Here is a 72,089-nt window from a genome sequence, read left to right as displayed (position 1 = left end):
ATATTGCACCAAGAAACCAACAGCACTTCCTTACAAGATATAAAATTCCCCCCTCTGGATCTCTGGGATGAGGGATCCATATATAGATGATTGCAAGGGGAATGAGTCAGCTTTTGAGATTTGATTAGTGTCCTCTCTGTGACAGTTCTTGATTCCATTTGGAGATTGATGATCTCTTACTCATCCCTGGTCAAATGCAGAGAGGCAAGTGTCACAGGAGAAGTTTCTGGAAGATTTCATGCTTCTCCACCTTGCGGATTGACCCTGCCATTTGTCCATTCTCGCCCATCGCACCCCATAGAATGGTTTTTCAACATGCATCGCACCTACTGTGTGTATTCAGGTGGGATGCAACGCACTTTGACCATGGAGCAAGTGAAATGGTCCAGTTTTGACCAGTTCTGAGTAGTTTTTCATGGAGAACTTCTGGGAGATGCTATAATCAGTTGACCTTGTTCTTTTAGGGGTTGGAACAACACCTTCAGGGACTTAGGAGCCCTTGGTTTATGGACATTTATGATTGGGGTTGCAGTGCCCAAAAATGTCTATAACAATAGTCTTAGACCTCTTCTACAAAATTGTATCCTCTTTCAACTTTTTTCTACAGAAGGTAGGTCTTGTTCATCTTCCTAATCTATCATGCAAGGCTCACAGAGTTTTAGATTATCCACATTCACCACTAAGTAAATGCGCATGTATGGGAGTAGACTAGATATTGGGCATTATCTCCCACCTTTTCCAGTATATCAAAGGGATCATATTATAGAACCTTGAATTTCTTACTATGATTATATAACCTCTCCTTGTTCAACTATAATCATACTATGTCTCCCACCTTGAAAAACTTCTATGTTCTATGTTAATCATTCTTGGCCTTATATTTTTCCTATGATTTTTGTAGTGTCTCATGTACCTATATATGGATCTCCCTAATATTTTCAACAAATTTCTCATCCCTCAAGGCATCCCCTATAAGATCCTCCCTCACTCCTCCTTGCTTCCCATATTTATGCAATATCCAAAGGTAAAGGTGGAAAATATCCAAATCAATTTTCCAATGGGGACAACTAGTAGAAGAGTGGATTGATTTTTTATAAGAATGTTATATATATATATATCTATATATATATATATATATATATATATATATATATATATATATATATATATACCAAATTTTCATCCCAACTCTTTGGAGCTTTTTATTATACACCCTCAAATGCTGCACCAAAATTTTGTTAACTACTTTTGTCTACCCATCTTTCTATGGATGGATTGTTATAGAACTCTTCAACTTCATGTCCATCTTCTCCCACAAGGTAGTCTAAAATTCACTAACAAATATTGTTTCCCTATTTGAAATGATACTTTGTGGTCTTCCAAAGTGCACCTAGACATGTTCAAAGAGAAAAAAAACCACTTCTTTCCCACTTATGGTCTTTTTATATGGCATCAGAATGCACATCTTACTAAACCTATCAACTGGCATGAAAAGGTAGTCATGCCCTTTCCTAGTTATTGGTAAACCTCCCATTATGTCATAGAATTATTTTCCAATGAAAATTGGGTATAGGTAAGTGATGATATAGACCTTGTTTCATATTACTAGGCTTGTTAGAAAAGAAAAATCATTGAAAGCATGCATCCTCTTATGAACCAAGCTACATGTTCTTGCATTTTGGGTTAATACATATACCTTTGCAAGTTGGCCATTATCTGCTCTGTTGGAAATAACACTGAGAGGGGTGAATCAATATTATCAGATCAATAATTTTATTTCTCAAACAGATCTATATATGCTACTTAGTGAAGTGAAATAGCGTGTACACGCAACTATGATTAGAGAAACCAGCATATCTCTAGGAAACTTGTGATTTAGACAATTTATCATGTGTTGACCTTAAACCAGTACATCAGTAACTTATTAGATAGTGCAGTAAAAGCAGAATAAAGCATCACACATAAGCAACACACATGAACACCAAGATTTAAGGTGGAAACCCAATGTGGGTGAAAACCACCTACTGTTGTTGTCTCTGTCTTCTTTTAATAATAAGAAAATCTGTTTACAATCTTGTACTAGTGAAAACTCATACCAGTACGTAGGCTTCTACCTGCAGAAGGTTACAACCTTCTCTCATTCTCCAGCTTCTACTGGAAGGGAGCTACAACCCCCTAGCTCTTGTACTAGCCAATATGTTTACTAGTACGTAGGTGCTAGCCTACAGAAAACTCCACTCTTCCACCAGGGACCATGTTTCATGAATTTTCAGACTGGATGCTCCTGGCACATATCAAGACATATGAAGACCTTGACTCATCAATAACCCATTAGAAATTTAGAAACTCAAACTTCATCAACCAACATGTAGTTAATCTGAAATAATCAGATCACTGTCACCAAATCATTGTGTTGAACCCAGAAGCCTGCATCATCATTCAGAACCAACTGTAACCTCATAAACCATGCATCAGACTATATACACTACTTGGTTGAACCCAAACTATGTGTATACAATACTTTTGTTAATCAAACCTGCATATACCTCCAAAGCTACTGCAAACATAAACTTCTGAATTAAATCTATACCAACCAACAATATATTGAACATCTACTGTCAACTTACAAAGATTTACACAGGCAACAACAGAGATCACTTCTTCTCACTTATACAATCAATATATCAAATATCAAACTCCTTATTCATTCAGTTTTACATTCAGATCTAAGAAGACTTAATTGACAGATAGCAGTAAAATAGCAACATTGATCTAATAGACCAGTCATCCTTGAACATCAAGCTTTTCTTTTGCATATGCTACTTGGAAGAGCTAAACCAGCGTGTATACAAACCTTCATCAAAGCGAACTAGCATATAGATCTGAAAATAATTACTTCATAACTTCAACGCACCTCCGGACTCCAGACATACCCAGATCAGAACATTTGTAGTGTAAATCATGCGTTAGCATTCAGATCTAGACTATCCATGATCAAACCATATAATAATAATTCATTTTAGGTCTCATGATCCTGATCCATCATTAGATCTCATCCCCTTTGTTATAGACATTTTTGTGCCCTACAACTCCAAGCATGAAATGTCCATAAACCAAGGGCTCCTAAGTCCCTAAAAGTGTTGTTCTAACCCCTAAAGGAACAAGGTCAATAGATTACAGCTTCTCCCAGAAGTTCTCCACCAGAAACTTCTCAAAATAAGTCAAAACAGGATCATTTCAGCTGCTCCACTGGCTAGGTGCGTTGCATTGCACCTAAATACACTATGAGGGTGTGTTGCTTTTCAAAAGTCCCTTCTGTGGGGTGCGATGGGCGAGAAATGACAAATGGCAGTGTCATTCCGCGAGGTGGAGAGACAATGGAAGCTTCAGAATCTTCTCCAGTGACACTTGCCTCACTGAATTCGACCAAGGATGAGTAAGAGGCCTTTAGTCTCCAAGTGGAAGCAAGAACTGACAGAGAGAAGACACTAATCAAATCACAAGCTAACTCATCCTCCTTACAAATATCTATATATGGATCCCTCATCCCAGAGATCCAGAGGCTGGAATTTTGCATATTGTAAGGAATTGTTGTTGGTTTTTTGAGACAAACATCAAATTGTTGGGTGATCTATGCTTTGTTTTAGGTGAAGAGGGGCTTCTTTGCTGGGAGGTTGATGCTGAGTCAGGAACCACTGGTTGTAACTCCTCCTGGAGCTTTTCTTGTTTATCAATAAAAGCTATTTGAGTTTTCCTCCATGCTTTTGTATCATTGATGCTTGTTACATTTGTATGGTTAACTTAAATCTGATCCTAAGTTGTTTATGAATATAGATCCATGTCTTTGTATAGTTTTATTCTTCTGTGATCTTACAGGTACTTTGTGAAGCTGGGCAAGTAAGGGAGCAGGTAGCTGGAGACTATCAAAGAAGAGAAGGATTGGATCAAAGGACTAGCGCAAGACACAGGTTGGTTCTTTCTATTCCTCTCTATCTATAGTTCATAAAGGAAATACAAAAGTAGTTTTTCTCTGTTTGTTTCTAAGGCAGCTGTCACACCTTAGTGGGATAGAGCAGTTCTAAATAAACACTTTTCCCTGTAACAAAATGGCGACTCCACTGGGGAGCTAATTAGTTTGTTTGTTTATCATTCTTTGTTTGTTTGTTTCATAAACTTATAAGTGGCATTCGAACTGCATTTGCCATAACAAATGCAAAGTAGACATCTGCTGCTTCAATCCATTCACTGGATCTGTTTACGATTTAAACAACTGATTCACAAACTATCTGATTGCCCTTGTGATAGCTCTTAGATCCTCCTTAGATCTACCCCTGATTGTTGAATTACTGATTGCTTTTACTCGGCCAAAAACCAAATACTGAACTGCAAACTGTGACCTGGAACCTGGATAGAGTCTCGTTTCTGGCCCAGCGCAGGTACTGTTAAGAGATCCTAAATTTTAGCGCACATCCCGAAAGGGCAACCTGCGCTGCATTTCAGATTCTCTGTGTTATAGGTGTGCTAATCAGACTAGCCCTGTGCAGCTGTGGTCCTTATGTGTCATTCTTTCTAGTTCTATCTCTGAATTTTGCTGCCTGTTATCAGTATATGTCTGTTAGAAACCCCTTTTCCTTGCTGTTATTCCGCCTCCTTTGTACAAAAGAACTGTAGATGTTTTTGTGTGTTTGTTCAGTCATTTACAGTTCTCCTTAGCAAAAGTAGCGTCATCGTACTGTCGTCCTTTGATTTGAATCTATCGTAAGTGTCGATTTCAATCGTTGGAAAGAGTTTGATTGCTGTTGATGGTTGATTAGCCTATTACTATTGCTTTTGGTCTGGATTTGTGATTTCCTAGTGTCAAAAAACGAGTATTCATTTCAAAATCGTAAGGTGTCGTAATCATCTCTATTTTTGATTTCGAAAAGAAGCTTGTTTATGTTTGTCGCTTGAAAAGAAATTCAGATTTGTGCATCAACTTTCTTTTTAGCATCCATATACTAAGAAAGTTGAAAACAAATACATGCATGTGCATTTGCATATAGACAGTCTGTTTGGCTTGATTTAGGAAAAGTGCATTTACAGTGTGCTCTTTGCTCTTTGTGAAAAGATTCTGTCTTTCTTTTCCCTAGTAGCTAGGATTTTCATTGCATAAAAGAGATAAAAAGTTTGTTTATCATCTTTAGATTTCATTTTAGGAATTACATCTACATCTCGTGGTGAACCCAAAAGACAAACTTCATAAGCAAGATCAACTTAAAATAAATTCAATGAATCTAACAACGCTTTGGAACTTAACGCACAACATTTAGAGGTCTAGGCTAGAGACGTATTCCGACGTCGTAAAGCCTGGTAACTGTTGTTCTCACTATTGGTTGGGTGATTCCTCCACTTTGAGACGATAAGTGCCACTACGGACTTGTGCTCCCACGTACCGTCGAGTATATTTTGGGAGACCCCTATAGGCTTAAATTCTTTATCCATAGGAAGCCGTGTCTGCCGCCCTATCGATCGCAATGCACTGAACACAGCATTCGGGAAGATCGACTGTCGTACCGTAAAAATTATTCTGCAGTTTTGCAATTGGTTTGGTACTCCCTCTACCTAGACTTCCAGAGCAGTCCCTTTCATTCCTTTTCAGACTCCTTAACGGAAAAGGTCCATCTGAGCACTTGTCACTTCAGGCTCATTAAAAATCGAAGGAGACTAGAGTCATCTTTTGTTTTTTCTCGACTCTTAAAAACTGAAAAAACAAGTTGTGTCAAAGCATCTAAAATTTATTTTAAATGGAATATTCATTACCCCTTTCCTACGTTGATCTTGGGTTGAGAAAATGGAGTCTACCAACCAAGGAATTCCCCTTGGAGGAAATCCTAGTCCCTTCTCCTCTTGGGGAGATGTTGGTGCACCCCATATGGCCACATTGTCGCTTCCAGGACTGACAATTGGTTTGCCTGTATGGCTCTTCTCAACCTCTGTCGTTGAGAACACCACTATTCCTGAACAATCGAATCAACAATTAGACGAGTCCAGAGTTACCCACCAACCTTCTACTTCCTCTAATTCTTCATCTCCTCCTTCCTCTTCGTTTGATGGGGCTACTAAAGCCAAAAGTCAAGTACCTAAGGAGAAGAAGGAAAAGAAGAAGAAAGAGAAGAAGAAGAAGGAGCCAAAAGCGAATGGGGGCAAACAAGTGTCGTCTAACGAAAATCCACACACTGCACCGACCAGGCCTAAATCGCCATGTGTCATTTTCAAGGGAGACCACTATCACAGAGATTGTCCTTGCATCCCTCGGATCTTAAGGGACTGGTCTCCCCGTTTGCACAACCGGGTGTCATCAACCTCTGATGATCATGTTGAAAACACGTCGTCAACTAGTGAAAGTGAAGCCCCAGGACAAAAAGGAAAATATAGATTTCCTTGTAAAATATGTGAAGGCGATCATGCCGTCCACCGTTGTCCCTTCTTAGGCGAGGCTAAAAGAGTTTTGGACGATCGTCCGGTTTCACCGTCACGACTTCCTCCTAGATATAAAAAGCTCTTGCCGAGTCCGTCACCAGTTGAAAATCCGACCGGCCCGCTCAGTGGTCAGCTGAAGCACCTATCATTGAAGATAAACCATCTGAATCCATACCAGATGAAAGTCAAAAGGTCGAGGCGACAGTTGACCTGGTCTTGCCTTCAAAGGTTTCATCTTCAGATGATACAGTCACTGAAGAGAACAAGGATGACACCGTCCAAATTCTCTTCATAAACACAGACTCCAATGAACATGGGGGAAATTTACCCATTCCTTTACTGCAGGAAGGAAGTTCGTCAGAGTCGTACCCGGTCGTCTATTCGGTCCCACCTCCAAGCAACCTAGTTGTCTCCTTCGACTGGAATCAACTAGGCAGACCCCGTTTACCAGCTAGTATACCATTCCGAATTATTGTTCAAATATATAGAATGGTTATGGCTGGTACCATCATAGATGAGGGGGCTTCTGTGAGTATCCTTTCCTCAACTGCTTGGAAAGTGCTTGGTTCGCCATCGCTTTTGCCTGAGATGAGAAATCTGACACGCTTTGATAAAGGAACCAGTCGACCGTTAAGGATCCTTCCCAATGTGCCCATAACATTGAGAGGGAAAATCGTTTATATGAACGTGATGGTAGTTCAAGGACCCCTGGATTACAATCTACTCCTTGGACGAGACTATATTTATTGCATGGGAGCAATTGTCTCCTCACTCTTTAGAGTAATGTGTTTTCCACACGAAGGAAGAGTGGTCAAGCTCATAGACCAGCTTTCATTTCCCGGATCATGCATAGCAAATAGTCATATACCATCCCTGAATGGTCTTTTCATGCAAGAAATGTCTCAGTCTCCAGTCCGTCCACCCGATGAGTGCGAGTGATTCGGGGGGACATGACTGAAACCCAGGGGGCATGCATCCTGGTCTGCTTCGGCAGGAAAACTTCGGGTATAAGGTAGGTTTCCGCGAGAGAATATGACCTCCGTACTCCCGTCCGTGATTGGAAGAGGGAGGCGGACTGGAACAAGATTCTCTTGTCAAATTTATGTTAGGGATGGTCACGCCATACCATCCGCTCACCTTTGTTTATTTCGGTAGACATCGCCAAAGAAGTGTTTTTTTTGCGTTGTGACTAGAGCAATCTTTGGGTAACCTGTAAGAGGTAGGCCTCTCTCGGTAAAATGAATGTTTTAACGGACTAAAGAAGGGGTAACCTTGAAACTCTGTTTTATACCTGGGGGCATGCAAACCTTTTGGAGTGCAAGCAAAGAGCGACTATTTATTTTTTAAATTTATAGGACCTCTAACCCTTTAAACTCGTAGGATTGGTCGTCTCCTAACTTGCATAAAGAAAGGATGTGGGGCAAAAATCTAAAAAATTGTCGTTTTTATATGAGACATTCTTATCATACGACTGGATTAATCAAGCAGTTTTAGCACATAGTTCAAGCTCGTTAAAAAATAAACATAAGACATGAGCAAATGTTTCTACCCGCGTTTAAGCTCGTTAAAAAATGAACTATTCCCCGATAAATAACCATCGTGAATGTAGTACTTCAGCCATTAAAGCCTTGGTCGTGTTTGCACCGTCACCTCCACTTTTTCATTGGCCGATCATTCACCTCCATTTGATTGTTTACCCATTTTGAGGAACATCTGCGAAGAGTGATCTTACTAGCCATCCTTGTGACACTGTCGTGATTGGAAAATTCCAAACCTTACCTGGAATCAGCTGCTACCCGTTTTATCACTCGTTCCTCAAAAGATGAGTCTCCTTTACGCTCTTTTCAATTGACTCGTAAAATATGAAAAGATTGCCGAGTCCTTCGCCTTCCAGCTCGTTAAAGGGATAGGAAGTGCCATCCCTCCTCTAGATTTTAATCTTTTTGGACATGAGGGATTATTACACAAAAAGATCGAGCGCTTGTTTTGTTCGGCTCGTTAAAAGTATCGAAAATTCATCCCTTCTGTATTGTTTTATACTTTTTCAGACTTAAGGGATTAGATGACGAAAAAGTAATTTTGAAGTTTCCTTTACGTTCCTTTTTAGACTCTCTAAAATTGAAAAGGACCGAGTTATCTTTGTCGTTAAACTCGTTAAAAAGATTAATAGCGACAAACTTGTCTATAGACGAGAACGAGTTTCACTATCGCTAGGCTCGTTAAAACATAGCGATGGGTTTGCCCGAAGGGAAAATTATTGGAGTTTCCTTTACGTTCCTTTTCAGACTCTCTAAAATTGAAAAGGACCGAGTTATCTTTGTCGTTAAACTCGTTAAAAAGATTAATAGCGACAAACTTGTCTTTAGACGAGAACGAGTTTCACTATCGCTAGGCTCGTTAAAACATAGCGATGGGTTTTCCCGAAGGGAAAATTATAGAAAAAGCATATGTTATACTCCTCAAGCTTGACAAAAATAAAGAGGTACTGGTCAACAATGACTGGGGAAAAATTGGGAAGAAAACTCAAAGAAACTTTGTTGGTAGCAAGTCGCTCTTGAACATGACACTTCCACTCCATGTCCGAGTCAGGTTGGGTTGTTTCATTCACCGATCACATCGCCATGGTCACGCCATACCATCCACATTTGGGGTTAATGCTACCAATCCATCACATCAGTGTCGCCGATATGTTCAAGAGAAGTCATCCAGAGAAGTCACCTGTGTCTCACCCACTACCATACATTACACTCCATTCTTTCATGACCGCCACCCTGAACCTTATATCACCAGATCGTTTTCACCTCCTTAAAATCATTTGCTCCGTTCCGTGTCATTGATGTGGGATTCATTAAGGCCCTCCTGTGACGGATCGCTTCTTGTCGACCTCAGCTCATTATCCAAGAAGTTGATCTAAGAACACCCCATTCAGTACTTTGAAGCTTGCATGCCTCAATGGCAAGTTTCTCACTTCCGGCGATAGGTTTACATCAATGGCCTTCGACCGAAAGATTTTGCGTGGTGTTCGATGCCAAGTCCTTTATTCACACCACGTGAATTGTACTGTAGTACCTTGAGGATCATTATCATTATCGGTGATCCCTCTCGTGCTTGTTAACAGTTTTACATCATTGACTTGTAATCAAGCGATGTCTTTCCATGTTCGACTTCAGAACATTTCTCACATGGATCGACTTGTACTTCGAGTGAAGATCAGACGAGATTGAAGACCCTGGATCTAGTTTCATCCATCTGGGTTGCGATATATATTAGGGAAAATAAAGACATTAAATGTGCATCATTGCTGCACAGATAATCATCCACTCAAAACGATGATGGCTCTATCAAAATCATCAGTCTACACTCAGACGATTGTCTGTCCTATGTACATGAAAAATGAATTTATAAAGCTGAGCATGGGAATGCCCACCTCAGCTAGATCATGAAAATAGTATGAAGATAATGTATTGTATTGTATCTTATTACAGGTCTCCTCCCAGCATTGAAAGAACTTTGGATTCTCATAATAAATCATTTCACCCGACACCAAAAGGTTAACGGCCTCATACTTTAGGGGGAAACTGTTATAGACATTTTTGTGCCCTACAACTCCAAGCATGAAATGTCCATAAACCAAGGGCTCCTAAGTCCCTAAGAGTTTTGTTCTAACCCCTAAAGGAACAAGGTCAACAGATTACAGCTTCTCCCAAAAGTTCTCCACCAGAAACTGCTCAGAATAAGTCAAAACAGGATCATTTTAGCTGCTCCACTGGCTAGGTGCGTTGCATTGCACCTAAATACACTGTGAGGGTGCGTTGCTTTTCAAAAGTCCCTTCTGTGGGGTGCGATGGGCGAGAAATGACAAATGGCAGTGTCATTCCGTGAGGTGGAGAGACAATGGAAGCTTCCAAAATCTTCTCCAGTGACACTTGCCTCACTGAATTCGACCAAGGATGAGTAAGAGGCCTTCAGTCTCCAAGTGGAAGCAAGAACTGACAGAGAGAAGACACTAATCAAATCACAAGCTGACTCATCCTCCTTACAGATATCTATATATGGATCCCTCATCCCAGAGATCCAGAGGCTGGAATTTTGCATATTGTAAGGAATTGTTGTTGTTTTTTTGAGACAAACATCAAATTGTTGGGTGATCTATGCTTTGTTTGAGGTGAAGAGGGGCTTCTTTTCTGGGAGGTTGATGATGGGTCAGGAAGCACTGGTTGTAACTCCTCCTGGATCTTTTCTTGTTTATCAATAAAAGCTATTTGAGTTTTCCTCCATGCTTTTGTATCATTGATGCTTGTTACATTTGTATGGTTAACTTAAATCTGATCCTAAGTTGTTTATGAATATAGATCCATGTCTTTGTATAGTTTTCTTCTTTTGTGATCTTACAGGTACTTTGTGAAGCTGGGTAAGTAAGGGAGCAGGTAGCTGGAGACTATCAAAGAAGAGAAGGATTGGATCAAAGGACTAGCGCAAGACACAGGTTGGTTCTTTCTATTCCTCTCTATCTATAGTTCATAAAGGAAATACAGAAGTAGTTTTTCTCTGTTTGTTTCTAAGGTAGCTGTCACACCTTAGTGGGATAGAGCAGTTCTAAATAGACACTTTTCCCTGTAACACCCTTCAACCACTAAGGTTCATCCTTATTTTAGATCAAGCAAAGCACCATAAACCCATAACATGTATATTTTCTTTTGATCTCAGTCTTCATAAGATATCCATTACTGTCACACATGGCTTAATGATCTTCTCCTCCCTATATAGTTTTAGGCCTTTCTCAATACCTTGGACCAAAGCCACTTAGGACCAATACCTTGGATCAACTACCTCAGGCCAAATACCTTGGACCATATACCTCGGACCAATACCTTGGACCAAAACCTTGATTTTCCATCCCATATATGCTTTTCCTTCTGTGAAAGTGTGTGTATACATATAAGCGCTTTTTTTTCTGTGGACCAACGTGTATACGCCGTTTAACTAAGTGGACCTACATATACTTCTTAAACTTCTTTACATCAACCTTTTCCTTTACCTTCTTTATTCTAATCAGTAGACCTTAGTTCCATATTCATGTTCTTCTGTACCAGTGCCCTGTTACCTCTGAATAGACTTGTTACATTGTAATTTTCATATTACTTCTGAAATGATTCCTTTGAACTACCCTGCATTTTGTCACATTTGTAAACACAACTGCCATGCATTATGTTACATCTGATATCTCTCCTGTAGATTCATCTAGTTACGTAGATTCATCTCGTTACCATATACAAGTGAGTTGTTCTACTACAAGTGGGTTTCCATCAAGTACAACACATACATCATAATGCCAACAATCTCCCCCTTTGGACTTGATGGCAACCATGTTGGTGTTGATTACTGCAAGCTGTAGAAACTGTTAGAGATAACAACCAACACCAAAATACTCTCCCCCTTTGACATCAAGGGCAAAGGGCAGACCAAGATATTCTCCCCCTTTGATATCAAGGGCAAAGGGCAGACCAAGATATTCTCCCCTTTGATATCAAGGGAAAAAGGGTGACCAAAGTGAAGGCTTTCATATCTGAACAGCTGAATATAAACATTGATCATGGTCCCCCTAGGCACATGTTGAATTCGTTGATGTTGTGATGCACTAAACCATCCATGCTCCCCCTGAGAACATGCGTAGTCTACAAAAATATTTTCCAAAAGAATAACATGACTCTATAAATCACCGATGTGAGTTTGACCTTCCTATCACCAATGACTCATACATACATCAATCTCCCAACCAAGTGGGGATATACCAAATTTGACTCATCCACCCAACCAAGTGGGGATATACCAATTGTTTATACATGATAGAAATACAATAAATATTACATCATCCATCCCATGCAAAGTTTGGATACAAATTACATCATTTGTCCAATATAACTCATTCAAATGTATGAAAAGTCATATCACACCCTAGACTTTTACATGACTTAAGCAACAAATGGTATAATTATCTTAAGCCATAGCTGGACTCAACAACCATAATGCCAACAATGTAGAATGCATGTGAAGGCTAATGCTCCCCTTGAACCTATGCTACCTTTTGCATTGTTAACAAGTCATTAATCAAGGCATCTTTGTCAGTCTGATAAAAATTAATGAACAAAACATATCATTAGACTGTAATCATCAACATCAAACAAAGCACCCATATCAGAGTCTGACCTAATGTTTTCCTATCATAAAAACATATATGCTTCTTCAGCCACAGAAACTCGTGTGTATACGCGACTATACTTCATGAAACCCGCGTATAATAACCTTCCTCTGAGAAACTGGATTTAACAGTAGGATGATGCAGCAACTACTCCTAGCTTTTGTCTGAGATATTCAAATATTTCTCTGGGCAGTGGTTTAGTGAATATATCATCAAAACATGTTCTTTGGAGGGGACATACTCCAATTCGACCTTTTCTTCATGCACTTGTTCTCATAGAAAATGGTACTTGATGGGTATGCGCTTGGTCTTGGAGTGCATGACTGGATTCTCTGAAATAATGATGGCACTTGTATTATCAAATAGAATGGAGATGGGTGGAGTACATGTGATCTGAATGTCTTGCAAAATTTTCATCATCCAAAGTAGTGTGTGTAGCAAGATGCAGCAGCCAAATATTCTGCTTCAGTTGTAGATGAAGCAATTGAACTTTGTTTCTTACTGAACCAAGACACTAACCTGGAACCCATATAGAATGCACCACCACTAGTGATTTTTCTATCATCAACACTTCCTGCCCAATCTGCATCAATATATGCATGAAGAGTAAGATCTACATCTCTAGGATACCATAGTCCAAAGTCCTGAGTTCCTTGAAGATATTTGAAAATTATTTTGGTTTCCTGAAGGTGTGCTTCCTTTGGATTTGCTTGGAATCTTTCAACTATTCCTACTGCATGCATGATGTCAGGTTGGGTCCCTATTAGATAAAGCAGACTGCCAACCATGGATCTGTAAGTTGGTTGATGTACTACTGTTGATTCATCATTTGAGCTGAGACTACATCATGTTACCATTGGAGTACATTAGGTTTAGAATCTTCCATTCTGTACTTTTTCAATATCTTCTTGAGATATTTGGTTTGTGAAAGAAAAATACCATCTTAGTTTGCTGAACTTGTAGACCAAGAAAATAGGTAAGTTCACTAAGCAAGAACATTTCAAATTCTTGCTACATTACTGAAGAAAAATTCTGACTCATGGACTCTTCATTGCTACCAAAAATGATATCATCAACATAAATAATAATAATTAGCAATTTATCATTTTCAATCTTTGTATATAAATTGCTATCTTCAGAACCTTTTGTAAACCTTGTTTGTGTAGATATTTTTCAAGGCGGTAATACGAAGCCCTTGGAGCCTGTTTCAGACCATAGAGAGAATTTTTGAATATGCATGCAAGTTTTGCATCATTTCCAAGAATGAATCCTTCTGTTTGCTCAATATAAACTTCTTTTTCTAAATCTCCATTAAGGAAGGTTGATTTTACATCCATTTGGTATACTTTGAATTTCCGAAAACTGGAAAGAGCAAGAAACATTCTTATGGCTTCAAGTCTAGCAACAGGTGCAAAATTTTCTTCAAAATATATACCTTCTTGTTGAGCATACCCTTTACAAACAAGTCTGGACTTGTTTCTAATGACTTCTCCATTTTCATTCAACTTGTTCTTGAATATCCATTTATTTCCTATAATATTTTTATCATGAGGTCTAGTAACTAATTCCCAAGTGTCATTTTTTCCAATTTGCTCAATTTCTTCACCCAGGGCCTTGACCCAAAATTTATCTTTGCATCTTCATTTACATTTTGAGGTTTGGTGGAGGATATTAATGCTAGACAGAGTCTTTTCTTCTACCATTATATCTTCTTTTGGTTCTTCATTGGTTTCTTCTTCAATATAATTTTGATTTGAAGTGGGAAAGTAAACCCCATCTTCCTCATTGTCATAATCTTCTGTTAATTTTATTTGTTTTGGATTTCTAGATGCTTCATCAACTACAACATCAATGCTTTCAACAATTTTCCCAGGTCTTTTATTATAACATTTATATCATTTACGTCTGGAAGAATAACCAAGAAGAATACCTTCATCTTCTCCGGGTTCAAACTTACCAAGTTTTTCATCAGTCCTTTTGATAAAACATTTGCTTCCAAAAACTTTAAAATATTTTACAGTAGGAGTCTTACTGATCCAAAATGGATCTTAAACCTCTAAGTCTTCAAAAATTGGAAACAGAGTATCAAAGCAAAAACGCTAAAAGAATGGAGGAAAACAGAGATCGCAGAGAAAAACGCTAGGTAATGGCGGAAACCCAAGTGAAGCGGAAAATGATGTATCGTTGAATCAGAGCCGTCGAATCTACTAGATCAACGGTCAGGATTGAATCAGCAATATCGCATCGGAGGTGGCCAATGGAACGTATCAGAGGCAACCCATTGGGATGTACGATCAGTGATCTAGCGATTAAACGTGAGCCGTCAGATCGGGCACACAGATCCAACAAGTAGATATCACATCACAATAATCCAAGAGGAGGACTTAACTGCTGGTCTAAAGACCATGCGATATGCGATTTCCACTTTATCACATCGTAATGATCCAAAGAAGAAGGACTAAGACCTGAAGCATTTTGAAAGGCCGATTCGCAATTGCGATATTGATTGCATCGCAAAGGGGAAGGACCATTGATCAGCCGCAATGCTGTTGATGTGCCGATCACCGATGAGGCTGATTGGAGTGATCAGAGATCAGGAAAACAACACAAAGGAGCATTGACCATTGTGACTGCACGGACCCGAAGGATAATAGGGTAGGATTTATATAATTTGAGTTCCAGCTTTAAGCTCTACAGTCGGATTTTTCAGTGTTTCCAATATATTTCCGTGTATTGTTGTTTTTGAATGAAAAGAGTTATTTCGAGATTTTGTTGTGAAGAAAGGTTGGACGGTCGGGTTCACCATGCCCGCTAGTCCTTGTTGGACACAGATTATCATTGATGTCAATATGGAAATATTAGAGGAGCAGACGGAGCCAAGAGGAGCAGACGGAACAGAGCCACCATAGGAGCAGATGGAGACGAGAGAAGCAGACAGAGCCAAAGAAGAGGAGCACATAGAGCCAACGGGACCCGTATAGGCCACAAAAGAGCTATATGCATACAAATATACTATCAGAGGCCAAAAACCATATATATATGCATTCAATCCAAACAGAGGCAGAAAGATGTGTATATATATGTATATACACCATCGGCGGCAAAAACCATACATATATGCATTCAACACTATCGACGGCCGAAGACTTAGTTATATGGCGTTTACAAAAACGAAGCATATAACCAAAGTTAAAACAACGAAGAAATATATATATCGCAAAGTTCAAAATGGTTGTCACCCTTGAAACCCTCTGATTGCGAATACAATTGCGGACCCGATGGTCCTTTTTATATCGCGCCTATTGTAATATCACGTACGTCGCGTCGGGATTATGTATCGGGAGTGGTAAAGGCCCTGCCACATTAAAACCTCCGATTTTCTATTTTCGATCATTGCATCGGCACTTCGGGAGCGGAATTCATGAAGTGTTAAGCGACCCTTTGCGATCGTCGATAGCGATTAGCAAACATCGCATCGGACCTCCACCTAAGGCAAGCGCCGATCGCGAATTGCAAGACCAGACCCGATGCAACATTATAGATGGGCTTATTATTATATCGCGTCTGCAGGAGGATCAGCCCATCGGTCATCGGCGATGTCATGGGGTCGATATATACAAGACCCCCGGAAGCCTCATCTCTCCGATTGTGATTGCAACTGCCGATTGCGATTACAAGGGGGACTCGATACACTATAGACTCGGGTGAGTTAATATTGAAGTCTGCCCTTTAGCCATTTTGCCTGTGTTTCCTTTGTAAATGAATTTTTGGTTTACGTGGCACTTAGAGGCATAAATACACTACGGAATGCTCCCGATAGTTCAGGAGGCTGAAATAATGTCGATGGAAATTGCGATTAGGATGTGGTAGTTCTTGCCATTGATTCAATGCATCCTGTGAGTATTGGAACACTTGAATAGACAGAGGAAGCTGAAGTGTCAAGTGAGCATAGATGGTAGAGAAAGCTCAGAGGAAGCTAAAGTGACTCGAGGAGGGAAGCCAGAAGGTCGAGCGAGTGTTGAGGAAGCTGAAGCTCAAGCAAGCAAGGAAGAGGACAAAGGTCAGCATATCAGGCTTATATAATAGAGAATTGTCTTTATGCGGCGGCTATTGTGATGAAGAATCTGAGTGTGAGATAGTGGAAGCAGCAGAGGCAAAAGTGGCAGTAGAAAGCAGAAGAGGTGGTAGAGGCAGCAGAAGTAGCAAAGGCAGGAGAGTAGGAGTGAGAGAACCTCATCTGAATAGAGTGTAGCAACATACCAGTGTATACCAAGGTTTGGTTGGAGCCCAAGAGGTTGGAGCCTTAGAACTAAACATTAATAAAGTCATTAGGGGTAGGTGCTCCTAAGTGCAGAACCACCGCTAAACAAAGTTGGTGCTCTGGAGGTTGGAGCCTCACTGAAGTCCAAGTTGGAGCTTGGCAACTATTCACAGTTAGATATATATTTATATATTTTATTTTTTTTTCATTGCACTGTCTTGAGTTTTAATAAAACCATTTATTCCAGCTGTTGATTTCTGTGTTCTGTGTATACATATACATATCTATATATGCTTTTGGCAATCACTAGAACAATTAAAAAAAAAAGGGTAAGAAATATTGATTCACCCCCCCTCTCAGTATTTCCAACAATTGGTATCAAAGCCAAGTTCTTCATACTAGCCTAACATCTTGAAGAAGGATCCGCAGCCATGATGAGAAATCACGAAGCATTAGGAAGACCTCTTTTGTTCGATGGCACTAACTTTGGTTTCTGGAAGAAAAGAATGACCTACTACTTAATGTCCCTTGGACCTGAAGTCTGGCATTTTGTTCAAAATGAATACAAAATGACTTCCACTCTTCCAACAAACCAAGACGAGAGGAAAGCCTACATCGCAAATGCAAAGGCCATGAACTCCATCATTAGTGGAATCACTGATTCTGAGTTTACAAAAATCATGCACTGTACCTCTGCCAAAGAAATGTGGGAGAAGCTAGTTGGCTTGTACGATGGATACTCAAAAGTAAAAAAGGCAAAGCTTCAAACTCACAGAAGACAATTTGAAAGTTTGAGCATGGAAGATGAAGAAGATATTGCAGCATACCTCCTCCGAGTAGCTGAAGTGGCAAATTTCCTAAAAGGATTGGACGAAAAAGTTGAAGAAAGTACCATTGTTCAAAAGGTATTAAGGTCTCTTCCAAACAGATTTGACTCCAAGATAAGCGCTATAGAAGAAGCAAAGGATCTAGATACCCTCAAAATGGATGAACTCCATGGAATTCTCATTGCCTATGAAATGAGGAAAGGTGGCCCAAGCTCCAAAGATGCAGCATTCAATCCCTCAAAGTCAAAGAAAGGGAAAGAAAGGAATGACTGTAGTGATGAGTCAGATGTGGAATCTGAATTGGCTCAATTCGTATGAAAGCTAAAGAGAGGATCTAAGCTTAAAGGCAAGTATCCTCTTATTTGTTTTAAATGTGGTAAAATAGGTCATTATGCAGAAAAATGTCCTTATAAACATGACAGTGATGACGAAGGAAATTCTAAAAGAATGGCACACAAAAAGAAAGGGTTCAATAAGAAAAAATTATTCTCCAAGCAAGATGAGTCTGATGAGAATGAGTTTATGGTCATCAAAAAGAAATCAGATGAGGAAAGTGATCATGATGAAAGCCAAGAAACATTATTCATGGCACTCGCAGATGATGATGACTCAGGGCTAGAAGGAAATGTAGATGAACTGTTAATTAGCGCCATTGAAGAAAATGAAAAACTACGGAACAAACTCATTTCTCTCAAAGTGGAAAATGAGGAAATAAGAAGGAGAGAAGATTTCTTGGAAGCAAAGCTTAAAGAAAAAGAAGAGACTTGTGAAGAACCTGAGGTCGAAATAGTGTCTCTAAGAAAGGAGTTGGAGCAAATTAAAAAGGGCTATAAAAGCTCTCAAATACTTGAGACTATTCTGAAAAATCAAAAACCTCAACATGACAAGTCTGGAATAGGTTTTAAAGGAGAATCCTCAAGCACTAAGAATAGTGCGAAAAGCTATGCTAATGCACTTTCCTGCAATCCAAAAGATGAAAAAGTATGTTATCAGAAGTGCATCCCAGATCCCAAGAATGAAGAGAGAATTACTCCAAAGAAGAATGTGGAGTCAAATCATGGACACTACAGCAAATACAAACCTGTACTCCACCAAGGGCCCATTGCAAATCCAAAGAACTAGGGAGGAGTAATTCCCAGGAAGGAAATCGACTCAAACCATGGTTGCTTCAACAAGTACAAAACCATCTTTCTTGGACACTTCTTTCACTGTAAAAACTTCGGTCATCAAGCCAGACATTGTATGGCTCGCAGAAGTGAAAAGACAAAGATAAAGGACCGAATAATCAACTCATATGCCCCCAAAAGGCAGGGACAAATCAAAACCTTCAAATCATTTAATTCCTTGACCAAGTTTGATCTAATTTTCTCTTTCTGCTACAATAATGGACACTATGAACAACACTACCCACTCAAAGGAAGAAATACGAGTAGCAAGAACTCCAGCATGGACATATGCGGCCTAGCTCTATATGCTCAAAATAATGGAAACCAGTGGTTTGTAGATAGTGGGTGCTCTAGACACATGACAGGAGACAGAAGGAAGTTTGTCTCACTAAGCAAAAAGGAAGGGAATGTGTCCTTTGGAAGCAGATCTGGCAGAATTGCAAGAAAAGGAATAGTTACTCTTATCAATGGAAAAGGAAAAGCTCAAGATGCTCTGCTGGTTGACGGACTCGCCTTCACTAAGTGGGCTCGTGGGAAAATTATGGCGAAAAGTCTATTTTTAGACTATGTCTATTTTTAGACATATGGATCATGGTCTATGAGTTACAAGATGTTGTTTACGGATGATTGGTCATGTTGGGAAAAATAGATGGACTTTTATTTCTGGTTCACAGCAGGAGTGATCAAAGTCTACTTTTAGACTGCCAGGCTAAAAATAGAAGAGTCAAATATTATTGTCTCATAATAATATTTAGACTATAAACTTTATCTTATCCTCTTGGAGCACTTCAGTTTGAGCTACAGATGTGGCACATGCAGCTGTCAGAAGGAAATACGCTTTTCTTGTGAGTCAGTTGAGCTATTTCATGCAGGACATTAGTTAGAACTCATGCATGTGAGTTCTGTGGAGTTAACTCAGTGCATGTACAGTTCAGTGGAGACAGGTGTTAGAGGCTGAGATTGCTATCAGTTGTGACTATAGTTGTGCATGAGATCTTGCACAATCAATGGATTGAGTATGCCCATGAGAATTGCACAGTATATGCCCACTATTATAGCCTGTGCTCACGTGATTTCCAGTGTGAGTGATTCTCAGCAGGTATTGTGCAATAGAGGCAGGCAAAGCAGCGGAGGATATTTGAACTTGTGACTTGTTCGGATCTGAGCTAGTTTTGTGTGTAACAGGTGGAGATAGTGCTGGATACTTGTGAGGAGTATTGTACTATGTAATGTTACATGCTCTCAGTCATTAATATACAGATAGTGTGGGGTTTTCAGATGTAAGCTTTCCCTGGGATACATACTGTGTTAATGTGTGCATGCTATTGATGTTTCATTGTTTTTGATGCTGCTAAATTGATGATCAACGTAGAGGAGGTTATGTATTATGCATGTATTCCACAATAGTGTATAATTAGGGATAATCTCTATGAATACATGTTTATTATTCAAAATTTCTACATGGTAGTAGAGTTGTTGATCATCAGATCTACTATTCAGAAAGTGTTTACATTCTATTTCTTCAGGCAGAGTCTGTAATCGAGCCAGGTAGCCTCTAGATTCATCCTTCCTTTGGAAGGTGAGATATCCGGTAAAATCCCATACAATCAATCTATGTACGAGAAATACTTTGTTCTCATGAATATTAGATCCGAGGCGGTTGAGTTTGGAGCTAGTGGAATTCGAATTTGCAGCAGCGTTTTCTTGGTATCAACGTGGCAATGTCTTTCAACGGATTGCGATTGGAGTATGCTCTCGAGGGAGCTCAAACTATATTGCATGGAAGGACAGGATGGACGTAGTGTTGGATGATAATGGGCTGAAGTATTTCATAGAGGATGATGTCCCAAAGCCTACTGATGTTGCACAAGTTGATGCTTGGCAAAAGAAGACAAGAAAGTGTCGAAGGATTCTATTGGAGGGCATGAAGGATCACATTGTGTCCATCCTGCATGGAAAGGCTTATCCATACTTGATGTGGAAGGCATTGATAGATCTATTACAAAGCAAGAGCGATCATAGGAAGCTGGCGCTCAAGGATAAACTTAGAAACATCAAATGTGAGAAGGGAGATAGTGTGCCCAAGTATCTCACGAAGTTCACTCAGTGCAAAGATGAGCTAGGAAGTGGGGGGGTGATTGTCGATGATGAGGACTTGGTAAGCTTGGCTCTCCTTGGTCTTCTGAAGAGTTGGCATTCCTAATAGGACTCTGTCAATGGTCGGGAGAAATTTCCAGGATGGGAGAGACTTTGGTCAGATCTTGTGCAGGAGGAGATTAGACGGAATACCAAGGATGGATCATCATCAAAGGGACCTGATGAAGAAAATTGAGCTTTGGCTACCAAAGCAAAGAAAGGGAAGAGCAAGAAAGCTTCTCAGTCCGATGTGAAAGGCAAGAATCAGGATATGTCCAAGGTGAAGTGTTTTCACTGTCACCAGCAGCGACACTATGCCACTAATTGTCCGCAGAAGAAGAAGAACAAGCAAGCTACTAGATCTGCAGCAGGAGAGGCTCTAGCCTCACAGTTTCAGCTTGATTTTTCATTGATCGCATGCTCGGTTTCAAGTGTGATGGGATCGGTGTGGTTCTTGGACAGTGGTGTGTCTTTTCACATGACAGGAGATCGAGTTTTTTTTTCTGATCTAGAGGACAAAGATCTTGGAGTGCACATCGAGATGGGAAATGATGGTAGATACAGTGCGACTGATATCGGTACCATTTCCTTTGAGAGGGAGTCTGGTAAACCTTTCGTATTGAAGGAAGTGATGCATGTTCCAGGATTGAAGAAGAATCTTATCTCTGTGGTGATGCTAGAAGAAAAGGGATATGATGTTGTTCTCAGCAAGGGAAAGGCTATCCTGCACAGCAATACAACTGGAGAAACCCGAAAGATAGGGGTTCGAGTGAGGAACCTTTATCAGTTGTATGTAGATGGATGCACAACAACGGCATGCAAGGCAGAAGGATTGGTGAGCCGGGATGATGGCGAGTTGTGGCACAGGAGATTGGGTCACCTTCACCATGGAGCCTTGAAGATACTGCAGCAGATCACTACAGGACTTCCTAAAGGCACTCTTGTGCAGTCAGATCAGTGTAAGGGGTGTACTTTGGGAAAGTTTGTGAAAGCCACCTTTCACGAGAAGGATAGTCATGCCACGACGATCCTTGAGAGAATTCACACAGACGTGTGTGGACCTTTCTCAGTAGCTTCGACAAAAAAACATAGGTAATGTGATTTTTCTTGATGATTTCTCTCGTAAGTGCTGGATCTTCTTCATGTAGAAGAAGAGCGAGACATACTCAAAGTTCTGTGAGTTCAAAGCACTGGTCAAGAAGGATTCAGGGAAGAAGGTGAAGGCTCTTAGGAGAGATAATGGTGGTGAATACATCTCTGGCGAGTTCAAGGATTTCTGCAAGGCAGAAGGGATTCAAAGAGAGAACATAGCTCCCCATAACCCACAGCAGAACGGGGTTGCTGAGTGGAAGAACAGAACGATCATGGGTGTTGCATGGGCGATGTTGCATGATCAAGGCCTACCCCTTCACTTGTGGGTGGAAGCATGCAATACAACAGTATATGTGCAGAATCATTGTCTTCACAGGATACTTGGCATGAGTACACCCGAGGAGGCTTATTCTGGTAAGAAGCCTGATCTTTCTCATTTGAGGATTTTTGGTGCTAACATTTACATGCATGTGACGAAGGATGCCAGGAAGAAGTTGGAGCTGACTGCAGAGGTTGGTATATTTGTGGGGTACACTGATACGGCCCACAACTATCGTGTGTATTTGCCAGACATTAGTAAGACTGTTGTGCAACAGGATATAAAATTTCAGCAGGAGAAAGCCATGAAGTGTTCGCTTGAGAGGGAGCTACACTTGCATGTAGATGAGGAGCTATTAGTTCCTAAATATGTACTTTAGGACGTGGATCAGCCACAGGACAAGGTTCATGGAGTGGAGGAGACCACTCATGCAGCGCCAACCATCAGAGGGCGAAAGCGCTTGACAGAAGCTGAGCGACTAGCTCAAGATGCAGAGAAAGTTGTAGGACCACCTACAGCCCAATGCAGGCAAAGACAGTCACCTGATCGGTACACTGGATACATGGCTCTTATGAGCAAATGTGTTGTGACTGAGCCATCCTCTTTCGAGGAAGTTGTTGAGGATCCCGCATGGGTAGACACCATGGTGGAAGAGTATGATTTGATTGTCAAAAACAGTGCATGGGAGATTGTTCCTAGACCAGAAGGGAAATCAGTGGTGGGTTCGAGATGGATCTACAAAGTTAAGCAGGCTGCTGATGGGAGTGTGGAGAAGTACAAGGCAAGATTTGTTTCCCGAGGCTTTTCACAGATAGAGGGGATCGATTATGAGGAGACCTTTGCACATGTCGCAAGGTATTCTTCCATATGGACGATTCTTGCTGTCTCAGTGCAGATGGGATGGCACATCCATCAGATGGATGTGAAGACTGCATTCCTCAACGGAGTCATTGACGAGGAGGTTTACATTCAGTAGCCCGAAGGTTTTGAGATCTTCAGCAGCAAGTCGCATGTGTGCAGGCTCAAGAGAGCATTGTATGGGTTGAAACAAGCACCATGTGCTTGGTACACACGGATAGACAGTTATTTCACCGGACTTGGATTCTCCAAGAGTGAGGTAGATCCTAACCTATACTAGATTGTGGTGGAGGGTAAGTTGCTTATCATTGTACTTTATGTAGATGATTTGATTCTAATGGGTGATGAGCTATTGATACTTTCATGCAAGGATGATCTTGCTAAGGAGTTTGAAATGAAGTACTTGGGCCTCCTTCATTATTTCCTGGGATTGGAAATTTGGCAGCGCAGTGATGGACTATTTGTTTCTTAGGGTAAGTATGCTCGGCAGATACTGGAGAAGTTCAACATGCATGGATGCAAGCCTGTTGACACTCCTCTTCCTAGAGGTTGGAGGAAGGAGGTTGCCACTTCGGCAGAAGAAGTGGATGCCACTGTTTATCGACAGTTGGTGGGGTCGCTTATGTATCTGGTCAATACACGACCCGTTATATGCTATGCTGTTAACCAACTTTCACAAGCTATGGTTAAGCCTACCAAGCTCTTCTGGAAGGCGGGCAAGCATGTATTGCATTATTTGAGAGGCACATCGGGATATGGATTGTGGTACAAACAGGAGGATGAGGTGAAGCTATGTGGCTTCACGAATGTAGATTGGGCAGGGAGCCCAATGGACAGAAAGAGCACATCAGGATGGGTCTTCAGTATTGGGTCGACAGTAGTTTCTTGGTATAGCAGGAAGCAGAGATCCGTGGCACTCAGTTCAGCAGAGGCCGAGTATATGGCAGCAAGTTTGGCTGCATGTGAAGCTATATGGATGAGGAAGATCCTGGTTGGTTTGTTCGGTTCTCGCTTGGAGCCTACTGTGATTTGCTGTGATAAATAGAGTTGCATTAAACTCTCGGCTAATCCTGTATTTCATGATAGATCTAAGCATATTGACATCAGGTACCATCATATCAGAGATTGTGTGCAACGGAGAATCATGTTACTTTCATACATTCCAATGGAGGATCAGGATGCTGATATCTTGACAAAGGCTCTCACTAGGAGAAAATTCGAATACCACCGAGGCAAGATAGGGGTTGCTGATAATCCATATCTTGTTGACAGGGAGTGTTGAGAATGCAACAAGATGATGGAGCTTAGTGGAAAGGAGTCGCCTTCACTAAGTGGGCCTGCAGACAAATTATGGTGCAAAGTCTATTTTTAGACATATGGATGTTGTTTATGGATGATTGGTCATGTTGGGAAAAATAGATGGACTTCTATTTCTGGTTCACAGCAGGAGTGATCAAAGTCTATTTTTATACTGCCAGGCTAAAAATAGAGGAGTCAAATATTATTGTCTCATAATAATATTTAGACTATAAACTTTATCTTATCCTCTTGGAGCACTTTAGTTTGAGCTAAGATGTGGCACATGCAGCTGTCAGAAGGAAATACGCTTTTCTTGTGAGTCAGTTGAGCTATTGCATGCAGGACATCAGTTAGAACTCATGCATGTGAGTTCTGTGGAGTTAACTCAGTGCATGTACAGTTCAGTGGAGACAGGTGTTAGAGGTTGAGATTACTATCAGTTGTGACTATAGTTGTGCATGAGATCTTGCACAACCAATGGATTGAGTATGCCCATGAGAATTTCACAGTATATGCCCAGTATTATAGCCTGTGCTCACGTGATTTCTAGTGTGAGTGATTCTTAGCAGGTATTGTGCAATAGAGGCAGGCAAAGCAGCGGAGGAGATTTGAACCTGTGACTTGTTCGGATCTGAGCTAGTTTTGTGTGTAACAGGTGGAGATAGTGCTAGATACTTGTGAGGAGTATTGTACTATGTAATTTTGCATGTTCTCAATCATTAATATAGAGATAGTGTGGGGTTTTCAGCTGTAAGATTTCCCCGAGATACATACTGTGTTAATGTGTGCATGCTATTGATGTTTCATTGTTTTTGATGCTGCTAAATTGATGATCAACATAGAGGAGGTTATGTATTATGCATTTATTCTGCAATAGTGTATAATCAGGATAATCTCTGTGAATAAGTGTCTATTATTCAAAATTTCTACACCATTTTAACTTTGACACCAAGAAAACACTGTTGCAAATTCGAATTCCACCAGCTCAAAACTCAACTGCTTCTGATCTAAAATTCGTGAGAACAAAGTATTTCTCATACAAAGATTGATTGTATGGGCTTTTACCGGATATCTCACCTTCCAAAGGAAGGATGAATGGAGAGGCTACTTGGCCCGATTACAGACTCTACCTAAAGAAATAAAATGTAAACACTTTCTGAATAATAGATCTGATGATCAACAGCTCTGTTACCATGTAGAAATTTTGAATAATTAATCACTTATTCACAGAGATTATCCCGATTATACATTATTGCGGAATACATGCATAATACATAACCTCCTCTACATTGATCATCAATTTAGCAGCATTAAAAACAATGAAACATCAATCGCATGCACACATTAACACAGTATATAACCCGGGGAAAGCTTACAGCTGAAAACCCCACACTATCTATATATTATAATGATTGAGAACATGTAACAATACATAGTACAATACTCCTCACAAGTACTCAGTACTATCTCCACTTGTTACACACAAACTAGCTCAGATCTGATGCCTCAAATCTCCTCCACTATTTGCCTGCCTCCACTGCGCAATCCTGCAAGAGAATGAATGAGAATGGTTGATCCAAACTCCTATTTACCTTGGCTGATCCAAAATCACGTGAGAACAAGCTACAATTGCCTTGGTCTTGGCCCACACTGTGCAATCCTCATTGGCATAACTCAATCCATGCATGTGCAAAATCTCATGCACAACTGATAGTCAAAACTCACCCTTTCACTTACCTCTAACACCTGTCTCTATTGAACTGTCCATGCACTGAGTTAACTGATGTATTCTTTAGTTAGACTAAATACAACTAGTTCAACTAAGTCAAACTGAACACAACTCCATCAACTCCACATCCAACTCCACAGAACTCACATGCATGAGTTCAAACTGAAGTCCTCCATGCAATAGCTCAAATAACACATAAGAAACCACGTGATTCCTTTTTTCAGCTGCATGTGCCACATCCGTAGCTCGAACTGAAGTGCTCCAAGAGAATAAGATAATGTTTAGAGTCCAAATATTACTAAGGGCTAATAATATTTGATTGTTTCTATTTTTAGCCTGGCAGTCTAAAAATAGACTCTGATCACTCCGCTGTGAACCAAAAATAGAAGTCCATCTATTTTTCACAACATGACCAATCATCCATAAACAACATCCTACAACTCATAGACCATGATCCATATGTCTAAAAATAGACATAGTCTAAAAATAGACTTTGCACCAAAAATGCCCTGCGGGCCCACTTAGTGAAGGTGACTCCTTTCCACTAAGCTCCATAATCTTGTTGCATTTTCAACATTCCCTCTCAACAAGATATGGATTATCAGCAACCCCTTATCCTAGCTCTGGAATGTTCTGCATGCAACACATTTTCCCGGTCCACTTGCTCCAACAACACTTGGAACAAAAACACTCCCAACTGACCACTCTATTGGGCTAGGAACATACTCTGATGCTGAAGCTCTAGCTACTGCTGACAAGTGCTCCCTCTATTACATCTGTGCTACTGCAACATCTCCATGCATCTCACACCATTGCACACTTCTCTGTGCCACCTAGCACTGTGCAAAACACTTGTGCCTCTCGCATTGCTACAGTCTGCTAGCTATGCGTTGTCCTGGGATTCCCTACACTATCGCTCTCTTTGCCGCTCCATCCGCATCTGTCTCTACCCAATCAGTTAGTTCCTGCTACTCCACATCGTGGCTCCTATAGCAATGTTTCATCCAAGAGGTTGGGTACCTCAAGGATCCTGCCCCTCCTCCTTGGATAATCAATCCACATCACCCCACCTCCTACCTGGAGGTATGGCTGCATCGAATCCCTCAGCCCAACTAGCTCGAAGTTTCCCCCTACTGGAGGTCTCTGCATGGGTAGATGTCTCTACTCAATCTCCTCTCAGCTTCCTTTATTGTGGCTGCTCCACAACCTCCTGAAGCTGCTGCACCAATCGTGGCTCCTCCACAATCGTCTGAGATTTCTTCTGGCTCTGCATGTTGAGAGGTAATATACGCTCCCTCTCAACCACCAAGTCTCCATCAGTTGCCTCACTGCTCAAGGCTTTGCATGCATCTTGAACCTCAAGAGCATACAGGTTGTTGACCCGTGAACCAATCTGCTTCACCTGTCTAGTGATGATGTGTCTAAGGAAAACCTTTCCCTTGCTGAGTACTACATCATAGCCTCTGTCTTCCAGCATCACTATTGACACCAAGTTTCTCTTCAGTATTGGTACATACTTGACATCGGTCAAGGTAAGGCGAGCTCCATGCTCCCTTTGAAAAATAACCATGCCTACACTTGAGACACTATACTTCTCATCATTACCCATCGCTATGAGTATCTGGAGATCTTTCTCCTCCAAAGTACTGAACAAACTTTTGTCACCGGTCATGTGGAAAGAAGCTCTACTGTCAAGAAACCAACCACTTCCCACCATAGATGAAACCATGCATACGAAGAGTGTGAAATCCAACTCAAATTGTGAAGCAAGTGCCTCACCTTCAGATCCTTCCCCGGATCCCTTCTTGGATTTCTTCTTTGGGCAATTAGTAGCATAATGGCCCAACTCATGACAACGAAAGCATCTCACCTTCGACTTGTCAACTTTCTTCCCATCATTGGAAGAATTGGATTCGGAAAGAGAACCCTTCTCCTTCCCCTTCTTTGCTTTGGCAGCCAAAGCACAATTTTCTTCATCAGATGCCTTTGATGAAGATCTGTCCCTGGTATTCCGCCTGATCTCCTCTTGCACAAGATCCGACCAAAGTCTCTCCCATCCTGGAAATTTCTCCCGACCATTAACAGAGTCCTGATAGGAATTCCAACTCTTCGGAAGACCAAGGAGAGCCAAGCTCATGAAGTCCTCATCATCAACAGTTACCCCCACACTTCCTAGCTCATCCCGACATTGGGTGAACTTCGTGAGATACCTGGGCATACTATCTCCATTCTCACACTTAATGTTTATGAGTTTATCCTTGTTTCTATTCTTGCCAACATGAACAATCATCCATAAACAGCATCCTTCAACTCATAGACCATGATCCATATGTCTAAAAATAGACTTTGCGCCATAATTTTCCTGCGGGCCCACTTAGTGAAGGCGACTCCTTTCCACTAAGCTCCATCATCTTGTTGCATTCTCAACACCCTCCTTTCCACTAAGCTCAATCACGCCCTCCAACAGAATCCTTCGACACTTTGTTGTCTTCTTTTGCCAAACCTCAGCTGCGGCAGCATCAGTAGGCTTTGGGACCTCAGCCTCTATGAACTCCTTCAGCGCATTATCATCCAACACCTCCTCCATCATGTCCTTCCATGCAATATAGTTTGAGCTACCCTCAAGAGCATACTCCAATCGCAATCCGTTGAAAGACATTGCAACGTTGACACCAAGAAAACACTGTTGCAAATTCAAATTCCACCAGCTCCAAACTCAAACACAACCTCCTGAGTGTCAGCCAAATCTATGATCAAGGACATAAAGTTGTTTTTAGCACCAAAGAATATGAAATAAGGAACTCTGCCTCAGGGAAACTTGTGGCAAAAGGCGTGAGAACATAAGACAACATTTACATTCTGAACAAGATTCAAGAAAATAAATGTTACTTGAGTCAGACAGATGAGAGTTGGTTGTGGCACAAGCGACTTGGACATACAAGCTTCGAAAATCTGATCAATATCAGCAAGATCAAGGTTGTACACGACATCCCAAGGCTGTTCAAACCAAATCAAGCAGTATGTGGTCCATGTCAACATGGAAAGCAAACCAGAACCAGCCACAAGACAAAGGAGCTCTCTACATCGAAGCCCTTGGAGATCATCCATGCTGATGTGTGTGGGCCAACTAGAAATCAAGCACTCCAAGGAGAAAGGTACTTTTTGTTATTTGTTGATGATTATACTAGAATGAAGTGGATATATTTCATAAAGTATAAATCTAAAACTTTTGAGTGTTTTAAGAATCTAAAAGCCCTTGTAGAAAATGAAAAAGATTCAAAAATTAAGTGCCTCAGAACAGACAAAGGAGGAGAATTCACATCAAATGAGTTTAGTGAGTTCTATAATATTCATGGAATTAAAAGGGAATTCTCGGCTACCAGAACACCTCAGCAAAATGGGGTAGTTGAAAGAACAAATCGAACAGTCCAAGAAATGGCAAGAACAATGTTATTAGCAGCAGACTTACAGCCTAGATTCTGGAGAGAAGCAATAGGGACAGTTGTCTATACACTGAATCGAACTAAATTAAGACCAAATTGTGAAAAAACTCCTTATGAGCTATGGAAAGGAAGACCTGCTTTGATGAAGTACTTCAAGATCTTTGGAAGAAAGTGCTTCATAAAAATAAATGATGGATCACATGGAAAGTTTGATTCTCGGGTTGATGAAGGGATATTTCTTGGATACTCTACACAGAGAAAGGCTTACAAGTGCTACAGTTATCGACTAAAGAAATAGTGGAAATCATTGATGTAAAGGTTGATGAAGATCTTCCACAAAAGGAAATTGAAGAACATGAATATGACTATCTCATTGAAGAAGAAGAACCTAAAGAAGAATAAATAGATGAGGAAGAAGAAGAAGAAGAAGAGGAAAGATAACCACCTAATACCCCTTCAAAGATGAAGTATGTCCAAAGACATCATCCAGAAGAGCAGATTATTGGTGATAAAGATGAAGGTGTGCAGACCCGAAGAAGGATAATAATCACACCCAAGAGAAAAGTCATTGCCCTCCTATCTATGATAGAACCAGAAACATTTGCAGAAGCAAGGATCCTCATTGGGTAAAACCCATGGAAGAAGAAATGTCCCAAATTGAGAAGAACAAGACATGGGAGCTGGTACCTCGTCCAAAGGACAAAAACATAATAGGAACCAAATGGGTGTTCAAAAATAAAATGAATGAGGAGGGACACGTTATCAGAAACAAGGCAAGACTTGTCTGCAAAGGATATTCACAAATTGAAGGAATTGACTTTGAAGAAACATTTGCACCAGTGGCTCGTATGGAAGCTATCAAGATGTTCGTAGCATTTTCTTGCTCAAAAGGATTCAAAATCTATCAAATGGATGTGAAATCAGCATTTCTAAATGGGGAACTCAAAGAGGAAGTCTACATGGAGCAGCCAAAAGGGTTTTATCTAAAAGTAGGAAAGGACTTAGTTTGTAAGTTGAAAAAGACTTTATATGGGTTGAAACAAGCTCCTAGAGCTTGGTATGCAAGACTGGATCACTATCTACAACAAAAAGGCTTCAAAAAGGGAGTGGCTAGAAGTAATATATACATAAAGACAGATGAAGGAGAGTTGTCCCACTTCCTTGGACTTCAAGTATCTCAAACCAGAGTAGGATTGTGTATATCTCAAACCAAATATCTAAAATACATGCTCAAAAAATATGGAATGGAGGATTGTGCACCCATGAGCACACCTATGACCACAAACTACAAACTGAGCAAAGATGATGACTCCCCTCCAGTAGATGCAACTCATTATAGGTCAATGATTGGAGCCCTTCTATACTTAACAGCTACATGACCAGACATAATGCAAGTAGTAGGAATGGTGGGAAGATTTCAATCTGCTCCCAAACAATCCCATTTATTAGCTGTAAAAAGAATTCTCAGATATCTGAAGGGAACTTCTGATTTCAGTCTTTGGTACCCAAAGAACTCAACACTGACTGTAACTGCATACATCGATGCTAATTGGGCTAGAAGTATAGATGATCGGAAAAGTACTAGTGGAAATGCATTCTTCCTAGGAGACTGTTTGGTATCCTGGCTCAGCAAAAAATAGTCATCCATATCATTATCCACAACCGAAGCCGAGTATATTGCTGCAACAAACTGTTGTACTCAGATACTATGGATGAAGGAAGCTCTAAAAGATGTCAACATATGTACAGATCAACCAATTACCGTCTATTGTGACAACACAAGTGTTATCAGTCTCAGCAAAAATCCTGTGATGCACTCAAGAACCAAACACATACCAATAAAGTATCATTTCCTCCATGAGCAAGTAGCTGAACGAAACATCGTCCTGGAATATATCAGAACTAAGGAGTAGATAGCTAATATTCTCACAAAACCTCTTCCTCGAGAATCATTCGAACATTTGCGTCAAAAGATGGTAGTTATTTCTTTATCATCACTCAAGTTCATTCATAAATATGTAGCAGGACAGGGGGAGTCCGTATGCATTCCTTTGCTATTGATGTCAAAGGGGGAGAGAGCAGAAGAATATTGCCATCAATAACAAAGGGGGAGATTGTTGGACACAGATTTTCATTGATGTCAATATGGCAAGATTAGAGGAGCAGACAGAGCCAAGAGGAGCAGATGGAGATGAGAGGAACAGACAGAGCCAAAGAAGAGGAGCACACAGAGCCATCGAGAGCTGTATAGGCCACAAAAGAGTTATATGCATACAAATATACTATCAGAGGCCAAAAACCATATATATATGCATTTAACGCAAACAGAGGTAGAAAGACATGTATATATATGTATATACACCATTGGCAGCAAAAGCCATACATATATGCATTCAACACTATCGGCAACCGAAGACTTAGTTATATGGCGTTTACAACAACGGAGCATATAACCAAAGTTAAAACAACCGAGCAATATATATATATATATATATATATATCACAAAGTTCAAAATGGTTGTCACCCCTGAAACCCTACAATTACGAATACAATTATGGACCCGATGGTCCTTTTTATATCACACCTATTGTAATATCGTGTCCGTCGTGTTGGGATTATGTATCAGGAGTGGTAAAGGCCCTGCCACATTAAAACCTCCAATTTTCGATTGTCGATTGTCACATCGGCACTTCGGGAGCGGAAGTCATGAAGTGTTAAGTGACCCTTTGCGATCGACGATAGTGATTAGCGAATATCGCATCGGACCTCCACCTAAGGCAAGCGCCGATTGCGAATTACAAGACCAGACCTGATGTAACATTATAGACGGGCTTATTATTATATCACGTCCGCAGGAGGATTGGCCCATCGGTCATCAGTGATGTCATAGGGTCAATATATAAAAGACCCTCGAAAGCCTCATCTCGCCAATTGCGATTGCGACTGCCGATTGCGATTACAAGGGGGGCCCAATACACTATAGACTCGGGTGAATTAATATTGATGTCTACCCTTTAGCCATTTTTCCTGTGTTTCCTGTGTAAATGGTTTTTTGGCTTACGTGGTGTTTAGAGGAAGAAATACACTATGGAATGCTCCCGATAGTTCAAGAGGCTGAAATAATGTCGATGGCAATTACGATTAGGACGTGGTAGTTCTTGCCATTGATTCAACGCATCCTGTGAGCATTGGAACACTCGAATAGATAGAGGAAGCCGAAGTGTCAAGCGAGCATAGATGGTCAAGTGAGCGCAGAGGAAGCTAAAGTGACTGGAGGGGGGAAGCTAGAAGGTCGAGTGAGTGTTGAGGAAGCCAAAGCTCAAGCGAGCAAGGAGGAGGACAAAGGTCAGCATATCAGGCTTATATAACAGAGAATTGTCTTTATGCAGTGATTGTTGTGATGAAGAATCTGAGTGTGAGATAGTGGAAGCAATAGAGGAAAAAGAGGCAGCAGAAAGTAGCAGAGGTGGTAGAGGCAGCAGAAGTAGCAGAGGTAGGAGAGTAGGAGTGAGAGAACCTCAACTGAATAGAGTGCAGTAGCATACCAGTGTATACCAAGGTTGGGTTGGAGCCCAAGAGGTTGGAGCCTCATAACTGAACAGGACTAAAGTCATTAGGGGTAGGTGCTCCTAAGTGCAGAACCACTACTAAACAGAGTTGGTGCTCTGGAGGTTGGAGCCTCATTGAAGTCCAAGTTGGAGCTTGGCAACTATTCACAGTCAGATATATATTTATATTGTATTTATTTCATTGCACTGTCTTGAGTTTTAATAAAAGCATTTATTCCAGCTGTTGATTTCTGTGTTCTGTGTATACATATACATATTTATATATGCTTTTGGAAATCACTAGAACAATTAAAAAAAAAAGGTAATAAATACTGATTCACCCCCCTCAATATTTCCAACAGTCCTTTCATTCAAACTATTTCTATTATGAAAAATTGTGTCATGCTATAAGTGGTAATGATGTAACAAAATGTGTTATAAAAACATGAATAAAATAGAACAGCAAGGGGAGTTCAGTAGTTTAGAAGTGGATAGAGAGGTTGACATAGCCCGAGATCCAAAGAGCTAGAGGGATTTGACAATATAGAGGTGGAGAAAGTCGAACAGAGCAAAGCCAAAGAGGACGTGAAGCCATCCAAGGGGTCTGTAGGTCGTGACACTTTGTTTTGAAGTGTAAACTCTGTGTATTGCCACTGACTGTTGTGTTGAGATTCATTTTTTGAGTTCACACTTGTAATCTCTGTTTTGAAGACATAATATAGAGGTCACACTGAAAGATCGAACCAGGAGATGTAGCTAGGAATTCTGGTGAACTCCTTTATCATTTGGTTGTGTTTATATGTGTTTTATTGTGTCTTTTTATCTATTGATTGTCTATATTATTCGCAATCTTATCGATCCATTTCACTAAGTAATATAAGAATTTCCTGCACATAAGTCTGTAATACCTTAGTATTTATTTAAGATCGCATTTTAGATCAAGTGGTATCAGAGCTTAAGGTATTTGTTAAGGTTAGACAAGCTTGTGTAGGAATTTGAATGCTAACTAGATTAAAGCTCCGAAGAGGAGAAGGAGTACTTGTTGAGGCTAATCCAGAGATTGGAAGAGTCTTTTCTCAGAGAAGAATGGCAGAAGAAGCTCCATTGGGATCAGAATCTCAGTTTATAGACAGTTTTATGACCATAAGAGCTATGGTGGAAGAGATGTATCTAGAGTTCAAGAAGGGTTGAGGTGAAAGCACTTCAACACCTAAACCAGACAAAGGAGTAGAGGAACCTTTTCTATTTGCACCTCTAGAAGACAAAGGAAAAGGAGGAATGCCTCCTCCACCATCTCCTCCATCATCATCATCATCCTCAGAGTCATCCTCTTCGCATAAAACTAGCTCTTCAAAGAAGAAGAAGAAAACTTCTTTAATCAAATTAGATGTTAAGTTTGATTTGCCAATTTATGATGGAGAACTTAATGCAGAGAAGCTAGATAATTGGATAAGGAAAATTGATGTATATTGCAGGGTGCAGAATGTTGAATCGGAAAGGAAGAAGATCTAGCTGGCTAGCCTTCGACTAGGAGGAACTGCACTAGTATGGTGGGAAGGCAAGACACAAGTTGATCTTCAAAAACATGGTAAAATCATTTCTACCTAGAATGAATTTGTTTCTACTATCAAAAAACAATTCTATCCTTTGGCTTACATGAAGCAGGAAATGATGAGTTGGAAAACTCTTCGGCAATTGAAGGGACAGAGTGCATAGAGTTATACTTAGGAATTCAGGAAAAGAGCTTTAACTCTAGGTATTTCATTGGACTCACCTGAAAATTTATTGAAGTATATAAGTGGTATTCGTAGTTATTTAAAACATACTATACTTATGTTTAATCCCACTAGCTTAGATAATGTATCAGTTCAAGCAACACATCTAGAGGCTAGAGGTAAGAATGTAAACCTGGAGGTTGGGAAATCATCTAAATATTCTGTAAACAAGAACAAGGAAAAGAAGAAACTGAAATGGAAGGAGAGGAAAGAAAACACTGTAAAGAAGGATAAACCTTCATGCACTCATTGTAGGAAAGAAGGACACGATGAGACACACTGTTGGTCTTTGCATCCAAAACTGAAGCCTAAGAAGTTCGGGGGTAAAGAGAGAAAGAATGTTGTTTCTATTTATAAGGACTTGGGTTTAGATTCAGGTGATGAAACAACAGTTACAGCCACAGGAATTAAAGGTAAAGATTCTAAAGCATCCACAAGTAATTCTTCACAATCTGTTGATAATGAAAGTAATGAGAGGAAATGAAATTAGCTATTTCATATTAGAGTAATTTCCAAGCATAATAAGATTGATAATTTATTTGATAGTGGATCAAAAGTAAATTTGATTTCTGAAACAATTGTAAAGAAGTTGGGATTAGAAACAAATCCTCATAAGAAGCCATATCCATTAGGTTGGGTGTGTGATAAAACCAAACTACAAGTCACGAGACAATGTAAACTTAGGTTTGCTATTGGATCAACATTTGTATATGAGGTTGAGTTAAATATAGTTCCATTGGATATATGTGGTATTGTTTTAGGAAGTCCATACTTGTGTGATAGAGAAGCTATTTTCTATAGAGCTGAGAATAAGTATCAACTCACTAAAGATGGAATAGAATACACTGTAAGGGCTCATAAACTTAAAGGTAACTACTCTCTCATAAACTCAAGGTAGATGAAAAGAATTGCGAATTCAAGTAAGCAATTTTTATTAATGGTTGTAAAGGAAAAGGATCCTAAAAAATCCAATGCATTTGAAGGCTATGATCCTAGACAAAAAGCTGATTTAGTTAAATTTGTTTCGAAGTATGATATTCTATTTCAAGAACCTAAAGGTCTGCCACCCAAGCGGGAAATAGTACATGATATTCATTTACAGCAAGATGCTCCACTACCTAAAATTGGAATGTGTAGGTTATCAGCTTTATAGAATGCAGAGATAAAGAAGCAGGTATAGGATTTTCTCAATAAGGGGTTTATACGACCAAGCACATCACCATGTGGATTGCCAATTGTGCTGATGAGAAAGTAAGATGGTTCAAGGAGAATGTGTATTGATTTTAGAGCACTAAATAAAATAATGATCAAGAATCGTTATCCTCTTCCTCGAATAGGTTATTTTTTAGATCAATTGAAAGACGCAATTTACTTTTCTAAGTTAAATTTAAGAAGTGGCTATCATTAGATCAAAGTCGCAGAACATAATGTCTGGAAGACTGCTTTCAAGACAAAGCAAGGACTTTATGAATGGTTGGTTATGCCTTTTGGCTTAACTAATGCTCCTGCTACATTTATGCGAGTTATGAATGATGTATTTAAACCTTTTATTGATGATTTTGTAATAGTTTATTTAGATGACATTCTTGTTTTTAGTAAGACATGGGATGAACATGTAAAGCATGTGAAGCAAACTTTAGATGTTTTAAAAAGAGAAAACCTCTATGTAAAACTGTAGAAATGTGAATTTGGCAAAACATCTTTAAATTATTTGGGTTATATTGTAGGGGTTGGTGAATTGAAGATAGATCCCTCTAAGGTTGAATTCATTGCGAATTGTCCTAAACCCAAATCTGCTTTAGAAGTTAGGAGTTTCCTAGGGGCAGCACAATACTGGAGAAAGTTTATTGCTAACTTTTCATTGATTGCAGCTCCTTTACATGCTTTAACAAGTTTGAAACAAGTGTTTCAGTGGGGAGGAAAATAGCAGAAAGCCTTCGACACCTTGAAAGAGAAAATTAGCATAGCACCAGTACTAGAACTGCCAGATCTTTAGCATCCATTTGAGATTGAAATAGATGCCAGTGACTATGCCATGGGAGCAGTGTTGATGCAACACCAAAAGCCCATATGCTATCATTCTGAGACATTTACTTCTACAGTAGTTAATTATCCTACATATGATAAAGAATTGTATGCATTAGTACAAAGTGTGAAAAAGTGGAAACATTACATAATGGGTAAAGAAACAATCATACATACAGATCATCAACCACTTCAATATTTTCACTCACAAACTAAATTGCAACAATCAAGACATTATAGGTGGATGGGTTTTCTACAACAATTTCATCTTGTCATCAGATATAAGAAAGGCATACACAATAAGATTGCAGATATGTTATCAAGACCAATCATAAATTCATCTACTATACTTAAGCATAACTCAGTAGTACATGAAAGGTACATTGAACAATATGCTCAAGATGTATATTTTAAATATGTATATGAAACTTTAAGTCATGGAAAATAGGTAGAAGAATTGGATTATTATGTAAAGGAACAACTCTTATATCATTTGGGAAAGCTATGCATTCCACAAACTGAAAGAGTTAACATAATTCGAGAAGCACATACTTCTCTCATATTAGGTCATTTTGGTGTAAGTAAAATAGTTGCATAGTTGCAAAGGTTCTATTATTTCCCAAGAATGCATGAGATAGTTTCTAGATATATCAAAGGGTGTACTATGTGTGCTACAAGCAAGCCTAGTAATAGAAAATTAGTCTTGTACACTCCACTCCCAATTCCTTCTCATCCTTGGGAAAGTGTTTCCATGGATTTTGTTGGGGGATTGCCAAAGTCTAGGAAAGGTCATGATTATTTGTATGTAGTTGTGGATAGGTTCAGTAAAATGTGTATTTTGATACCATGTAATAAGGAGGTTACAGCTGAAAAAACAACAAAGTTGTTCTTTCAGAATGTATGGGTTCATATTGGGTTACCCACTTCTATTGTATCTGATCGAGATTCTAGATTTGTTGGGAAGTTTTGGTCAAGTCTATGGGAGTTAATGGACACCAGATTGAAGAAAAACACAGCATTTCATCCACAGATAGAAGGTTAGATAGAAGTGGTCAATAGGACAGTGATCCAATTGCTCAGAGGCTATTGCAGCAAGCATCCCAAGCTTTGGAATGAGCATTTGTGTTATGTGTAGCATGCTTACAACCATGCCAAACACTCTTCTACTCAGAGATCTCATTTTGAGACTTGTTTTGGTTTTATACCAAAGTCTCCATTAGATTTTGTCTTTGGTAAAGACATAGCAGTTGATGGACACAGTGATGTGGACAAATCAAATAAGTTCATTGAATAAATCCAAGAAATTCACCAGGCAGTACAAGGACAGCTGGAAAGAAGTCAAGCCAAGTACAAGGTAAGACATGATAAGCATCGAGTTGAGCATAGTTTCCAAGTTGGTGATCAATTCTGCCTGTATATCAGCTAAGACATAATGCAGGGTGAAGGTAAGAAGCTTAAACCAATAACGTATGGACCATTCAAGATACTTGAAAAAATTGGTGAAAATCCTTTTCGCCTTCATTTACCAGCTTATATGCAGATCTATTCAGTCGTTAATGTTGAAAACTTGAGATTGTATGAACCTTCAATGATTGAAGATCCTGAAGAGCAAGGTCAGTTGCCTTCTATTGAGGATCTGTTTCCTAAGTGTCTCCATGAGTTGCAAGAGGACACGGTTCTAGATAGGAAGGTGATAACTATACGTCGAGGGGATGTTGAGTACATGAGAGTAGGACTCAAGGGTTTAAATCCAAGCAAGGCACGATGGATAGAAATTGGATAAGTGAAGGAACAATATCCTCACTTGATCGATTCCTAAAAACCAACTTTTTTTGGTCCAAAAGCTTTTCAGTCGGGAGGTGTGATCCAAAATGGATCTTAAACCTCTAAGTCTTCAAAAATCAGAAACAAAGTATCGAAGCAAAAATGCTAAAAGAATGGAAGAAAACAAAGATTGTAGAGAAAAACACTAAGGAATGGAGGAAACCCAAGTGAAGCAGAAAATGATGTATCGTTGAATCAAAGCCGTCGGATCTGCCAGATCAATAGTTGGGATTGAATTGGTGATATTGCATCAGAGGTGGCCAGCGAGACATATCAAAGGCAACCCATTGGGAAGTGTGATCAGTGATCGAGCGATTAAACGTGAGCCGTCGGATCGGGCGCACAGATCCAACGGTGGATATTGCATCACAATAATCCAAGAGGAGGACTTAACCGCAGGTCCAAAGACCATGTGATATGTGATTTCCGCTTTATCGCATCGCAATGATCCAAAGAAGAAGGACTAAGACCTGAAGCATTTTGAAAGGCCGATGCACGATTGCGATATTGATCGCATCGCAAAGGGGAAGGACCATTGATCAGCCACAATACTGTTGATGCGCTGATCGTCGATGAGGCCGATCATAGTGATCGGAGATTGGGAAAACAATACAAAGGAGCATTAACCATTGCAACAGTGTGGACCCGAAAGGATAATAGGGTAGGCTTTATATAATTTGAGTTCCAGCTTTAAGCTTTGCGGTCATATTTTTCAATGTTTCCAATGTATTTCTGTGTATTGTTGTTTTTGAACGAAAAGAGCTATATCGGGATTTTGTTGCGAAGAAAGGTTGGATAGTTGGGTTCACCGCGCCTGCCGGTCCTTTCATTCAAACTGTTTCTATTATGAACAATTGTGCCACGCTATAAGCGGTAATGATGTAACAAAACGTGTTATAAAAACACGAATAAAACAGAATAGCAAGGGGAGTTCAGCAGTTCAAAAGTGGACAGAGAGGTTGACATAGCTTGAGAGCCAGAGGTAGTTGATAGTATAGAGGTGGAGAATGTCGAGTAGAGCAGAGCCAGAGAGGTTGTGAAGCCATCCAGGGGGTCTGGAGGTCGTGACACTTTGTTTTGAATTGTAAACTCTGTGTATTGCCACTGACTGTTGTGTTGAGACTTGGTGTTTGAGTTCACACTTGTAATCTCTGTTTTGAAGACATAATATAGAGGTCGCACTGAAATCTTGGACCATGAGACATAGCCAGAAAGTCTAGTGAACTCCTTTATCATTTGGCTGTCTTGATATGTGTTTTATTGTGTCTTTTTAACTGTTGATTGTCTATATTATTCGTAATCATATCGATCCATTGCACTAAGTAATATAGGCATTTCCTACACATAAGTCTATTATACTTTAGTATTTATTTAAGATCGCATTTCAGATCACTTACCATACCAAAGTTCATGTGGAGTTTGAGTGATATTTACCCGAACATTTGCTTTGCTAAGAATAGTCATGGCAGCAAATGCACCTTCACCCCAGAAGGTTGCAGGAGTTCCAGATTCATCTAGCATAGCTTGAGCCATTTTTTGAATTGTTCTGTTCATCCTTTCTACCACACCATTTTACTGAGGAGTTCTTGCGGTGGAGAATTGCCTTTTTATTCCATGTTTCTCACAAAAGTCAAAGAATTCATTCGATATAAATTCCCCTCCTCGATCAGATCTGAGGCATTTGATTTTTTGATCTAATTCATTTTCAACCAAAGCTTTGAAGGCTTGGAAATTTTCAAATGCTTCATCTTTATGCTTTAGAAGACCTCTCCAACACATTCTGGAAAAATCATCAATGAACAAAATAAAGTATTCTTCTCCACAAGGTGACTTTTTCCTTGTTGGTCCACATAAATCACTATGGATAAGTTAAAGAGGCTTACTAGCTGACCCTTCTTTTTCTATGAAGTGAACTCTAGTTTGCTTACTGATTTTACATGGTTTTCATATTGTATTTTCTAGGATGTTTATATCTAGAAGATCACGAACAACCTTGAGTTTGCATGGTTTTCTTATTTGAGAAAAGCTTAGATGTCCCAATCTTCTATGCCACGGCCAGTTTTCATCATTTTTTCGTAGATAGCACTGTTGTTGTCCTCCTTTGTTTGGAGTTCTTGTACCTTTGATCACAGTCTCTTGTATCAAGCTCACGAATAACACATTCGTTTGATCGAAACACCAATTCATTTCCTTGATCACACATTTGACTTACACTCAACAGGTTATGCTTTAAACCATCTACATACATAACATTTCCAGCTTTAACCTTTTCCTTCAAGAAAACAAAACCTTTACCTTTTATGACAGCTGGAGTGCCATTTCCAAATGAGACATTCTTTTCTTTTTCTAAGGCATTATATGAGTGAAGCCTCTATTTGTCACCTGTCATATGTTTGGAGCATCCATTGTCGATGTACCGCTGATTTTCTTGTTCTTCTGCATACAAGGCTATAACACATCTTTCTGTTTGAGATTATTTCCTTCTCCATATCTTTGGATTTAATGGCGTTTTCTCCTTTTGAGGTGTTTGCCGAAATTTGCTCCTACATTCAAATTCTTCATGACCAAAGTTGTTACAAATTGAGCATTCTATTTCATTTTCAAGAGGAGAAAAGTTATTATAGGAACTTTTCTTTATCTCTGTTACATTCCTTTGATTTCATGCTTCTCTAGTCATGATGGTTTTGTAAGCAACGCATTGAGTAGCTTTGTGCCCAAAATTATGACATGAAAAACATTGCCCATTAAAGAAGTTTCTGTGACTATCGAATCTATTTGCCTGTTGATTGTAGTTTCTATTGATATTCATCTTTGGAGAAAATTGAGTATGGTTTTCCTGAGGTTGGTTGTGGCTTCTATTGGTATTCATCATTGGAGCAAATCGAGTATGATTTACCTAGTGATCAGCTTTATGCATTTGCTGATGATTGTCATACTATTTACTGGTCTTTGCTACATCAAGATAGATTTTGGTGGAGGTTGACGAATTTTGTGATTGAGATGCTTCTTCAGTATATCCAAGACCTTTCTTTATCAGAGGAGAACGTTGAACTTTGATAATTTCATTTAAAGTTTATGATCCTTTAGCAAATCTAAGATTGAGAGATTTTTTTTTCTCAAGATCTTTTCTTAGACCCACAATTTCACATTCTAGTTTTTCATTGTGTTTTTCTTTTTCAACAAGTTGTTATGTCAAGGTATCTATGATCATATTCTTTCTTCTAACAGATTTTGAGTTTAGAAATTTCTTCATGAAATTTTTCCTCTTCTAAAGTATCCCAAAAATCATCATTGTCATAAGCCATGAGAAGTCTATAATCATCACTATTAGATAAACCATCACTATCCTCTTCTAAACTATCCCAAAAGTCATCGCTATCATAAGCCATGAGAAGTTTGTAATCTTGACCAGTTTCATCTTCATCACTATTAGATAAAACATCGCTATCTTCATGAGTATAGTAAATCCTTCTATTCACAACTTGTTTCCTATTCCCTTTTGCATATTCCTTTCCTTTTTCATATTTATCTTTATGAGGACATCTAGCAGCATAATGACCGGCTCTACCACAAGAAAATCATTTGAAAGGTAGCTTACCTCTGAACCTTCCAAAACCCCATTGAAGCTTCTTGACGAAATTTACCTCATCTTCTTCATCTGAAATGTGTCCTAATTCATTGTGTTCTTCCTTTTCTTTTCCTTTTGCTGAAGCTTTAAATGCGACTTCTCTCATATCTGATGGACCTCCTTTTCTCATCTCAAAAGCAATTAGGATTCTGTGAAGTTGTGTCATAGTGATATTCTGCAGATCCTGTTTTTCTTCTATGGCAGACACTTTTGATTCAAATTTAGCAAACAAGGATCTCAAAATTTTCTCAACTAAGGTAACTTCCTTTATTTCTTCACTCATATTCTTCATACAATTAACAACCTCATCTATACGTAAGAAGTAACTAGCTATACTCTCATCACTATGCATCTTAAGAGTTTCATACTAAATTCTGAGAGTTTGAAGCTTAGCACGTTTTACCTGAGAGTCTCCTTCATAGCTCTGAACAATTTTGTCCCATATCTCTTTGGCTGATTTGAGCTGCATGAATTTGACAAACTCTGATTGTGACAAACTTCCCAATAAAGTATTGACAGCTTTGGCATTGGTTTCATATTGCTTTTTACCTACCGTGTCTATAGGAATTGTTGTTGGAAATTTATATCCTCCTTCCACAATTTCCCAGACAACTGTTTTAAGGGATTGTAGATTGGATGTGGTTCTTATTTTCCAATAAACAAAGTTGCTCCCATCGAAAATTAGTTGTTTGATGGATCCCATGCTTTCATGATTATTCATCTTGATGGATCTTCCTTCAAGAGATCAAGCTTCTTCTAAAGGACCTGCTCTGATACCAATTTTTGGAAATAATACTGAGAGGGGGGTGAATCAGTATTATCAGATCAATAATTCTATTTCTCAAAAATATTTATATACGCTACTTCATTGAAGTGAACTAGCGTGTACACGGAACTTTGATTAGAGAAACCAGCGTATATCCAGAGAACTTGTGATTTAGACAATTTATCATGTGTTGATCTTAAACCAGGACATCAGTAACTTATTAAATAGTGCAGTAAAATCAAAATAAAGCATGACACATAAGCAACACACATGAACACCAAGATTTAAGGTGGAAGCCAAATGTGGGTGAAAACCACCTGCTTTTTTCATCTCTGTCTTCTTTTAATAACAAGAAAATGTGTTTACAATCTTGTACTGGTGCGGACTCATACCAGTATGCAGGATTCTACCTCCAGAAGGTTACAACCTTCTATCATTCTCCAGCTTCTACTAGAAGGGAGCTACAACCCCTTAGCTCTTGTACTAGCCAATACTTTTACTATTACGTAGGTTCCAGCCGACTGAAAACTCCACTCTTCCACCAGGTACCACATTTCATGAGTTTTCAGACTGGATGCTCCTAGCACATATTAAGACATATGAAGACCTTGACTCATCAATAACCCATCAAAAATTTAGAAACTCAAACTTCATCAACCAACATGCAGTTAATATGAAATAATCATATCACTGTCACCAGAACACTGTGTTGAACCCAGAAACCTGCATCATCATTTAGAACTAGTTGTAACCTTAGAAACCATGCATCAGACTATATACGCTACTTGGCTAAACCTAAACTGCATGTATACACTACTTCCATTAATCAAACCTGCGTATACCTCCAAAGCTACTGCAAACATAAACTTTTGAATCAAGTCTATACCAACCAGCAATATACTAAACATCTATTGTCAACTTACAGAGCTTTACACAGGCAACAACAGAGATCACTTCTTCTCACTTATACAATCAATCTATCAAATATCAAACTCCTTATTCATTCAATTTTACATTCAGATCTAAGAAGACTTCATTGATAGACAGCAGTAAAACAGCAACACTGATCTAATAGATCAGTCATCCTTGAACATCAAGATTTTCTTTTGCATATGCTACTTGGAAGAGCCGAACCAGCGTGTATATGCACCTTCACCAAAGCGAACCAGCGTACAAATCTACAAATACTTAATTCATAACTTCACTGCACCTCCAGACTTCAGACATGCTCAGATCAGAACATTTACAGTGTAAACCATGTGTTAGCATTCAAATCTAGACTATCCATGATCAAACCATATAATAATAATTCATTTTAGGTCTCATGATCCTGATCCATCATTAGATCTCATCCCCATCAACCACTAAGGTTCATCCTTAGTTCAGATCAAGCAAAGCACCATAAACCCATAACATGCATATTTGCTTTTGATCTCACTCTTCATAAGATATTCATTACTTTCACACTTGGCCTAATGATCTTCTCCTCCTTATATAGTTTTAGGCCTTTCTCAATACCTTGGACCAAAACCACTTAGGACCAATACCTTGGACCAAATACCTCAGACCAATACCTCAGACCAAATACCTTGGGCCATATACCTCGGACCAATACCTTGGACCAAAACCTTGATTTTCCATCACATACGCGTTTTTCCTTCTGTGAAAGTGCGTCTATACGTATACGTGCTTTTTGTTGTGTGGACTAGTGTGTATACACTATTTTGACTAAGTCTACCTGCATATACTTCTTAAACTACTTTACATCAACCTTTTCCTTTACCTTCTTTATTCAGATTAGTAGACCTTAGTTCCATCTTCCTGTTCTTCTATACCAATGCCTTGTTACCTCTAAATAGACCTATTACACTGTAATTTTCATATTACTTTTGAAATGATTCCTTTGAACTGCCCTACATTATGTCACATCTGTAAACACAACTTCCATGCATTCTATTACATCGCATATCTCTCTTTTAGATTCATTTAGTTACGTATATTCATCTCGTTACCATATACAAGTGAGTTGTTATGCTACAAGTGGGTTTCCATCAAGTACAACACATACATCATAATGCCAACATTTCCTACACCAAATTTCCTTGCAACCTTGTAGGTGTGAGCCTCTCTAATCAACTGCAACCACTCACATTTAGGAACACATAACTTATCTATCATGTAGAGTAACCATATTAGAGACGGTATTCTATTGTGTTATCACTATCGTACACATGAATATAGATCTGCAACTATTGAAACACCTCCCTAAAGTCCTTATCCTCTAAATATATCTCTCTATATGCATCATAGGTGAATGGCTCCATGTGCAACAAAGTTCCCAAAGCTATCATATTTATTATGAGAGGCCTTAAATTCATGTCATCCAACTTGCTTGTGCTTCCCTTCTTATTCTTGGTCACTAAATGAATTTACTATAGAAACCCCATCCACCTGCAATTCTTGATCTTCTATAACTTACTTTGGTCTTGCAAGTATTGTAGTGGCTAGTGATCCGTATATATTACCCTCTCCATGCCCATTGGATAGTTCTTCAAATTCCTCACAACTTGCACCAAGAAATAGATCTTTTTGTCGTAGACTGGATAGTTAGAACTACCCCATGAAATACTTCAGAATGATAGCATACAAGCCATCCTCCCTGCATCAAAACCACTCACATAGCATACCAACTCACATTTTTCTCAAGTTCAAAGGGCTGGTGCAAGTTCAGTAATCCAAAAATAGGTGTTAGACTACCTTCTTCATTAGCTCCTCAAAGGCCCTTTGTTGATCCTTTCCCCACTAGAAACACTTACCACTTGTTGTTATGGAGTGGAGTGGTGCTTCTACTACTAAAAATGAGGCTATGAATTTCCTTATGAACTATGTTTCCCCAACAAAACTCCTAACCTCAGAAACATTAATAAGAATCGACCATTTCATGATGGCCTCCATCTTGACAGGATTTATTTTCAATGCTCCTCCACCTATCACAAATACGCCAAAGGCAATTTTTTAAAATCACACTTCTTGATGTTTTCTAGCAACTAGCTCTTCTTTAATGTCTCCAACACCTACATCAAATGTGAGATGTTCTCCTTGTTGACTATTGTGTAGCATCAGGATGTATTCTCACATGCCAAGAGGCCTAGGAAAATTATGGAAATAAAAATTATAATTATAATTTGTGGGATCCATGTAGGCTCAAAACTCTCAAGTCATCCCACCATGAAAGGGTGTGACCCCTAGTAAAAATCACCCATTTGACCTATACAAATCCGTGATGTGACTCTTCATTCCAACACCAATTCAATCATCCAATCATATCTTCTCTATCAGCCACATGTGGGAGCATACAGAGGATTAATTTATTGAGTTTTGAATAAATATGAAGTTTGACCAATGTTGACCATTGACTTTCTATATGACCGAGTTGATTGGTTGTGTTCGACCAATATTGTTAGCTAACATTGACCGTAGAAATAGGCCAAATCTGACTACATAAAGAGATTGTTTTGACCGTAAGTTTGAGTATGGGTTTGACTATGGGAGTCAGCAACAGGTTTGAATTTTACTTCCAGAGATAGGTTTGACCAGGATGAAAGTTTACCAAAATTGACTATTTTGGATGCTTAAACAATGTTGACTAGTTGGAATTTTGACCAAGTTTCATTGGTGCTTAGACTTGGATTTTGGAACAAATTTCTAGATAGATTTTGGAACTATAAACATTGTTCAAGAATAATTTCTCCTAAGAAGAATGTTGTTGGGTTTTCTCCCATGTTTAGGTTTCCTAGGGAAAATTTCTTGTCTCTATTGTGCTTGGTTGTCTCTTTATGATCTTATTGTTTTTGTTGCATTATTGTTGAGATTTTTTGTGTATAATTGTTTAATGATATAAGTGATATAAAATAATTTGGGTCAAGATAATTAGGTAGTATTTATCAGATGAGAAAATTGGTTTCTACTATTCATATTTGTAGAAAAATCAATATTCCTCCTAGGTAGCATTGTATACCATTATATCATCCAAAAATATAGTAACAAATGAATCTATAAAAGGGTGAAATATATCATTCATTAACCTCATAAATTTAGTTGTACATTACATAAGCCAAATGGCATGACTAACCACTCATACAAACCTTTCCTGGTTTTGAAGGAGGCCATCTAGGTATCTTCTTCTTTGACTCGAACCTGGTGATATCTACAATTTAAGTTTACCTTGGTGAATTATTTAACTTGCTACAACTAATCTAGTAGATCATCTATTTTGGGTAGGGGGTACCTATTCTTGAGTGTGATTATGTTCTACTCCTTGTAATCAATATGTAACTTCCAAGTCTCATCCTTCTTTGGAAAAATGATAATAGGTGACCCACATGGTTATGTACTCGATCAAATGAGACCTTGTTCTAGTAAATACCTCCTATCTTCAACTCACTTGCTACTATAACAAACCACTTGTACAACCCAATGTTTCACAATGGTAATTCCAACAATAGTTGGATCTGCTCCACTTCCCTCTTGGGTGGTATCCCTTTAGGCTCCTAGAACACATCCCTATATGCATGTAACAACTCTTACATTTGTTATTTTTGCTTCTTAGTACCCTCTCTAGGGATGCATTTTCTCTCAATGACTCTTATACAAACTAATTTTCTCTTAAAAATAGTAAAATATACTACTTGTTAGAACTGATCAGTTTCTTGGCTAGGTTGGCACTTACAAGTGAATTTTTTACTTGCCTTTGTGTGTGTTGATGGTGAAATTTTTTCCATCCTTGACAAGCCAGTACTATTTGGATCTCCACATGAAGATTGTATCCTACATGTACATGTAGGGACTTCTAAAATCCATTCCACATACATAAAGGGGATCTACATCTAGTTCTACTTCATCAATAAAATAAACACTAATAGAAAATCTAATTTTTCATTGTTTTGTTACCTTTAACTTTGCTTCCTTATTCACTCATCCCAATGGATATTGGCTTGGATGATTACAAAATTCCAATCATGATTTTTTGGCCAGCTATGTTGCAATGAGATTTGTCTGTGATCCTAAGTCAAACAAAGCATCAATCTTGTTCTATTTAATTTATATATTTATTTGAAAGAGCCTTGTTTTTTCATTCTCTTCCTATTATTGAAGGATACTCATATTCACCTCCTTTTGCATTGATGTGTATACGATCTTCTCATCCACATCCAAGTTTCTTTCAACTTAGTTTCTTAAATCAATGTCAATGAGATTATTATTTTTATTATCTTTCTTTGTGTTCTTCGAGTTAAGCTATGGATGCAACTTCCAACACTTATCATCTATATGATCGTGAAAGTTATAGTGGTTGTAATGGTTGTTGGGATCTTTGAAATTGTGCATTGTGGCCATCATCCTTTTATATTTCCCCATTTCCACTTCTTCTTCCCTCCTTAGAAGCAGCTTTTTTCTCCTTCTTCAACCCACATGATTGCCCCTTTTTTAGGTATATGTTCTCTAGGTGTTGTTCCTATAGAAAAGCCTCATCCACCGATCTATACTTAACAAAATCACTTACTTTCACAGATGGTTGTGTAGACCCCATAGATACTTGAGGAGCACATATGGGTTCTTTTGGGAGATACCTAGTTTTATGGACATCTTTCCAAATTTTGTGGTGTACTCCTATACACTCAGCCCCTACTTCTACTTGAAGTAGTTCTACGAGGTCCATTGGTCATATACATACCCAATAGGGTAAAATTGTGAATTTATGATGGTTTTAAAGTCCTACCACTTAGTCACTGGAGGATCTCCCTCCAACCTTAAGGTATTCGTGTGGCTTTCCCACCATATGATGGAATGGACCTCTAATTTTAGTCGCACAAATGAAATATTTTCATCTTCCTTTATATGATGAATATTAAAATAAACTTCTAGATGTTGCAACCAATTATTTAGCTTCAGAGCATCAATCTCACCTTGATACAACTTGATACTGACCTTCGCTTCCATTTTGAATATGCACTATGAATGGTTCACAACACTTGAATTGAATTGATATCTTTCAATTCCTCTCTTTGACTCATTCAATGTTTCTTCCTAATCTCCTAATATCCCCTCTAATCAAACATCTACGTTAGAACCTCCTTCCTCGAATAGCCCAAGATTATTGGTTTTTTCATCCATAAGGAGATTCACATTATGGTTTATGTTTGCAACTTGTGCTTCCAACCATGAAATCCTCTCCTTTGAAGTTGCACAAGAGTTATTCATAGATTAATCAACCATGACTAGGGTTTTATGACTTTTGGCTTAAGAAGCCATATATATCCCCTAAAAGTATCCATAATATTCCCAAAGAAACCTTATCTGATACGATTTGTAAACTACCACAAATATTCCACTGAACATTCATCGCAACATATCTAATAAAATTATACGTAAAAATATGAAATCTTAAGAAATATGAGGGTTAATTTCTCTTTAGATTTATCGATCTATAAATTATTATTTATTGTATATGCATGAAAATTATAATTATGTATAAAATAGAGAACAACAAAATAAAAACTCACAAACCACCATTGACACAAGATATATCCTACAAAACCCTTTTGGGAGAAAACCTAGTTGGAAGTTTAGATCACTCTACTCTCTGTCTCTAAATAGATATGGTTGCAATTACAAAGAAGTAAGGCTCACGTCTTGTGAACTACTATAATGTAAAAATCCCATATTTGTACTCTCTCCTTATCCCTCTCAACTTCTCTGCTCATTGATGTAAAAAAATTCCTCGAAAATAATTGAACCCCTTTTCCTCTTAGTGGTATGGTTATAACATAGCTCGATAGCCTACTAGTGGTTACGTTTGACTCCTTCAACTCTTAAATAGAGTTACAATATGAAATTTTCTATTGTCTTCTTCATCATGATCACATGTCTAGCCCCTTTTCCTTGAGTAATGGGGGTTGAATTTTTTGGAAATAGCAACAAGAAATGCTATAAATAGCATTTCAGGTACCAATGTTGGACATAGCAGCAAGGAATGAAAAATGGAAATGCTAAAAATAGCATTGCTATAAATAGTATTTCGGGATAGATTCCAATTTTAGTTAGTCTCTGAACTAAAATTGAGAAGTAAAATTCGGATTTGATCTTAGCAGCTATTTGTAAAATAATTAATTAATTCATCTTGAGTTAATTAGTTGGATAAAATCAAACATGAAGTCTATGTGAAGACATGCAACAATGTCTCCGTTGATTGGGAAGTTATCCCTTGATTAAAGGAGATCAGGATGAGTTGTACTTTGAGTTGTAATTAGTTAGCTTATTTAACTGAGTTAAGTCCAGTTAGATTAGTTCAAATAGTCTATTGAACTAATTTTGAGTTCAGTTAGTTAATGCATGCATGCATGTAACTGCTGCACTTCAGATAACTGAATATTCTCTCATAAATAACTCATGCATGTCAGTTCAATCAGAGACCCAGTTGAGATTAGAGCAAGTGACAGTGTACTATCAATTGGAGGATTTTTCCTATATAGGAAACTCATCCATGCAGAAGGAATTATCTCCTTCAGGACTACACAGTTACTATTGATTTTAATGTGTTGTGTGAGAGGTAAGTTCACATAGGTGGCAGCATTGGACCCCAGGAGAAACTGCACAAGGAAATAGGAGGCTTGGAGGGAAGAGGAGAAGGTTTGTGAGAATCCTTTGACTGTCTATGAGCAGCAATTGGATTGTACAGAGAGTAGGATAGCTTGTGAGCTAATTCTTTTTGTAATCTGAACATATTTCCACTTGTATGATAATACTGTGTATGGGGTTTTTAGCTAAGGATTTCCCCAGAGTATTCTTCTGTCTTCATGTGTGATTGATTTCTTATTCTCTGTTATATTTGTTCTATTTGATCTTGCTCAAAATAGATTAAGCTTCTGCAAGTCTATTTGTAGAAGTAGATCAAGTATTTTGCTTTAGTATATTACATTATTAGGTGATCTACAGTGAGAATTCTACATGGTATCAAAGCAAAGGTGATCAAAGCAGAGAACGATATACAAATAAGGGAGAAGTTCGAAATTTCAAGTTCCTGATTATAGAATTCAAATTCTTATCACATCTCAAATTTCACCAATGGCGTTCAATGGTTTGAGGCTCGAGTATGCTCTGATGGCAACTCGAATTATATAGCCTGGAAGGATTGCATGGAAGCAGTATTAGAGGAAAACGGTCCAAAGGACTTCATTGATAAATAAGTCCCCAAGCTGGCAACAGCTAATGCTACAAAATTGGTAGAATGTGGCTAGAGCGAGGAGAATCCTCTTGGATGGAGTTTGAGACCACATTGTCTCGAGCCTCCATGGGAATGAGACACCATTTTCGATGTGGAAAAAATTGAAAGATCTATATCAGAATAGCAGCGATCAGAGGAAGCTGGTGCTGAAAGACAAGCTTCAAAAAAGCAAGTGTGAAAAGGGCAACATGATCTATACATATCTGAACAAGCTCACCACCTACAGGGATGAGCTTGGAAGTGTAGGGATCATGACAGCCGATGATGACATGGTGAGTCTTGCTCTCCTCGGTCTTCCTAAGAGTTGGCATAACTACCAAGACTCAGTAAATGGAAGAGAGAAACTACCAGATTGAGAACGAATTTGGTTGGATCTGATGCAAGAGGAGATACTAAGAAGCACTAGAGATGGTACTTTATCTAAGGAGGATGAAGAAAATTGGGCCTTAGTGAGTAAGGCAAAGAAAGGGAAGGAGAAGGATTCTCATCCCAAATTGAGTTCTTCCCATGGTGGGAAGAAGTTTGACAAATCAAAAGTGTGATGCTTTCATTGTCATGAGGTGGGCCATTTTGCAACAAATTGTCCATTGAAGAATCCAAGATGGGATCCAAGGAAGGATCTGAAGGTGAGGCATTGGCCTCACAATTCGAGTTGGATTTCACCCTTTTTGCATGCATGGTTTCATCCATGGTGGGATGTGGTTGGTTTCTTGACAGTGGAGCTTCATTCCACATGACCAGCGATAAGAGTTTGTTCAGTACCTTGGAGGAGAAAGATCTCCAGATACTCATAGCAATGGGTAATGATGAAAAGTATAGTTCCTCAAAAGTAGGCACAGTTGTTTTTCAGAGGGAGCATGGAGCTCGCATTACCTTAATAGATGTGAATTATGTGCCAGGACTGAAGAAAAACTTGGTATCGATCGCAATGCTGGAAGACAAAGGCTATGATGTAGTATTCAGTAAGGAAAAGGTTTTCCTTAGACACGTCAGCAAGAGACAGGTGAAGCAGATTGGTTCATGAGTCAAGAACCTATATGCTCTTGAGGTTCAAGATGCATGCAAAGCCTTGAGGAGCAAGGCAACTGATGGAGACTTCGTGGTTGAGAGGGAGAGTGAATTACCTCTCAACATTCAGTGCCAAAAGAAGTCTCAGACAATTGTGGAAGAGCCACAATTGGTGAAGCAGCTTCAAGAGGTTATGGAGCAGCCATAACTAGAGAAGCTGAGAGGAGACCAAGTGGAGGCATCCACTCGTGCATATACCTCCAATAGGGGGAAATTTTGAGCCAAGTGGGTAGAGGGACTGCATGCATCCATACCTCCAGGTCGGAGGTGGGGTGATGTGGAGCGACAATCCCAAGAAGGCTGGAATAGGGGCAGGTTCATTGAGGTACCCAACCTCTTTGATTAGACCTTGCTATAGGAGCCCCAATGAGGAGTAGCAGGACTAGCTAAGTGGGTAGAGATAGATGCAGATGGAGTGACAGAGAGAGCTATAGTGTAGGAATCCCAAGACAGCGCAGAGCTAGCAGGCTACAACAATGCGAGAGGCACAGGAGTGTTGTACCAGTGCAGGATGGCATAGAGAGGAGTGCAATGGTGCGAGATGCATGGAGTGTCGTAGTAGCTCAGAGGTCACAGTGGGAGCACTTGTCAGCGGCAGAGGAATCTTCAGCATCAGAGGATGTTTCTAGCCCAATAGGGAGGTCAATTGGGAGATCTTTTTGTTTCTAGAGTTGCTGGAGCAACAACACAAGGGAGAAGGGTTGCATGTAGAGAATTCCAAAGGTTCAGGATCAGGTTCGAGTTGAATGCCTTTCTTGTTGAAAGGGAGTGTTGGAAATAGCAACAAGAAATGCTAAAAATAGCATTGCTATAAATAGCATTTCAGGTACCAGTGTTGGACATAGCAGCAAGGAATGAAAAAATGGAAATGCTAAAAATAGCATTGCTATAAATAGTATTTTGGGATAGATTTCAATTTTAGTTAGTCCCTGAAATAAAATTGAGAAGTAAAATTTGAATTTGATCTTAGCAGTTGTTTGTAAAATAATTAATTAATTCATCTTGAGTTAATTAGTTAGAGAAAATCAAACATGAAGTCTATGTGAAGACATGCAACAGTTTCTCCATTGATTGAGGAAGTTATCCCTTGATTAAAGGAGATCAGGATGAGTTGTACTTTGAGTTGTAATTAGTTAGCTCAGTTAACTGAGTTAATTCCAGTTAGCTTAGTTCAAATAGTTTGTTGAACTAATTGTAAGTTCAGTTTAGTTAATGCATGCATGCATGTAACTGTTGCACTTCAGATAACTAAATATTCTCTCATAAATAACTCATGCATGTCAGTTCAATCAGAGACCCAGTTGAGATCAGAGGAAGGGAAAATGCACTATCAGTTGGAGGATTTTTCCTATATAGGAAACTCATCCATGCTGAAGGAATTATCTCTTTCAGGACTACGCAGTTACTATTGAGTTTAATGTGTTGTGTGAGAAGTAAATTCACACAGGTGGCAACATTGGACCCCAAGAGAAACTGCGCAAGGAAATAGGAGGCTTGGAGGGAAGAGGAGAAGGTTTGTGAAAATCCTTTGACTATCTATGAGCAGTAGTTGGATTGTACTGAGAGCAAGAAAGCTTGTGAGCTAATGCTTTGTGTAATCTAAACATATTTCCACTTGTATGATAATACAGAGATCAGGGTTTTTAGTTGAGGCTTTCCCCAGAGTATTCTTTTGTGTTCATGTGTGATTGATTTCTTATTCTCTATTATATGTGTTCTATGTGATCTTGCTCAAAATCAATTAAGCTTCCACAAGTTTGTTTGTAGAAGTAGAACAAGTATTTTGCTTTAGTATATTGCATTATCAAGTGATCTATAGTGAGAATTTCTATAGACTTGGCATCCTCTCGAATTATAATGGTAACAATAGGAAGGTCAACTTTTCATTAGGGGAATTTTGAGGTCTAAAATGGGCCTCCTAAGGAAATTATAAAATAATAGTGGAAATAATAAAATAATATTAGATTACATCATCAAATTTTAGAGGGAAAAATGAAAAAACTACTTTTTCAATTTGTATTTTCAGCTTATCTCCCTATGGGTTTACTCAAATTTCGAGCAGGAACACTTTTTTGATGCATAATTTGATTCCTCATCTAAGGATTACCCATATTTCATACTTTTGATGGACCCTACTACATGAAAAATGAGAAATACATGAAACACGTTCTTGCAATCACGTTTTTTCATGTATTTATCATTTTTCGTGTAGAAGGGTCCATCAAAAGTATGAAACATGGGTACTCCTTGGATGAGGAATTAAATTTTGCATCCAATGAGTACTCCTACTCGAAATTTGAGTAAAACCTTAGGGAGATAAGTTGAAAAAGTAGTTTAATTATTTTATTATTTTTTAATCTTTTTATTTTTTTACCCCAAAAATGGTGAATCGTCCCCCATGGTTAACATCATCATCTTGAATCCTATTGGTTCTTATAAATTTTATTTTGGTTATACATTTTTCTTAGGAAGCCCATTTTAAACCTCAAAAGTTCTCTAATGAAGTGGCATAACTTTTGCATACAAACTTTGATTGAGGAAATTCTTGGGTCGTTGGAAAGGTATCTATGTGTAAAATAAAAAATAAACGTGCTACACTAAAGAAACAATTTTTTACCACCAAAATTGTTTGTTTGATGCCTGAAAATTCTCTCAGAAGGTTTTAGACCCTAATTTTCCAAACAGGGTCTCACTAGTAAAATTGGTCATGTGATATTATTCCTGCACTTTTTCAACTTTGAAAGCAATGAGATGGATGAAAACAAATATAGTTATCCAATATGGATCACTATTTTTGATTTGAAGAATGAGGAACACGATATAGATGAGTCGTTTAAATTATATGAAGAGGTGGAATGTTAGACATTGATCTTAAGGAGGTATGGTTGAGTAAGGAAACAAGTTTAAAGGTATATTCCACCAAATTTATGTTATGTTTTTGTGTTATCTACTAGTGATGATGATCCTAGGTTTGTCAAGCAGGTAGTCAACTTAGACAACAATAGACTCCAAGGGTTAGCTCTAGAAGAAGGCCATGGTAGAATAAATGGAATCATTACATAAGAATTAGACATGGGATTTGATAGAGTTACCTAATGGATGAAAAACCATCAGTTGCAAGTGGGTGTTTAAGAAAATATTTAACATAGTAGGTAAAGTCAAGAAGTACAAGGTTTGATTGGTAGTGAAATTTTATTCCTAACATGAAGGATTTACTTAGTTGATATTTTCTCTCTTGTTGAAAAATTAACATCCATTAGAGCAATAATGTCTCTAGCTACAACATTTGATATGGAGATAGATAAAATCGATGTGAAAACAAAAATTTTACATGGGGATCTAGAAGAGTAAATATAGATGAAATAGACTAAAGGATTTGTAGTAAAGGCTGATGAGGAGATAATCTGCAAGTTAATGAAGTTCCTTTATCTTCTACAACAATCACCCAATAGGTGGTACAAAAATTTCAACTTATACATCTAGGGATTTGAATTTGTGAGAAGAAATGTTGGTCACTATGTATATTCCAGGTTGAAGGTAGGTGTTTCATATATGTAGTATTGTATGCAGTTGACACATTGTTTGTTGGAAACAACATGGATCCGAATAGGGAGGTGAAGATGAAACTATCCTCCAAGTTTGAACTGAAGGATTTAAAATCCTTAAATTGTTGTTGATGTGCCACTAGATAGTTCATCACAACATATCTCATAAAATTATGCTTAAAATATGAAATCTATACTACAAGGGTTTATTTCTCCTTAGATTTATGGATTTGTAAATTACTACTTATTACATATGCATGAACATTATAATTATGTATAAAATAGAGAAAAGTGAAATAAAACTCACAAACCACAAATAAACACAATATATAACTTGGAAAATCCTTTCACGAAAAATACTAGCTGGAAGGTGAGGGAACTCTACTCTTTTTCTCTAAATAGAAAATGGTAAGTACAAAGAAGGCCTATGGCTCATGGGATGTTACAATGTGTAAATCCTCTTTATTTTCTCTCTCCCTATACACTCTTGGTTACTTAGATCATCTGCGAAACAAAATTCACTTGAATAGAATGGAACCCCTTGTCCTCCTAATGGATTGGTCATAACATAGTATGATATCCTACTAGTGTTTAGGTTTGACTACTTCTACTCTTAACTAGGGTTATAATATAGACTCTTCTAGAGTATTATTCAACATGATCACTTGGCTAACCCTTATTCCATGACTAATTAGGGTTGACATGCCATCCTATTGAATTATAGCAGTACAAATTGGAAGGTCAACTTCTAAGTGGCACAAATTTTTCATATGGATTATGATTTAGGCAATTCTTGGTTGTATGTTTATGTAGAATGCCAGAAAAAGGTGAAATATTTAAGAAAAATAATTTTATCCCAAAAAAACTTTGTTTGATACCTCAAACTACTCCCAAAAGGTTTCATACCTTGGGTGGATGATCATTACCATAGTTAATAATTATTTTTTTACCAATGTTTGTAAAATCATCAATATGCATGATAAAAATAAATAATTCATAATAGTGAAGTGAGAATTTAATCGAAAGATGATTTATTTTTTACTATCATATTCACCCATGGATTTTGTAAACCATGATATTTGCCCATGGTATTTTGAAATGTAAAGGGGATCAATATTGATGGAAAGACACCCATAAAAAGTATAAATAAGGGAAATCACTAGGAGCAAAGCATGATTTTTCTCATAATGTAGTCACATGGGATAATATCAATTTAATAAATATTTGAGTTTGTTTTTATTTTTTTCTGCAATATCCCTTTTGCACTTGGTGCCATATTGTGAGTTATTTTTATAATGTTTTTCTAAAATATTTATCTCATGCATTATGACATATTCCCTTGACACTCATGAAGTTGCAACTTGGATCACACCAACATTAATGCATCATATTTCATGAGAAATTTGCATTTAAGCATGTTTGGGTGATAGTAGTACTAGGATGGGTGACTTGTTGGGAATTTTCTAGTTTTATTCTTTTGTGACTCTCTAAGTCTCATTCCTCCAACAATCTAGATCAGTGGCATCAGAGTGTTCCACTCACATGGTGGACAAAAATAAAAATGACAGAGCAGGGTATCCTATCAAATTGTTGCTGAAGGAAGCACTTACACAACAAAGGAGTGAGATGATGGGAAATGTTGTCGAGATCCTTCGACGACTCCCAATAGTGATCGAAAAACCTTTGACAAGCAGATATTTTGGAAGCTCAACGCCATTTCAGGTACAATTTAACTTTAATACACCCCTATTCAAAGGAAACATAGATGCATAAGGTTTAGAAAAATGGTTGAATCTAATAGAGGGAAAATATGCTATCCAAAAAAATTCTAATAATGAGAAAATCACCTTCACACTCCTAAAATCTCTTCCCCATGTCAAATATTGGTGGGAAGGTTACTAGGAGAGACTCAATGAAGATGAGTCTAGGGTATACAAGGTAGGCCCCACCTAGGCCATTTTTGTGGATGCCCTCAAGGAGGAATTCTACCCTATAGGATACTATGAATACTAGTATATAAGGTGAACCACACTACAACAGGAAAGGGACCAAGTAGTACCAGAGTTCACAAATATATTTCATACCTTGCACACCAAGTTGGGTATCAAAGACTATGAGTGACATTTGGTGATCAAGTATCATGGATGTCTGCACAGATACATCAAAACATAAATGGATTTCTTGGACATCTCTGTGGAGTACTAAATAAGGTATGTTTTTGGTAATTATTTCAGCATCTTTTCATTAGAACTTACAAACCTTTTGCATCATGAACTAGGAAAATGATAAGGAATTGTAATAAAACCTGTGAGATTAATGTGCAAAGCGAAAACATTGACAATTGTCATTTTCTTATGCAGGAAGAAGGAAAAACAAAAGACTACCGTTCTGAAGGAAAGAACAAGGTCGGGTTAACCGCTGTCCCTTTGACGGGGAACCGTATGCAAACAAGGCAAAAAAAATCAAAGCGAATTAGCCCTGGAAAGGAAGTGGAGATATTGGCTCGGCGCAAGAGAGGAAAGAGATAACTAAGGACTAATAGTTCGGCGAATCCCTCAGGATCCTTTGATCCTGAGGGATCGCAGCTTTAACTATTTTTTGCACCTAGACATCTCCACCTTCACCATTATAAAAGGGGTAGCACCGTTAGCTCGAGGGCTCGGTCGAGTCCTTATGTTTTATGTAATTTCTCTTAATATTGAAACTTTGATCATCGAGTCTCATTGAGAGATGATCTACTGTAATTTTTTCTTATGCATTGATATAAACTTGGTTGCTGTTTCATCTCTGAGTCTGGAATAACTTCAAGCAGTGTACCCCTGGAGACTAAGGGCCCGGCCCTGGAGGACACTTGCTCCTGCACTATTACATTTGGTTTATGCGTGGTTTGCTTATCAGCGTTATTTGGTAATCTGATGTGTTTTGTTAAGTTTACATCACATGCTCTGTTATGTTTAATTTACTGAGGTTTCTAAAGACATAACCATTGTATTAACTTTGCAATGTATCACTGTTCTTTTAAGTGTTTATATAATACTTTCTGTCTTTACGGAATATTGTTGTTGTTCAATTACAGAGCCTCTTTGTTGTGCATTTATTTATTGATATTACGGAATTCATCTTAGCGATTATGTTCTTTGCGATTGTTGGATCTATAGACATTGCTGTTCCATTCTGAAACACAGTCGTAATCTTTTATAACTGAGATTGATAACTAGTTTACCAAGACTAGGTTACTATTAAGGTGTGTCGTGTGCATATATGGTTTTTATAGCATTGTTCTATAATTCATCATTAATCAGTGCTGTTCCATTTTTGTGTGTTTTTCAATTCGTCCTTAAGAGTGAAGGATTGCCATTTGATTCCTGTAGGTCACGATTTGTGCATTTGATCTTGTAGACTAAGGTGTTACTGCTTGTTAGACTTAGTTGTTGTTATAGTTTCCTATTTGTTGTTCCATTTCAGATTTGTTGTTCTATTTCTTATTTGTTGTTCCATTTCTTATCTTCCGTTCCATTTCTTGTCAATTTTTATTTTGGTGTGAAGAATGATCTAAGGTTGTAGTGAGCATTGATATTTACTGTCTGGCTCCCAGATCCACGATCTGTTCTCTGATTTCTTTTAGTTCCATCAGTTTACAAAGGGATGAGTTACTACTACTGAACCCTTGACTGATAAATTGCTTAGTTTTCTAAATGTGTGGTTTAGTCTTTCCAAGTAGTTTGTTGTAAACAAGCATCTGTTTATTCTTGTATTTTTAAGCACTGTACTACTAACATTAAAATGATAGCCTCAGACTGAGACACTCTTTGAAATAACAAAACATTCATGGATTGACAAACTAATGTGAGGTAATTAGAGGTGAAAGAGACCCTTTTTATAGCTCGACATTTTGGCGTCGTTGCCGGGGAAAGAGTGTAGCCATTTGTTCTTTTTCAGAGTAGTGTAAGAACCTATTAGGGAAGAATTGGGTTTTAAAAACAGAAGGTAAGAACCTATGTGTGGTGCATGTAACAGCCCTGCTCCCCTGCCCGCTTTCCTACAGATTTGCTATTGTTCTATTTGGGTAGAATCTAGCAATTGATTTGTGTGCATGACTAAGCAGAAAAAGCCAGAAAATAATTCCAAACCTCTACCCAAGCCAGAAAAAGCTAAGGGGTCGGTGACCCTTGGCCGATCAACCTTCATAGATGAAATCTTCAAGAAATCAGAATCTCAGCCTTCAGTAGGGCCGAGAAAAGTTATTTCTAGACAGCCTACTAGTTTCCTTCAGGCCACAGGATCACCATCTATAGCCTTTACTAAGGTGCATATTCAAAGTAAAGAGCAGGACTTTCAAGAAATTGAAAATTCTACTCTAGAACTATTGAAAGAAGGAAATTTCAGCAATCTTTGTGAAGGAGGAGGAGGGACAGGGGAAACTGAGGAACCGAGGTCTCCTCTTGGGACAACTTAGCCATTGAACAGCCCAGACAAGGGAAGTGCTGCAAAAATCATTGTTGAAGAAACTCAATCTCCTCAGACATTAGGCACTCTCATTATCCCAGATAGAGGAAGTGTTATTAAAACCATTCATGTTAAAGACGTTCCTTCTCAACCTAGGAATACCCTACTAGATATCCCAGAAGGTTATTGGCATATATTCGACCAAATGGCTCAAAACCAGCCAAACACCCAAACCTCTACATTGCAATACCCCATAGTGGATACTACAGCAAATGCGCCCATGAAAGCAATCCCTCTTCAACATATCCCTACATTCCACGGTCTTACATCAGAAGATCTGGATGCATTTCTATTTGAGTTCGATGTGCTGTGTAGGGGATATGATTACACCACCGACCCCCAGAAACTAAAATTATTTCCCTCTACATTAAAAGGGGCTTCCTTAAGATCGTTTATAGGATTAGGTGGCGGGGTTATAAATAACTGGGATCAAATGAAAGAATCTTTTCTAAAAAAATATCAGGACTATTGCAAGTCTAGAGAACTGAAGGACGAAATATTCCAGATGGTAGCTAGACCAAATGAAACATTAGAGGAGTATGTGGAACATTTTCAGTATAATCTTCAAAGATCTCCTTATGCATCACTACCTTTACCTGATAATGTGTTAAAAACAGCATTAATTAGGGGCATGAAGGAACAATGTATTGAAACATTAAACAATATGGGAAAAGGAGATATTTATCAGGAAAATTTAAGTGACATTATTGACTTATGTATCAGGAACTCGAGAGGCAGCACAAGATTAAAACCGGCAGAACATGATCGGTTTGTAAGAGATAATAAAATTTTGACAGAAGGAGTAACGCGTGCAGAAATTGGAAATTTATTGGAAAATTTTAAAACTGATATACTAGGGACGCTAACTACATAACTTGATGTTATGCAGGCCAAACAGAAGCAAATGGAGGCAGAACAAAATTTGGCAATCTTCTGTCCCCGATGCAGGAAGAAACATAGCCATAAGGAGTGTCCACTAGATGTAGTCCGAACATGCACCATCTGCACAAAAGAACACCTTACGGAAAGTTGTCCCTCACTTCCCAAATTAAAAGAAGTATATAAGGAAGCAGAATAAGAGCCATAATCGGTGTATTTTCTCAACCAGCGTCGTCAGTGGAAGCTGCGACAATCTAGTATGTTTTCAGACCCAACCTCTTCTTTTCAGTCTCCGTAGTATAATGCTCAACAATATAATATGTGACAAAGTCGATCCCAACCCCCTTTTCCAAACTGGTCACCACAGGCGTTTCCTTCATCAACCCCGTGGCTGAATCAGGCAAGCCAATCTGGTTGGATGAATCTTCCCTATACCCCACCATATTGGCAAAGTAACGCATACCCACCACAATGGACTCCCCCTACTTCACAAAGTTTAGCCTGGCAAACAAACTGGAAAAGACCAATGCATCAGCCAGTAGGAACTATGTTGCTCCCTCAACCTACATTGCCAGCCTTACAACAAAACCCCCAGTCTAATCTGAGACCGCAACTCCCAGCCCAACCCAACCCCAATCCATATAACAAACCGGTTCAATCTGTCCAAATAGTAGAAACATTAGAAATAGGAGCTGATCTAAGGGAGTGTAATGATCTTCAGCTAAGATCTAGGTGTATTATTGAAACTGAGGGAGATAATATAGCCCATGTTGAAAATCAGTTACCCAGAGAACACCTGTCACAACGAGAGGATGTGAACAAACAAAAAACTCATAACTAGGCAACCACATCCTCTCCCCCGTTCCTAGAATGATTAATCATACAAAGATGTTAAGTTATGGTATGTTCTATGCTTATAACATTTTACTTCTTTTTCTTATTATATTCCACCAATTAGCAATCACATGTACATAAAGTAAAGTGCAGATAGAACATTAAACGATCGACAGAAAACAAGCCAAGACAAGAGACACAAGATGTGGCGGCTAGCCAGGGACAAACCCCACAATGTGTGGGGAAACCCTTTGATCAAATCTTCTTTTATCTTCAATAATTCAGCAGAGAGAAATAGTACAATAAATCTTATTCATATCAGCAGTAGCAAACCCTAGATCAGTAGCATCAGCATTAGCGGTTTCATTATCAAACTAGGGCAGACCATATCTCACAAACCGACCGTCGGATTGACTTCATTCCACCACCAAAAGTTTCAGCTTCCAGAGGAGGTTTAAATGAACCTACAGCGCAGCTCAGATGAGGAGATATTCTAGGCCACGCAAGTCAATCTTTACTTCTGCAGTTGCAACTTCAGTTTCAGCAGTTTCCGGCTTCAAACTAGGGCAGTCAATATCTTGCAAACCGTTCTTCGGATTGACTTCATTCCACCACCAAAAGTTGCGGCTTTCAAAGGAGGTTTAGATGAAACTATAGCGCAGTTCCAAAGAGGAGATATTCTAGGCCACGCAAGTCAATATTTGCTTCTGCAGTTGCAGCTTCAAATTCAACAGCTTCCGGCTTCACATGTGTGAGAGAGAGAGACCCATTTCAGTGCAGTAGAGAAGAGACTCATATATGTGCAGTAGAGAGAGAGAGATGTGATGAGATGAGTGAGTCCAAATGAGGAAAAGTCCTCTTATATTTATACACAACGTTGGTGGGTGAATAGATGCGACTGTTGGGCTTCTAAGCCTACATGAGTTGTAGGTCGACTTGACAATAATTCCATAATCAAAATAAATTCATATCTCCATGAATACTTATCGGAATCGGATGATCTTTATATCAATCCTACACCTCTCGACGAGAGGAATCTAATAAGAATATTATCAACCATGAATAAGATGACCCACATGAAGTTTTGCCCTGGTTTCCAATTTTAACACTCCCTCTCAACCATGGAGAACTTCATCTGCAATCTGTCTATCGGTTGTTACTGTTCATCCATCAAATGCACTGCCCTGTACAGCCTGACCCTTGCCCCGCTCTGCTCTATTCTTGCATTGTTCTGTTCTGCTCTGCTTTTGTCTAAATTATGAAGAAGAAGAAATGATCGAGGATGTATCATACTGACTCAAAGTCAGTCTCAGAGTATGTACCACTGGTCCCAGACCAGTCTCAACCAACCCGAAGTCAGCGTCATAGTGAGTACAACTCCACTGGTCATAGACCAGTATCATCCTCCACTGACTCAAAGTCAGTCTCAAAGTGTGTACCACTAGTCCCAGACCAGTCTCAGCCGACCCGAAGTCAGCTTCATAGTAAGTACCACTCCTACCACTGGTCCCAGACCAGTATCATTGATCCCAGATCAATGGAGGTCATCCTAGCGTAGGGAGTATGGTAGTTACAACGATGCATCCATCGGTACTACTATGGTCCCTAACTTCATTTCCCTGCTCATTGATCAGATGAGAGGTACTTCCCATGAGTCCCAGACTGCATGGGTAGGATGCCTCGACAGGAGAACTAATCAATCCTGTCCTCACAGGAGAACACATCAATTCTGCTGCAATTTCCATGGAGAACACATCAATCCAAGCCGCCATGGAGAACACATCAATCCAGGGGTCACAGGAGAACACATCAATCTTGCTACAATCGCCATGGAGAACACATCAATCCAGGTCTCACGGGAGAACTAATCATCCTGCTACACAGGAGAGCGAATCATCATGTTCCACAAGAGAGCGAATCATCTTGTCCCACAAGAGAGCGAATCATCTTGTTCCAGTGTGCACCACCAGGGGAGGGTGAGTCACCCTGTGGTCATATGTTGCTCCAGTAATAACCGCAAGCCCTAAGAGCTCCCAGAGCTCAATGTATGCAACATGCAGGACCCTTGTACAAGGGTTTCTTACCGACTCCAAGTCGTTTGGGAAAATCACAGATTAGATCTTTCCTCGGGGCTTTGACAAGGTGTATCAACCTGTACATCATCTTAATGCGATGGAGCCTCCTTTCTCATCAACTTACCATATCCAAGATGATGTCTATCTTCTGGAGCAATCGACGAATAACGGATTCCTCAATAATCGAATCCCACCTTTGGTTGTTATAGAGAATCACAGTGGTATCCAATATAAATCCAAACAGCTCACTGAAGAGCTTTCGTAACCAGACTACCTCACACGAGGTTATGCTAGCAACAATATATCCTGCTTCGGTGGTGCTCAAAGCCACCGACTTCTGCTTCCTGCTCATCCAGGATATCGAAGCAGATCCCAAGGTGAAACAGCACCCGAAAGTGCTCTTACGGTCCACCACACTGCTTGCCCAATCAACATTAGTATATCCAAGTAGTCTCACATCTCCGGCAGTGTATATTAATCCATGAGAGATTGTGTCCTGAAGACATCTCAGAAGATTCCTGGCATCAATCTAGTGAGGCTCAACCAAATATGAGCTCACAATGCTAACTGAAAAACATATGTTCGGATGGAGGTTCACCAAGAACATCAATGCGAATGAGTTTTTGAAACTCAGAGGCATTTCCCAAGTCTGGTCCGACATCACTACCATATAACTTCTAAAAGTTAAGATCCTCGAGGTAGTCACAAGCTTGCAGTCCATCATACCGAATCTTTCCAATATATTTACCACATAATTTCCTTGAGATAGGAAAATTTCCCTTGGCTTCTGCCACACTTCAAGTCCTTGGTCCTTCATTTCAAATTCAGAAGCCATCTCCCTCTTACATTTGTGAATGAGAGGGTTTGCACTTGTTAGAAAGAGGATATCCACATACAACACCTGTATGAGAGGCTTGTCATCTTCAACCTTAAAGTAAAGGTTAGAATCAGCTTCACTCCTAGTGAATCCCAGCTTCATCAAGTAGCTATCGATCCTCTCATACCATGCTCAGGCTACTTGCTTCAGCCCATAGAGAGCCTTCTTCAACCTGCATACATGAGATTTTCAATCATAAATCTCAAATCCTTCAGGTTACTCCACATAGACCTCTTCTTTGATAGAACCATGCAAGAACGTGGTCTTAACATCCATCTGATGTAGGTTCCATCCTTGTGAAGCCACAAGGGCTATGATCAAGTGGATGGTCGTATATCTAGCAACAGGTGCAAATATCTCATCATAGTCTATACCTTCCTTTTGGGAGAAACCTCGAGCAACAAAATGAGCCTTATACTTTTCCGTGCTTCCATCTGCTGCATGCTTTATCTTGTAAAGCCATTTGGAAGTAACGACAGTCTTGTCCTGGGGTCTGGGAACTACTTCCCAAACATCATTCTTTATGATAGACTCATATTCTTCGGTCATAGCATCCTTCCATACTTGATGCTTGACGGCATCTGAGAATGATGAAGGCTCATTTTTGTATGATCGTGCTCATGATGGTCAGGTATCCTTGATACCTAACCATGATGGTTCGAAACGCGTCGACAAATAATACTCCATGTGATTTTCGCTGAAAAATCTCTCACAATCCTTGATACCTATTAAGTTTCTTACTTTGATGGAAGGTTCCTTAGGGTGCAGCATGTCCTTCAGCATCATCAAGTAACCCCTTAAGCCATGAAGGCCTCTTCCTAGAAGAGGAAGGCTCACTTGGAGGAGGATCAATCGGATCCATGGGTTCTTCTACATCAGGCATTGATTCATCATCCTTTTCTTTCGGTTCCCTGGTGTCGGCTTCTTGAGAGCTCCTCAAAGTCAGAAGATTGATCACCTTGCTGAGAGCCATATCTTCGTTAAAGGTGACATCATGACTAATTATGACTTCCCTTTGACCGGCTACATAGATTTTATAGCCTTTAGTATTTTCACCATAGCCCACGAAAATTCCCTTCTTTCCAGATGCTCCCAATTTATTTCTTTTCTCTTTCGGCACATGAAAGTATACAGGGCTTCCAAAAATTTTAAAATGAGAAACATCAAGTTTCTTACCGGTGAATTTTTCTTCAGGAGTCTTGGAACCTGTTGTGGCCAGCAACACCCCCCCCCCCCCTGTTCATTTAAGTGTTGTCCAAAATACTAAATGAATGGGGACCCTTAGTTAAATTTTAGAAAAAAAGCAAGAGTTTCCTTTCTTCAAAATAAGGTTACCATCGTAAGCTTAGGAAGGTCTTTTGAATATTTTTTTAACCTAAGTCTATGATAAGGGAAATATCTTTAAAGCCGCGTTGCAAAAAAGATAGGAAATGCCTCCATTTCTCTATAATATCGGTATGCGCAAGACTCTCGTGTTAAGCATAATATCACATCGCAATAAAGCTACGATAACACCGATCGCAAGATCGCATATCGCAGAAATGAGCTGACAAGATTCGGCAAACATTATATTCTGCGAACTGCGATGTTGCGATCACTGCAATATTATATTCGTATGTTTGCGCGATATGCGATGGTGCGATATGCGATGGCGTGATCTGCGATGTTACGTAAGCAAATCATAAATCACTTCATCACGAATCCTTCGGGCACGCTATTCAAAGAAAAGCCACTTACCATAATTTGACTCAAGATCATGCGCTTTTAATGATAGTAAAGGAATTAGTTGTCAGCTATTAAATGAAATGAAGACGCGTGCTTTTGTAAAGAATTGCTTCACGTAAGGTGGCATATTTGATATATCTGTTGCATTTAAAACTCTCCCATCACCTTTCTTGATCAGTCATTTCCATTTCGCTAGTAAGCTGCAGGAACGAAGAACTAAAGACGATTCAAAGCCAAACGCAGGAAGAAATGGGAAAGAAAAATAAAGCTCAAGGCTCTGAGGTGAAGGAAAAGATGAAGGAGATGGCGCCTTTGTATACAGACAAAGCCTGTAACAGAGACGCAGGGATATCGACATGGGAAAGCATGTACATACTGCTTGAAGAAGAGAATCCCAGAATAATGAAGGTTGCTGCTGTCGTGGGCTCACAACGCTCTTCCGAGGCGTCCTTAGAGGAGCTAGCATGTTCATTTCTTCACCGGATAGTAGCAAGGCCCAAAATTCTACCATATACGGATATGATCAAGTGGATACTTGACAATGCAGAAATGAACAACAAACAATTCAAGATTCAAGGACATGGGCTCATCGGATCATTCGTTGCACAAGATTTAAAGCTTATGTATCATCTTCCTGAACCGCAGGCGACTTACAATGCACAATTCGTTAAGAAATTTGTGGCAGAGAAGCCAAACCTAGCAGAGACCACCAAAGATTGGTCCAGAAAAGAGGAGCCACTCAAAAAAGACAAAAACGGTATGTACAGAACTGGTTCCCTCACCTCTCCGTATTGTTTTGCTGCGGCCATGCTTTGTAGATTATTTGGGATGCCGGATATCAATAAGTTTTTGTCTGAATGGCTACCATTAATAGATGCTGCCACAAATGCCGATATTATGGATTGGGCCAAGATCTTTTCTAATAATCTATACACGGCTATTATCAATTACCAACCTAAAAGATCCTTGTCTCAAAGGATCTATCCTCCTTTTTATCTGTCCGCATATGTTATGGATTCTATTTGTTATGTGTCTAAATTTCCCACTATGGGTTGGAAATGGACTACCGGGGACCCATTACCTATCCATGTTTATCATAAGATGTTATGGGATTCTCAGTTCGTCCCACACTTCTACCAGATTTGTCACGGGCTTATCTTACCCTTGTATAGAATGATGTATGATGAAGACCCCCCGAGGTGCTCACCCGAGGCACAGATAGATATCATCCCCATCGCAAGATGGTTCGGGGAAGAATGGTTCACCTATATTAGAGTGTTTGGAAGCACTGTACCTCCTCATGTCCTGCCTCTGTATATCCCTGATAAAATTTTGGCTCGGGAAATTGCATATCAAACCTGTTCAGAAGGCGGCCTGACCAAAGACCTAAAAGACAAAAAGACAGCGGCCACGCAAGCAAGCATTCTTATCGACTGTGTAAATGAGAATTTACACAGGGCCAATTTAATCGAAGAGACCACCCCGGGGTACCTACCAAATAAACTACGACTGGAAGCAGAATGGAAGCAGAAGGCGCAGGAAAAGGGAAAAGCGATCCAAGCATTAAACAGGTTAAATTGGGAGTGTTACTGGGCATACTTGGTCAAGCCGCATAGTCAATGGATGACTGTGAAATGCATCATAAACGCGGCCGAAAAAGTAGTGCCAGCTCTCATAGATTCTATTTTCGCAGCCCAGCTCAGTGCAGAAGTCAGCCAGCCGACTCTCCTCAAGCCCATGATGAACACTTGCAGCTTTAAAGACCAAATTCAGAAGTAGCCTTATTTTAGAATGTTGTTTTTTCTTTAAAAGTAGATTAGAAAAAGGACGGTCATTTGAAAATCGCATCCTAAATTTTGTAAATACACTATTATTAGAATTATGAAGTATTATTTTAACCCTTCTCATTGCATTTGGAGAAGGGTCTAGAAATTTGTCAAAAACTTGTCCTCGGAACATGCACTTTTGCACCCTCAGAGGAGGTTTTGATGAATGGATGGATCGAGATTTATTAATGTTTGCATTTGATGTCTGCTACTGATGTTGCACTTTTGTACTCTTAGTAGATGTTAAAACAAGTAGAGATAAATCGTTTTTGCTTGAAGCTTATGAGTAGGATTAGTCATAAAAGGTACTTTTATCTCTTGGCCATTTCTGCTTATATTTTTAAAGTGATATACAGTTTTTAGTTGTTTATATGTTACTGCATGAATGTATGAGTTACCATTTGGCACTTCTGTACGGTGGAGCCATTTATTTATGTTTGATATATGAATAACTTATTATGGGATATGTTGTTCACAACTGTTTTGCCTAACTTTTTATGCAAAGTGGTTTATCTTAATTGATTTCTATTCTTATGATAGCTGAATGATCTTTATTACCAGTTATTGTTTGAAATCTCTTTAGATCGCATAATAGAAGAAATACATCCCGGGTTAGCATAGCTTAGATGTGTTGTTTCTCATTAGATTACAATAGCATAGAGTTATTTTAAAAGTTTGAATTAAATTAGCTTTAAGTATTCTTAGATCAGCAACATCCAACTCTGCACACACACACATACACCCTTAGATTGGGAAACTGGTCCCATTATCCCCAGTCGGACCCGCTATACCAAACAGATAAGGAGCTGCCAACCAAGGTCCGGACCGGGTGGGTATCCCCCTTGTTGTCAACCTGATTTTCGGGGCTTCAACATATTTGGCGCTAGAAGGAGGGTTGAACATAGTGTCTGTTGGAATGAGTTTCAATTGTAACATTTGAATCAGGATGGCTGCTCACAAACTTCCCATTTGGAGTTGCATCCATGTTCCTACCTCTTCCAACACTCCACCTGAAGTGGTAAGACTCTTGTCTCAGGTAAAATTCAATGGTAAGAATAATTCTTCTGCTTTTAATCATGCTCTTCAATTTATTCAAAGAGTTTCAAGTTCGGATGTTCAAAGAATTGATGACGGCGTTTTATGCAGAATTTTTACTCTTACATTCACGGCGGAAGCTATAAAATGGTGCAGAACCCTCCCAGTTGCCTCAATTCACAGCTGGGACCAATTCGTCAAGACTTTCATTTGTGAATTTGATTGTTATGACTATGACCAGGTATATGATGAAATTGATTATCTACGGAAACAAGATGAATCTGTTAGGGATTTTAATATGCGATTTCATCTTAAATGTCTAAAGTATGATCTTGAAAGTGAACTCATGGATGAAGAATCTTCAGATTATGCTGAGCATTCCCTGCCTCCTATGTCTGATCAAGCAGAAATTAGTCCAAGCTTTGTCTCATTTTCTTCTAATGTGAATGAGAATTCCAATTTGAATATACAAATCAGCCATGATGAAGAAAGTTCCCAAAGCCTAGGAGACATGCATGCTCTAATGCAAGAAGACAAAAGCGAGAATGCTGGAGGAAAGCCTGCCTTGGAACCAGGAGATGACTTTGATACAAGGTCAGATAATATCGTTGCAAATCAACAAATGCAGATGCCAAGGTTAGAACAGCAAACTATTTCTCTTTCAAAAAGTATCAGTACACAAAGGTATGATCTAAAGCCTGATGTCTATGATGAATCTGATGAACAAAGATTTTTCCATGATGATATTTTCAAATGCATTGTTCCAGAATCGCATTTTTCTCTTTATCCTGATGTTTTTAGTGATGATAATTTTTCCCCTCTCGATATTAAAGATATCTCAAAAAGAACAGAGGATTATTCAAATGAGTCATCATTAGGTTTTCAAGATAAAAAGACAGCTATAGAACATCCTTTGATCATTTTCAAACAAGAACCACTTGACCTTCCTTGTCTGAAAATATATGACGAAAAAGAGAAATCTAGGGAAACCTGTAAAATCATTTAAGATAGCTACTTTGACAACGATGATGTTGTTGATTTATCCCAAGTAACTCAACAAAGCTCAGATAATGAGAGATATTCTAATTCAGGAATCATATCAGTCAATCCTCATTTCAAAGAAAAAGATCATTTGCATGATTTTACTATCCAAGACAATACCCCGATCTATGATTCATATCATGAGGAAACCCCCATGCCTGTTCACAATCATAACTTGTCTTCTGATTCACAAGACGGAATTCGAAATTGCTCGGATCCCATAATTCTGGCCAGTTCTTGTGAAAAACAAGATATTCCAAGTCAATCCCAGTCGTGCTGTAACATTATTTGTATAGATAATCATTTCTTTCTTTCTCACTTGCTCTCATTTTGTACAAAATCGGATTGTGTTTTAAATTTTCAGACTTTTGATAGATTACTATGGTATGTTGAGCACCTTATCAAAGAAAATTCGAAAGATGTGCTACCATTTTGGAAAACTAAACTATGTCAAGGAAGTATAGAACTTTTTCAATTCCAAGATCAATCAATATCAGACTTCCTTAAAAAACTTCTTTGGCATCCAAAACACCATCAATGAAGGAAAGTACCTTTCGAAACTTGTCGGCAATTCGCGCCAATTGACAAATCTCTTTCCAAAAATTTCCATCTATTCTTCATTGATTTATTTAGTGACTTATATATGGAAACTTTCCTTTTACAAGAAATTGCTAAAAGCTTGACTTTAACGCACAGTAAGTTACAGGCCATTAAAACTGAAAAATCATATTTGCAACCTGGCTTGTCATCTTTCCTATTACGAGATCATCAATCCATAACAGAAATTCATCCTGATTTTTATGATCCAATAGGTATCCAGTTGGAAAGAAGTTTTCATAAGAAAGAAATTTCAGACAGAATTCCAACTGAAGTTACACGTTCTTATTCCACATCCAACATTAACAGTCCAAGAAAAGTTTTTTTCTTAACACTGATGTTTGAAAGTTACATACGTGTAGGAATAAAAATGAAAAGATGGTTCCACTAGAAATATCATTTCACCTAGTTAATTTTCTGTATATAGTTAGAATAGGAGTAGGAG

The sequence above is a fragment of the Pinus tabuliformis genome, chromosome 9 (genome assembly GCF_031772625.1).
Source record: "Pinus tabuliformis cultivar Carrire ecotype Pingquan chromosome 9, CPIR1, whole genome shotgun sequence".
NCBI lineage: Eukaryota > Viridiplantae > Streptophyta > Pinopsida > Pinales > Pinaceae > Pinus > Pinus tabuliformis.
This window is presented reverse-complemented; position numbering follows the sequence as displayed.